Here is a 54,225-nt window from a genome sequence, read left to right on the forward strand (position 1 = left end):
GGGAGCGGTGACCAACAATCACCACTCTCTGCAGAAGGATGATCGGGGACTGAGCGATCAGAGGTATGTGGTCGCTCTGTTCCTGATCGATAGAGCGGACGTGTGACAGCATCGGCTCTAATTATGGCGGTGAGTGTATTTTCCTCTCCCCATAATTCCTCTTTCATTTTCTGTAAGCAACGACAAGGGTTTAGGTTTGCTTTAAAGCCACAGGCTTTCATTTTATCCTTAGATTATACAGTACATAATTATTTTGGCAGGGAACAGGTGCAGCCTGGTTTGATTTTGTAACATATTTTTTATTGTTTGTTTTTATTTTAAATATTTATAAAAAAAACAATATATTTCCCATTGTCCCCAATGTAACATTTATGTACAATAATAGCACAGCCCAGATATTTACTCCAGGATTGTGTCAGAATATAACTGACAAAGTCTTTTGACTATAAACACAATAAGAGTGTTTTTATATAACACAATGGAAAGGTAAGGTACAAAGTCAAAGCTGGTCTTTCAGTTTTGAAGAGCTCTTTCTCTTTCATGATCCGGTGCAGGGGAAGAGTCTGTTTGCATAAATTGTTGCTGTAGCCCTATGAAGAAACTGACTGGGCTTTGAACATACGGGAGTTGATATGCCATCACTGTTTGCATAGGATCGTTATTGTAAAACATTCTAAATGTTCTAAATGATATTGTGCTGGTTTGAATGAGCGATTTGGTTAAATCCAGAATTGATGTTTTCATCAGTCATTTCCTTTCTACTGGCTTTTCAAAATAGCAAACCCGATAAGAGATAGGTTTTAGTGCAAAAAAAACATGTTTGGAAGTTAAATATTACACTTTGATAGATATTTGTACATCAGACCAAAAAGAGTTACAATTGAGGAGGAAAAGGGGACAGAGGGATTTGGTTCCAAATGAGGGACAGTTTGGTGGTATATGACTAGCATCACAGGGGAAAGAGCTATTGAGTAATGCAGCCTGCCACCATTCACTGAATACAGGTGGCAGCCCATTAAAAGCCAACAGATGTTTCATCACACCATAATTTGACTCTAGAAGTGTATTTAAAGTGTATGTATAGTAGGGGTGGGCAAACTCTGGCCCTCCAGCTGTGGTGAAACTGCAAATTTCATCATGCATCTGTCTCTGGGAGTCATCCCCGGAGCTGTGAGAATCTTGCAATGCCTCACGGGATTTGTAAATCCACCACAGCTGGAGTGTCGGAGTTTGCCCACCCCTGCAAAAAAAAAACTTTTATTTTTTTAGTTTTAGATAGTGTATAGAAGAATAAGAACCCCTGTTGTTTTATTGTTTGCTGTGTCACTTTGGAGAGATATAGGAAATTATGGGCACTCCAAGGTAGAAAAACGTCTCTTTATCGACGTCTCTTTGGAGAGATGTCCCTTCACATCCTGTCCTGGAGAAGCAACAGGAAGTAAAAGAAAATCCCCGGAACTGGAAATGTCACCGGAACAAGTGTCCACATATTGGAAGATGTGCTCTCATCCCTGTTGTAAATTTTTGGATTTTCTATAAATTCTGTTTCTGGGACAATGGTGAATAGGACAAACTGAGAGGGTGGATCTACAGTACGTAATAGGTACACAGACCTACAAACAAAAAGTTTTGGCTTCAGCTGTACGTTAATATTGATTCAGGCGTGTAATTGCACCAGGACTTATGGAGTAAATAGGAAGAGCGGCAGCTAAAATACTAATGACAAACCATTGCTCACCTTCAGAGGCGTAGGGGCCCCGGTGCAAGAAACTATTAAGGCCCCCCCCCGCCGAAAAAAACATGATTTTGATACCTTTTTTTCTTATGTATTAAAAATAAACAGTATGAGGGGAATTGATCAAAACTGTAAGAAGTATCTGGAGCTGTTGCCTATGGCAAGCAATCAGCTTCTCTCATCACTTTGTTCAGTTAAGGTTTGAAAATCAAAGGTGGATGCTGATTGGTTGCCATGGGCAACTGCTCCAGATTCTGTCTGCTCCTGTTTTGATAAATTCCCCTCTATGTATGTTATGACTTTCAGGGCTAGTTCACACCAGTTCCAGTGCGTTCCGGCCCGATACGGTGCTAGAACGCACTGGATCACATCCCGGCCGGCTCACTGCATTCTGGGGCGGGAGGGGGTGTGTAGTTGCATGAAAGTCAATGGCACCGCAGGCACGCCCCCATCCGCAGTGCGATCTCCCGCACCAGAAAACATGGCAAATAAACGGCAGCATCCTGGTCCTCTCTGCCCCCCCCCCCCAAAAAAAAAACTGGTGGAATACCAGGGCCTGGTCGCAAATGTGACCGATGCAACCCTGGTAGTTTCGCCAGTGCCGATATCTGCACGAGTATACGTGAAAATGCCCAGTATTGGCACCAGTGCATCCCTACTTACTAATATAATGTATTGCTGGGACTTGTAGCCCTGCATAGTTGGTGGTATTCTGCATTGCTGCATAATCATCATACAGCAATGCAGAATACCACCAGCTATGCAGGACTACAAGTCTCAACAATACATTCTTGTAAATTATAATACCACCAGCTTCAAACAAACACGCACCCCCCCTTCCCCACCTAGGCTTCACCCACACCAGCCTTACCTGACACCTGTAGCAGCTACTTCATCTCGGCGGCCAGAGGGTCCTCTCCCAACAGCTGATTGTGCTGCCTGGCGGTGCCTGCGATGTCGGTGGCGGCTCCGCCAGGCAAACAGGTGACAAACACAGCCTCCACTCCATCCCTGCACAGCCGCCTGTACATTCTACTGCTGCGGTTGGCAGAGCGGTGGGGGGGCACTATCTAGGTGGGGGGTGCATTAGGGAGCTTCCTCTCTGGGCCCCCCCTGAACAGGTGGAACTCCAGGGCCCAGTCGCAATTGCGACCACTGCGACCCTGGTAGTTCTGCCAGTGCTCACCTTCACTTGGTAAGTCTTCCTTATGTTTCTTATTTATAGTATATATAGTGTAACATTTCTGACTCATTTCTCACTACAGTAAACTCTCAGTTATCCGGTATTCAACTAACCAAAACTCTCATCTAACCAGAAAAAAAATCCCCTGTGTAGTCACTGTTCTGCTGATCTGTGGCATGTATTATCCTGGAAATGATCGTGTGTCTATTTGTCTTAATTTGCTTTTGATGACTGCACTTCAATATTAATATGAAGTAAATCCAGAGTATGGTATAGTATGGGGTATGACATTAGTTAGACCTATTTTTAATAGTAACTTTCAATCAACCAGGAATTATTTATCCGGAATCTAACAATCCCCGCGGATGCCTGATAACGGGCGGTTTACTGTATTTTATTTTACATGCAAGCAACACAATACACCAACCTTGCTGATTATTTAGGAACAAGTGACAAGTAATGGATTCATGCTCACTAGTAGTATCATGGGGTTTGGCACTCGGCCTAGCAGGTGCTGTGTAAATTCTTTAATTCTGACACAGGCTTTGTATCTTTATCAGTTGCTGATGCAGAGCAATGTTCACACAATCACCTTATTGATTGAAGGGTACAAAGTACTATTAACACATTTCATTATTTGCTCTTCAGTGGCAAATTCTTACCCTGCGGCATATCAACACCAAATAGCATTGGTTTGTTTTACTCAGGGCCAGATTTCCATGCCTACAACCTACAGGCAAACAACCATTGCGACCTCAAAGCAACACCCTCTGGCAGGGTCAACTCTTTTACACAAAAAGTTTTCTTATTTTACTTATCCTAACCTGGCCAGGAATATGGTAACAATGTGTAAATACATTTGAGATGACTGTAGTTTTACTCATGTGTGCCTATACAGGGAAAAACACCTCTGGTGCCTCTAGGTCTGGGTCTGCTCTGCCTAATTTTAAACGTGGGCCTGGTTTGATACATTAAATTGTTGTCCTGAAAATAAAACTAACGTGAAGATGGCCAGAGGTCACATGATATCTGATAGCAGCCCTATATCTGCCTGGCATCATACATTGTTTTCCAGTCCCTGAGAGTGAATGGCAGTATCACATTTTAAAGCCCTGTGGTTAAAGTGGAACTACAACCACTACTACAATCTTATCCTTTACAGCCATGGCATCTTAGCCTCTACTTGGATTGCAGTTGCCATAGTGCTGCACATGTGATCAGCTATGACACCAGCCATTGCGGTGCGATTAAAATGCTGCAAGCACTATTTTGATCGCACCGGACCGCACTGCAGGCACAATATCTGTAAATGTTTGTTCTGTGCAAATAGAGGCAAAAATGAACTTTCTTAGTATATGTTTTTTTTCAGGTTGGATGTAACATTTGGAAAATACCACATTATGACCACTAGATGGAACTGAAGAGCAGGGAAAATAAATACAGTCTCCAGCAGCTGTCCATCTACTAGATTGAGGATGGAAGGAAGGCAAAGGAGACACCCTACAACAGGATATCAGGGCCAGTGCTTTGGATCAGACGATCCTGCAGGAACCTAAAACTTTTAAACATCAGGAAACTGCATCCATTGTAATTGATGTAATCAGCATTTGAAAATCTTACAAAACCTTGTGATTTTAATGTTACTTTAAGTCCTGCGGAAGGGGAAGACCTTTGAGCCCCCGAAATGGGTTGACTGTTCTGTGGCATCTTTTTATGAACAAACATCAGTGTTAAAAGCTGTTGGATTCTCAGACCTTCTAATTATACTTTGTGCAGGTTCGATGCTGTTGTGCATTTACTTGTTATTGGCTCCTCTGATCAGAAGCCCTTCCCAGAAAACCAGTGATGTTAAGTGCTTGGTTCCCAAAGCTTGTGTGTGTGAATAGAAAATGATTAGATATGTTGGTAAATGTGAATGGAACACAAGGTGTTATCCATTTGTACAGTGTTTGGGCATATACTTGTTCTATGTGGCCTCAGTGATCCTGCAATGAGCAGAGTGACATGATTTCAATGAATTATGGGCAGAGGGGTTACTTTCCATGCAGCTCAGCAGGGGTGAGGTCCTCAGACATGCATTGATGTGTAAAACCGTCTGATCTCACCCTGTGGGTATAATCCTAGCCCAACATATGTGTTCAGAGCATTGTTGTGTTACCTGGGCACAGTTCATTTTCCTTTAGAAGCTTTTATATCACAAGTACCATCGTTGTGAATACACATTTATCAGGAAAATTGTTCTGGAAAAGGAATAAAATATTCAATAACTTGTGAATAATATTCTTTTATGTGGGTGGATACTTTGGAAACCTCTGATTGGTTACAGAATCAGCGGCCAAGTTTCACCTGCCTCAGAGCACACGAATCCCTCAAAAGCTAAGTCACTGTTTTAACCTTTTCCTTATCGTGGATCTTAAGACCTGGTGCCCAATCTGCAGCCCATCTGGCACTGAGTGTGTGGCCCTTGGAGCCCATGCAGACTGTAGTCTCTGTTTATATTACCTAGGTGCTTACATAGGCCAAGGAAAACTATTCTTTAGACTGGATTCTAGTAGTTAAATAGTTTGGTTTATTTTTTTCACATTATCGCTTTTATGTGCTGTCCTCTTTTTCGCCTTTCTATGGTTTTTTTGTCCTCTTATTTTTGTAATAGATCCTGCTGTGCAACAAGTCATTTTAAGGTAAGGAGCACAAATGAGGAAACATTGATTTGTAAAGGGGTGTCAAAGTGGTGATTTCTAGCAGTCTCTGGGCTAGTTCACATCAGATGCAGTTGTGATGCAGTCCGTTCAGGGCCAGTTCACACCACAAAGTCTGCATTCCAGAGCACTCGGCCTCCGGAGCGCACTGGAGATGGAAGCCGGCCAGCTCCCTGCATTCAAGGGCGGGAGGGGGCGTGGTGGTGCATAGAAGTCAATGACGGTCATGACCCCTGCCCGCAGTGCGATCGCCCACACCCGAACGCATGGCACTATTTTTGCAGATCGCACTGGACCGGAACTAATGTGCCACCCGTTCGGGTGCAGGCGATCGCAGTGCGGGCAGGGGGCGTGACTGCGGTGCCATTGACTTCAATGCACCGCCAAGCCTCCTCCCACTCCTGAATGCAGGTAGCCGTCCGGCTTGTGCTCCAGTGCGTTCCAGAGCCCGAACGCTCTGGAACGCAGACTTTGTGGTGTGAACCGGCCCTCAGTTTGGCTGCTGCAGCCAAAATACATCACAATGCTTTCCAATGGGATGTCTGGTGCTCTATTCACACCAGCGCAGTCCATTCCGATGCAGTCATAAAAAATACTACTTGCTCTATTTTAGCTGCATTGGATCGCACCAGAACACATAAAAAATGCATGCAAACGCACTGGAATGCACCTGAAATGCCATTTTAAGCAGAAAAAACCCCCCAAAACTCATCAATCACGGTAAAATCGCGGCAACACGCATTGCATTGCAGCTGCGCAGACACATGCAGTTCTGGTGTGAACTAGCCCCTATGGCACGTGTGTCCAGTCTCCAAAAACTCCTGCAGCACCTTCACAGTCTATGACCATCTCCTACAGCATCATCAAACGAACGAACCCTAAGGGGGGCATTTCAGGTTCTACAAAGATACAACTACCAAATACTAAAAAGTATACCATGTTATGAAGTCATTGATAACATATAATAAAAGCCTCGTATTTGGGGATTGTTCCAATGTAAAATGAAAGAAATAAACAAGTTGCACTCTGATGGTGATACTCAGGTCAACCTGACTGCGGCCCGAACAATATTGATATATATTATCACAGACAATATTTGCTGATCCTGGAGTTCAATCCGCGCACCAGCTGGACAAACGTGAACAAAGATTATGTATGGAATGGTACTGCACACGTTGCTGACTTATCTCTGCTCTCCTACCACAGGCATTGTCTATGGTTGGCATAGCACAGCTACCACAGACTCATCACTAACTGCCTTCGGGGGCACTGAAACGCGTGAGCAGCAGCGTTATGGTGAACATGACATCCTGGCTGGCTGATCAACTCAGGGCACAGGATCATGTCTAATGAACTCCACAAACAGCAGGTGGCTAACCACCACACAGCTTCTGGTACAAAGGAAATACGTGATGGTGTTAAGAGCAATGGGAAGAACAGGATAAAACTTTAGTTATAAAACTTTAAAAAAGTGCAATAATTATAAAAGACTTCAGATAGCTGTATATCAGCTAAAATAATAATAGCATAATCGATGTTAAATCAGTCCCAGATGGTAAACCATCTACCATAAATCATCTAACATAAATCCAAGTGCGAAAAGGTGATGAATTCAAGGTGGATTTGAAAATCAAAAACAAAAGAATCTTTGCAAAAAAGGTTCTTCCCACACCACTGTGTAAGTTTTCCAAAGAAATTTCCCCTCTGGGGTGCGCACTCACCCCACTGTTGTGAAAGTAAAGCAGTGTGATTAGATCAAAGGGTCCACATCCATTGGTTTCTCTCTCAGCAATGTCCCGTCCGTCAGGGGTTTATAAAAGCATAAAAGAGAACTTCCTCATGGTGTAGTCAATATAAACGTTTATTTTTAAAAAACATAGAAACTTACAATTAAAATCGTAAACATCGGCCGGTCTAATGCAGCGTGCTGCTCGCTTCTACTTCCTGGTTGAGCGTCACATGGAATAGGCCCGTCCCGACGCGTTTCGTCACAAATTACATCCTCAGGGGGTCGCAGACCCAGATGAATTCCTCACCTTTTCGCACTTGGATTTATGTTAGATGATTTATGGTAGATGGTTTACCATCTGGGACTGATTTAACATCGATTATGCTATTATTATTTTAGCTGATATACAGCTATCTGAAGTCTTTTATAATTATTGCACTTTTTTAAAGTTTTTTATAACTAAAGTTTTATAACTGTTGCACTTTTTTTGAAGTTTGCACTTTTTTGAAGTTATCACCATTCAAGTCACATAGGAGTGATTTAATTGTCTACACTGAGGCCATATAGAGCCTACCACATATTGGGTTTATATGTTCATTTGATGATTTGCACTTTATCATTCTCAATATTCTTATTATTTTAGATATTGATTACACTGTATCACTTAGTAATATTTTTAGAGCTGCACATTTAGCACTTTATTAGTTTGACCCCTGGGTCCATAGCGCAGCAGCTTCTAAACTGTACTCACCCACAAGCGCGGATTTTACAATTTTTACTTTTGCCATTGCTAGTCATTTAAATTTTTTTATGGTAGCCACAAGGGCGCTTTCATGCAATCTATGAAAAGAGAGGGTTGCAGCTTGTTACAAAAGAGCGCCACCCAGTGGAGAATTGTATGAATTACACCAATATTTTTTTCTGACACTTTACATTACATAGTTCAAGCTGAACTCCGGGATAAGCAAATAATGTCTAAATTCAAGAGTCCTGTGTATCCCTATTTGAGAGTGTGCTTTGTATATTTCATCCAGTTCTGTAGAATAATTAATTGTGAAACTTTAAATAACTGGGTTTGCAAAGGCATTTGGTGCACACAAAGTGGATTTATATCCTTTGTGGCTAATGAGGAATGTAGTACAGCTCTCAGAATTCAGATATTTGTCAGTAGTCCTAAGAGTGTGTCATTACTAGCATGATGGTGCATTATGCTGGGTACATTTCTCATTAGGTGTGCCATCTGCATGGGATTAATATGTTTGTGTGGGTTTGCTGCCAGAATTCAAAAACACACCTAGATTACCTCTTGCCCCATCTGCCCTTAGTGTATTCATGCCTAAAGTGGACATTGCAATGTAAGATGGTCCTCGGGCACTGATGTCAATGCTTCTGAATACTCTCAGAATTTGTGGAAGTCATATGAAGGGGATGGTCAGAAAAATCTTGGGCCAATCAGCTACAGTCACTGTTTGGGTATTCTGACACTACAACACCCGCTGCTCTCAGAATACGATAGCCTGGCAGAGGGGAATCAAGAGTTTTCTTTCTTTTCAGGCCCAAGTGCATGGCCAGCCTTACTATGTAATAGTCGTTAGCAGATAGAACAAAGAAGGCTGACTGCTGACTACCTGCTGTAGATAAAAGTAGTTTTCTATGCTGGGTTTAAACAACTGAACCCTGAAAAGAGAGGTAGGCAAAAAGATAAAGAAAATAACAATCCTAAAGCTCATTTAAAGAGGTCCTTCACCCCCCCCACCCCCCATTTTATTTGATTTTTTAAACCCCTCTTCCCTCAATTCATATAATAACTCACCAACCCATGCAGCATTGTCCTGCTGTGATCCTGCTGCCTCATGTGGGGTGCCATGCCACCACCTTCTTCCCTGACATCAATAGGACCTGGCTGTCTCTTCCAGGTTCAAGCAGCCCAGCCAGACCCATATGATGTTCAACCAGGTCCGTCCTCCTCCGTTTGCCGCATGGAAACCTCTAAATATGTGATATTCATATTACAGTAGGAACTTGGAGCGGAGCCTATCATCCTTGCCTTGACAAGAATGAAGGACGGGGCTGGAACGTGAAGGGGGCGTGGTGGTTTAAGGGGAGTTATTTTGGGGTGTTGCCACACTAGCAAAGGAAATGCCTGTAGATACACCTTGCTGGTAAGATCACCAGGTACAGTATGATTTCATTGAAAACAAAAATGTTTAAAGTATATGTCAAGGTATAATATTAAAAAAACCATATGCAGCACAGTACATCTCTGCAATACATACACATGTCCTCATGTTTTATCCCTTTAAATACTCTACAAGTACAGAAACATACCTGTAAATCCTCCAGAAATGCATTCAGCTTCTAAGCCCTGTTATGGACTGACAACACAGATCATTTGTGAAGACTAACTAGTATCAGCTCTGCCCATTGTCTTTTGTTAAACTACTCAACCACTCTCTACGACATAAAGGCTAACCATTCTGTATTCTAAGGTAAGAACTAAACAGATTATTTGAGATAATACAGCAAGTGTGGAGAGGACACAGAGCAGCTCTGGATTTCTGATGTGATCAAGAGGTTTTTTTTCACTTATCAAACTGATGACTTCAAATGGTATATTTATCAGAAGCAAATAAGAAGAGTTCATATGTAGAGTTTACATATACTGTGGCATTACATAAACATGTGCAATTACATATTTGCTTTAAGTGTTTGGGTTTATATATACTTTTACAATAAAGACATGAAAATTGCAAATGGAGTTTAAAAAAGAACTTCCAGCATCCCGGAAAATAAGTGATGACCTATGCAGAAAGTTTAAATAAAACATATGAACTGAACTTAATGTCAAAGAAAGTGAATAGAGGAAGACCTCTTCAGTGTGCTGCTGCTGCTGCTACATTACTTTTCAGACATAAGGCTGGCGTAGAGGTTTTGTTTGGCTTTAAGTGAACATTTCCCATTGTGGGCTCACTGTGCAGCTTTGGTTACAGATTTCACTGCAGTGCCACCTGCTTGTAAAATCTGGTATTGCATGCAAACCAAGCTTACATACACAGCTGTGCTTCCTGACCATCGATGCATCTTATTTGTTGGACTACAATCCACTTATTGTTACTAACAACATCAAGACAATGGTACTGTTTCTTTTCACAGGGGGTATCAACAAAGAGGGACTCCTCCTAAGTGAATCCCTTTAAAGAGCAACACACCGCAAAGTGAATTCTTTTATGGTGGAATGAGGCACAGTTTAATACTTTTCCATTTATTGCATAGATCCTACAGGGGATAATCTCCCCAGAGTGCAGCTGTGATAGATTGATAGCTCATCAGAGAACGAAGTTATCCACATATTTAAAACAAGAGTCCGCTAGAGGTCAGAGTGGATTCTCCTGTATTAGAAATCTCAGCGAGGATTTGGGAGAGCAAGCCAATGGCACCCTCTCCTACTCCAGCCAAACAGGAGAAAAATGCTCAAAGAGCTCCGAGGACTCAACGCTCTATTCCAACCTCAGCTGCAGTAAATTCACACTCTGGGTGCAGGCTCTAGTGTGCCACTTCCCAAATCAATCTCCAAAAGATCAGCTGGACAAAGACCAGGGTGAGTGTTGTCCAAGATTTATTAGAACGACTCCAAGCAAATTCCCAAAAGACAGATATAAAAGAGTAATGATCAGCATGCACATCACCATAAATGTCTCCCACACCAACATCCTGATCATTACTCTTTTGGATCTGTCTTTTTGGAATTTGCTTGGAGTCGTTTTAATAAATCTTGGACACTTACCCTGGTCTTTGTGCGGTTGATCTTTTGGAGATTGAACAGAAAAATGATGTTAATGGAGTGGCTCTGTGGGCTTATTTCTAAAAAGGTATTTCCAGGCTCATAATGTCTGTCATCTTGTTGTGACATGAGTTTGGAGGTAACATGGCGTTGGATGCAGCAGACCTCCCATGTCCCCTCTCAGAACGCCAGCCACTCTTTTCCGTAGGTGTTTGGACAGCATGGGGTTGCTGGGGTGGACCTCTATGACGTGAAGTGTGTAGGTGTCAGCGCTGGTGGATGTAAAGCCACAGTCCTCACATACGTAGATCTTGGAGCGGCGTTGGCGGTAGGCATAACTCTGTAGCACCCCATGGATCTTGCGCAGATGAGATTCCAGTGAGCAGCGTTGAGTAAAGGATTTATCACAGGCTGGACACTTGTATGGTCTGATTCCTGTATGGGTATACAAGGTGTCAGTTTTGAATTCAACAATTGTAGAAGGAGCACAACCAGTGAAACAGATCCCAACATCGCCAGCTTACCTGTGTGAGTCCTCATGTGACGTTTCAGATCGAACGTGTCATTAAATCCTTTAGCACAGCACGGACAGCGGTGCCTCTTCTGGATGCTGTGACACTTCAGGTGACGGGTTAACATACGTTGCAGTGGGAAAGTCTTCCTGCATGCCCGGCAAGAGAATGGGCCCTGGATGAAAGAAGGATGATGGCACAAAAAAAAGACAACAAAGGAGTTTTATATATACATGTCTGACATTTTTTATCTCCAGTAGCCAACTGTAGTAGGGCCAGTGTACATTGCATTTGCAATGGGTCTACATTGGCTTGTTTGGCAGAAAAACAAAAAAAATTTTCAAACTTCCTTCAACTTTCAACAACTTTCTGCAGCTTCTTTAAATGCACATTAGGGTGCAGGACACACACACTTTGTGCATGTGTTTTGAAGTTGTGTTCATTTGTCTCTGATGGGCCACCAGCATGTGCACCAAACAACACACATCACGTACCGCAACACATACACCAGTAAGCAATTGTGGAAATGGGTGGGCATATGCAGCAGTGGATGTACTACAATGGGTGTCAAAGTATCAAGTAAGGTGGTACAACATACTTTGCAAATCACATGCAAAGGTGTGAAATGACAAACTGCACCCCTAAAAAAAGCTGTTGTTTCCCCATTTCCCTTGCTGAATGGCTGTACAAAATCACCTGTAGGGGAAAAAAAAAGTTTTGATCGTGTGCTCACCTTTTCCCAGGCTTCTGCCCATAGTACCTAGGTGAAGGTAACACCATTCTCCTCCCAAAATGATCTGGGGAATATAGTGTAGTCCAAATCTCACTGAGAAGATGCTCCCACCACTGTGCCACAGCATCTTCTCACGAGATTTGGTGCACTCAGCATTCCCTGCGATTTCGTTGGAGAATGGTAACATCGCCCTCTGCACTACAGAAGCCACGAAAAAGGTGAATACATCTTTTTTTTTTCCCCTACGGGTGTTTCATTTTTATACTTTTTCCAACAGTTCTGCAAGTGGGAGGGGGCAAACATATACAGTGGACCTTGCATGGAGTCAGCTTTAAGGAACCCTGGGAGCTGCCATTGATTACTTGAATTTAGAGGGTACATTGTTATTTTGGGGTCAGATTCCCTTTAAATGAAAAGTCTGTTCACTGGGGTCCAGATTGCAATCAGTATTTTCACTTCTCACCTCTGTAGCTGTTGGAGTCTGTGTTTGCCGTTCTGGTGAGTAAGACCAAAGTATGGAATCTGTTAAATTAAGAAGACCATAAAAATGAAATACCAGTGACTGACATTCACATAAAAAAATACAGTGAAAATAATTGGAGCTGTATTTTGATACAGAAATGGTCTAGGTACAATGTTCCACATACAATGGTCTAGGTACAATGTTCCACATGCAATGGTCTAGGTACAATGTTCCACATGCAATGGTCTAGGTACAATGTCCCTGTAATAGGGTATCCCGTGTCCGGCGCTTGGGGCCGCGGGCCGGCATCTTCAACCAGCGGCGTGACGTCACGAGGAGACCGAGGCGGCGCACGGCGCGCTCGGCTCCTCCCCCTCTGGGATCCTCCTCCTCATAATGACGCGAGTTGCAATGGCTCGGCGTTCTAGTGTTGCGAACGTCGAGCCAGTGCAACTTGCCTGATAGCGAAGAACACAGAACGATCAGCAGTGACGAGAGCCTGCTACTCACCTCACTCGAAAACGCTCCTCTTACCCTAGGGTGCTCCACAGGGATCCTTCCCTGCTCTCCTCGGACTCCTCATTTGGGCTTGCCTCTTGGATCTCTCCCTGGAACTGCCAGGACTTCAAATAGCAGCCCCGGACCAGCTACTGGACTGTTAACCCATCCTTAACTGCAAGTACTCTGCCCTAAAGGCTGATCTATAGAGAGTGTCAACAATTACTCCTGTGCACCTGATTACAGTGATAACTGTGAACTTCTACTCCTGTACAAATTGTATACTAATACTATTATAGCACTTTCTTATACAACCACATAGCAGAGGTCTCAGTGGAGAGTGTGGGGTTAAGGTGAATGCATTGTATACATACGAATCATACCATCTAGAGGCTGCTGGTTACCACATAGATACATAGGAGTACTGCTCTGCATACCTATAGGGGACCTCCAAACCCCCATCCTATACTGTGATTGGCGTATGATGTGATAGAGGGTTACGACATCACTCCATACCATACAGAGTGTAAACAGGAACCCTCGATCTGAGCCAATTCACATACACAGGTGCCTAGCCAATTTCCGCAGCTGCGATCCAACCCAACCTCCTTGGCTCACGCGTTACAGTTCCACATACAATGGTCTAGGTACAATGTTCCACATGCAATGGTCTAGGTACAATGCTCCACATGCAATGGTCTAGGTACAATGTTCCACATACAATGCTATAGGTACAATGCTCCATGTACAATGTATGCTCTATGTACATTGATCCACGTACAATGTACGAGTTACAATGCTCTTCGTAGAATGCTCTAGGTACAATGCTCTACTTACAATGATCTAGGTGCAATGCTCCACGTACCATGGTCTACCACTTACAATTATCTAGGTACAATGCTCCATGTACAATGCTCTAGGTACCATGGTCTACCTACAATGGTCTAGGTACAATGCTCCAGGTACTTCACATTCATTGAGTACTTTATTAAGCGTAGGGTCACATGATTTTCAAGCTGCTTCTGACTTTTTAGTTACAGTAAGTGCTTCTGAGTACTTTCAACAGTGCTTAGTATTTTTTCTGGCCTGGTGAGGGAAATGTATCAAGCAAATTAAAAAATCTTAGAGACATTTCAGACACTTTTACAAATCAGTCTATAGCGCATTTAGCAAACTATGTGACTGTTTTGTGTACTTGCGTCCCCTGCGCCTGTAATCCTGGACAGCCAACTAAGACAGTTTTGCAAAGGTCAGTGGCAGGTTTTGAAGTTGGCCATACATTGTCCACATTTTGGCCAAGTTCTGCTGACTTAGCCGAAATTCGAACAGTGTGTTGCCCTAGTGGCTCCCCTCCATTCAACAAAAGTCGACTTTTGTCAAAGAAGCCAGTCTGAAAACTCTCAGCCAAACTGTTCGGGTATTCTGACAGAGGCACACATGAACAAATTGGCTGAGAATACGATAGCTTGGCAGGGGAGATTCCCCCGTCCATGTTGTTTAGCATGGATGGGGAAAACAAGCATTTTTTCTTGTTCAGCCCAGTATGGCCAGCTTTACCCAAAACACATACATCATTCCAAAATGGTTTTTAGAACAGGGAAGGAACAGGGGGAGGAATAATGAATAAAGCTGCCATCCTATAATAAATCTGTCTCATACTAATCATGGGCATATTTCCATAACAACTACATGTGTCCATTTTGTACATACATAATAAATGACTTTAAATATAATTTCCATATTTTCCATATTGTCACTGGCAAACCTTTCCGTTTCATTTAAATGATTATTCCCTGTCCATTTATTAGAATAAATACAGCAGGCTCCCAATTGTATTTATCTTACATTTGCATGGCTCAGCTAACGCAGGGAATTGATTCACACAGACAGAGAGATGGGAACAAGAAATAGGTGGGAGGTAGACCGAGATTAGTGGTCAATCTATGTAAACATATATAATTGTGCGGATACGTTGAATAGGTGCCTCTTTTGTTAATGGGTCCCCCAGCTGCAGAGAACAAACACAGCAGTGCATCTATTGTGCATGTGAATAGCCGGGATTTCAGCACATTTGGCTATAACTGAACTTTGATCCATGGCACTTCTGCAAGGAATTCATCAAAGGTTTACTTGTAGGCACATGGAGGGGAATTTATCAAAACTAGAGCAGACATAATCCGGAGCAGGTGTGCATGGCAACCAATCAGCTTCTCGCTTTCATTTTCAAAGCAAACAAACTGTAGAGAGAAGCTCATTGGTTACTACTATGTTTGTTCTAGATTCTGGCTGCTCTAGTTTTGATCAATTCCCCCCAAAAACAGCAGTAGTTCACATTTATTCATTGCAGTCAGATCAATAAAAGACAATGGCAGACTGGTGTTACGGGTTATATTATTTATGTTATTGTACTTTCATTGGTCCAATGACCAATAGGAAGCATTTCTTGCTAAGAAAACTGCAGGAGGGGGTGTATATAAGACCAATCATCCTGCACAAGGAGAGAGAGCAACAGTGACTGGTCTTTTGTGCAGAAAGCTCCTACAAAAGGTTCACATTGGACTGCACTGATCTTGAAACACATAGCACACCATAATTCAGGTAAGAATACATAGGACTCTTGTATTTAGACAATATATGCCTATCATGGAACTCAGCTTCAATTATGTATAACTCATCTTACCTGGAATGTACAGGTCTCCTCGTTCTGCATCCACAAGATGCCCCCATCCAGTTAATCCCACGGCAGAGCGATTTCTCCTTACCAAGAATGAGCGAGGCATAGCCCTGGTGTTAGTAATTATCGAATGGTGAAGTTGTGCAGAAACTCAATTTAACAAAAACAAAAAAAATAAAATCCAAATTTTCAGTCTGGCCTGTGATTAATCTATTCTTCAGATCCATCCATTTATGGTGATGGAAAAATCATGAAGATATAGGAATCTGATGTAGAAGCCAAACAATATAACAGTATACACTATACTGGGAAAGTCATGTACACCTATCAAAATAACACATATTATATACAGTATGTCATGTTAAGTATGAGCAGTATCAGCCTCAAAAAATCTATGGGCACCTTTATGGCTTATACAGACATTTGGCACTCAGTTCCTAAGCCTGCTAAGTGTCCTCCAAATGCTTGGTCTGAAACAGTTCTCGGCACACATGCCCATGTTCACAGGCCCTGTCTTTGTATTGCACTAGCCTTAATGTTAACCAGAGACACCTGGCTATTGGCATGCATTGCTTCTCCCAGAAGAAGAAGGAGTTGGAAGCTCAAGAATTCAAGAAAGCCTTTCAACTGCACAAGACCTTTGTCTTGCTACAGAAGATGGTGTGAATCTTTAAAGGAGGAATTCAGTATGAATGGTGCTTGGGTAATAAGATAGAAGGATTCAAAAGCATTAGGCCACATTCACACTGCGCGATTCGCAAATCGCGCGTTTGTCGCGCGATTTGCATTTTGCGCGATATCGCGCAAATGCTTGCATTGAGCAAGCTTGAATCGCGGCTAAATCCGCTCCAAAAAGGGTCCTGCTGTAGCGACGCACGACCCGCGACAGCAGGACCCTTTGACCCATTGAGAAGCATTGGAGAGCGATATCGCACGGTAAATTGCCGCGATATCGCGGGAATTACCGTGCCATAAATCGCTAAGTGTGAACGGGGCCTTAATCAGGATCAACACTTCTTACTGCACCAAATGAAGGATTTTGGCTATTCAGAGGCTGGTCATAACTTTTCTATGTTATCTGGCATACATAGCCCATATATGCTCCTGCTGTTGCAATGTTCTGGCAGAACTGTACAACAATATCAGCACCTATGGGCTACATATGCTAGATAACATAGAAAACTTTAAGAGCCCAGCCATGAACACTTTGAAGTATGGAAATAGTTTTAAATTAGGGATGTTCGGATACCAAGTACCATACTCGGTACAACTACAAGTACAGATACTTTTCCAGCTCTAGACTAGACCAGAGAAAAATTCAGGAAGCAGCTGTCAATTTTAAGGTGCACACGGAGCTCCTGGGATTTGTGCATCCCTGGTTTAATGTATGATTTTTTAAAAATAAATATATATGTGATGCACCGATACCATTTTTTTAAGTACAAATACTGATAAATTTTTGTTTATTGTCATGTGACCGTTTTTCTAAAACAATACAGACTAATGATTTCAGGACAGTGGTGGAGAGCCAGAGCCAGGTCCCAGCTGCAACCGCTGCAACCCTGGTAGTTCTCATGAAAATTCCAAGTATCGGCACTGGTATCTGAACTGATATCTGGACATCCCCTCCCCTGTAGAAAAGCATTATGGGGCCTGCTGGTTCTCTTCGTCAAAGCCAATCCTGGTATTAAGACCTGTGCTATTCTAAAGTAGATAAAACTACAGAATACACAATGTTTTTTTGGAAATCAGTTTGAGGAGCCTGAACTAAATGCACACTATATTTCTATATTTCCTATTGTGTAAAATATTTTTGTAGATGGGATATATCATAATGGAGCCACACTGTGCTGAGCCCTCTGTATTCTTGGGCCCCATAACATCCAAAAGACACTGCTGCTTAGGATATCTGGAGTTGTGCAAAATTGTAACTTGTATGCTGCGTTCATAAGGTGTATCTCTAGTTAAAGTCCAACTTAAGCCAATACTTTTTTTTAGTTTTGGATAGGGTGGAGAGGGATTAGTACACTTGTCAGGTTTTTTATTGCAGTCTGTGTCCAGTTATGGAGATTCACCCTCTCTGTTTGCCCTGTTTGCACTCTGACCGAAAGTGAAAGAAAATCCCACATTTTGGGTTGTCTTTAGAACAGGAATAGGTGGAAAGTCTTCCAATGGGGACACCCTCCCTAACTCTATCCAAAACTCAGAAAAACATTTTGGCTTTAGTTCTACTTTATTGGGTCCTAACATGTACATGGGCATGTTGGATGAAGAAAAAATAAATAAAATGAAAGCAATAATCATTTTCTAAACATTTCACCTTGAATGCATGCAGTTTTTTAGAGGATCACAATTTTTCCAAACAATTTTCTGCTTGCATAAGAGAAGCTTTCCAGCATGTTGGTATATATCCGCTGTTGATACAATAGACTTTATCAGAACACTAACCATCAACATCCTGTCCTGCACTGTTGCCGACAGTCAGTATAGAAGGAAGTGGCGTCTACTTTAAGGAGGGATCAGCCAGCCAGGCACACCTTCCTGCTGTGTATGTCCCTGGATGGGAGCTCTGTTACTTCGGAGTTAGGGGCAACAAATTACAGAGGGGGCCTTGACCAGACAGTGTGACCTCCACATAGATATGATGGCTGAAATAAATTATAAGCAATATATTTAGGTTTGTGGTATCTGAGAGTAATCTAAGAACAGCATAACTCACCTTGCTGGGTGGAATCAGTGCAGAGATGCTCTTAAGACGACAGCCTATATACAGAGAGATGACAATGTCTGCAGGGTCCTTTATTTGTTCCGAATAATTTGAATGTCCCAACATTTTGCATATGAAGCTGAGCTCCTCTTCTCACATACATAGAGAAAACGGCTCTTCCTCCCCATGCAAAACTAGCAGACGGACAAACAAGAGGGAGATAAGGGGCATTGTGATGGGACAGTTCATTTTAAAAAGGCAAGCGCCTATACCATATTGATAAGTCCCACCTGACATGACTGTATCCTGTTACTGGCTTTTCAGATTGAGAATGAGGGACATTTGCTGCCTGTGTGCATACAATTTTTGCATGTATTGTGTTCAACTCAATGCTGGAATTAACGGGATGTCATTAGTTGCTGCTCTGAATTCATTTGACTGTCCCGTTGCCCCTGTGACTTATTTGATTAACAAATGTTGTTAGCTGAGATTTGCAGTGTGTTAACCTCTTATGGCTGGAAGCCTGTTATGCTGGCTATATACAGTACGTTATACCTTATTACAAATGCAACAGATTTGGCCATCATTGTCCTTATGGGTTAGAAATAAACAGCAACGTCAAAGAAGCAACAAAAGCCAGTTACGCTGGTTAAAGAAAGACCAAGCTGAAAGCGATCTTTTAATCCAGCAGAAAATCTTAGTGGAAAATGACATTCAAGAATAGGAAACGGATGAGTTGGAAGTAGATTTTGCAGTTGCAGTGATTTTTAGAACTGGGTTTTTTCTTTCTTTGCAATGAGTGAAATATAACTATGTGGATATATTGTGGACTGAATCTGTGGTTAGAGTTCCACTTCCTTGGATTACAGATACACATAGTGTAAGTATCCATTTGGGTTATAAATGATGATGGTGGCAGCAATATAAATATCCAGATATTGGATTGGTATGCACTTTCAATCAGAGAGACTTTGGGAGAAGCGGATTATCCTAAGCATTCTATTTTTGGACTTTCAGTGCACCACTTAAATTGGTAGCTATTGGAAGTACAATCTTTGGATACCTTTCATGTTGGTACACTAGTGGTACAGACAGATACCCCGGATTCCTGTTGTTAAATTCTTTTAATTAAGTGCTTTTTTTAAATAGTTGCCGTTTTGGAATTCATAAACTTTTTTGATGTTGCAAGTATACTGTTCAGTCTAATGAATTTGGCTATATGGCTCTGATACAGGTGTTATGTGGTCGGAACCATATTTTGTGATACAAAAGAGTGAAATTTCTGTTTGATCCTGACCATTTAAAAAGGCACAGCTTTTATAAGATCAATAGATGCAAGGGCCATTTAATTCTTAGTCCCTCTCCAAACAAAAAACATTAAATGAATTTAACATTAAAGAAAATATACTTACCTCACACCCAGACTTCCAGTAGGTTTACCTAGGTGGCAATGACATCAGTCAAAGGCTTTCCAATGGGATTCTCAGAATGCTCTTTATCCAAGGTCCCATGAGCATGTGCTCTTGCACAGTGCTGGAATATCTTCTTGCAAAATGCGGGGCCCTAAGCATCTCCATCTGGATCCTGGAAAGGCTGAGTGACATCACCACAGTCCGTGTAAACACGTCATAAGTGTCAATGTAAGGCAAGTACTTTTTTTTTTCTCCTAATGCGTAATTATATTTCAGGTTTTCATTTGCAAGATTGTTTGAAGTAGGAGGAGGATTGGGTGGGGGAAGCTAAGGGCATAAGGCAGAGGCCAAATTTAAACCTTTCCCCAGTGATGTTCCGCTTTTCACCATGCTTTACAGTAACACATAAACCGCAGTGCACTGTGACCCCAATTGTTTGAAAAAGCTCCCCAGTGCACATAACAAGACATGGGAAAAAATAAAATCAAACAGGTGTGTCATAAAGTTTGTTGCAGTGCATTGGCGATCCATCTAGAAGGCAGGCCTTGCCATAATGTTCTGCAAAGCTCTGAATCTGGACTAAAAAAAGTCAGTAGATCTTGTGCAATCAATGCTCATGCTATTTTTTTTAGGCTATATTGGACCTTACATAAGTAAACCTTCAACACACTCACTTATATCTCTGTACCAATATATCTGAATGTAATAAAATATACAATCAAATTGTAATACGTGTTCTTTTCTTTTATCTTCCCCACCATTACTAAGCTTTGAACTTGAAATTTCAGCAACCTGGTTAAATGAAAACTCATTTGCTTATGTAAGCAAACAAAAAAACACATTTGGTTTAAATCACCCTGGAATGGGATCCCGATTTTCCAGCTGAAAGAACTCTCCTAAAACAAACTATTAAGCAACATTTTATGTTTTTGGAATGCAAGTCCACTATGGCAGCCACAGGCAGCAATCATGGAGGTGTTGAATGGGGCCAATGTTAATTAAGTGTCACAAGAACATTCAAGTGTCTGAAATAGAACCATTAAGGGTTGGCCTTCAGACCTGGACTTTTCCATCTACTTTCATACATAAGTTTGCATCCATGTGGGCTCCTCAGTGTGAATAGCAGAGCAGCAGCTGACCAAGTATCACAGCAGGGGACAGGAAGCAGAAGAAAATTGTAGTGGAGAGAACAGCAACCAAACATGAATTGAGTAGTGTAGTATCATTAATGGAGAAAGCCATACAAAATACACAATAAAAAGGTGCAAGAAAAAAAAAACAGGAAGCTCAGCAGAGAAGTGGGGAAAGCACTGAAAATGGTTAGCACAGAATGCCAGAAACTGGAGCAGAAAGTTGAAACAGGGTTGCTGCTAGAAGGCTTGAAGTAAAAGTATAGCGTAAACTGTTGGCGCTGTATAAATCCTGTATAATAAGAATAATAATAATAATAGACTGCATGCAGAAGAAATTATTAGAAATGGGGCTGGAAAGTAGAGCTGCAGCTAACGATTATTTTCAAAATCGATTAGTTAGCCGATTAATCGGATAAACAATAAAATACATTTTAAAAAATTGCTCCATTGATGGGACTACTAGTTTGTATTGAGATTGCAGTCCATCACAGGAGCAAGCTTGGAGCGGTGGAAGTAAAAAAGAAAAAAAATAGTGTGGTGTGCAATATAGTGAAATGGAAAGTGTAAAATTATACAGCAATGAATGCAAAATGGCACCGGCTATAGAGGACTACAAATCCCAGCTATAGTACATTATACAGCGCAATGCAGAATATAACCAACTATAGAGGAGTGCTCCTCTATAGCTGGTGGAATTCCGCATGGTGCTGTATAATGTATTATTGCTGGGATTTGTAGTCCTCTATACAGCGCAGTGCAGAATACCACCAGCTATAGAGGAGTACAACAAATCCCAGCAATAGTACATTATACATACAGTGTATAATGTATTGCTAGGATTTGTATTCCTATGTATAATATACAGCACAATGTACCATCAGCTATAGAGGACTACAAATCCCAGCAATACATTATAGAGCACCATGTGGGGGAAAGTGCAGGCTTACCTGAGCAGTCTTCCAGCAACTTGCTTCTGAGATCGGGTCTGTCTGTCGACGGCTGTCATCCCCCCACACCTGCTCCTCCTTACTACATCTCCCCGCGTCCCTGTGGATGTGGGCGGGCGGTGAGCGTGAGGCGGGAAGGAGGTGCGTCGTGTAAAGCGTGGATGCGGGTGGGCGGGTCTGGCAGCGATGAGCGTGATTTGGGGAGGAGGTGCGGCACGCAGCGTGTGTGTGGAGCGTGTGTGGAGCCATGAACAGGGCCAACTGATCGGAAGCCGATTAAATCGATTGAAAAAGTTGACAACTTTTTCAATAATCGATTATGTTGCAGCCCTACTGGAAAGTAGTGCAAATATGATCAGACTATAGAGTGGACAGTGAAGGCAGAGTTGTCAGAATATAGTACTGACAAAGGAGGTTACCATGTGAAAAATTTAAATGTGGAGAAAGCTGCAACATGAACGTAGAAAGCATTTAGCAATGTGGCCAACATGTGTAGTGAGGATGTGGACATGTCTACACTCGGGGCATGAACATTGGACAATATCTACTTTTGACCAATTAAAGGTGCAATGCAAATCTCCAGAAACGATCGGAGAGAAAGCATATATCCTTTCCTGCTACAGTCAGTCATGGCGGCAGAACCTTCCAGCAGAGAAGCAGGAAGCTGCATTCTCTTTATACTACACAGGAGGAGGGATTGAGACTCATGATGTAAGCAGCTGATCCAGAATGTCTTCTATGCAGTGTGAACTCACAGGAGATATGATGTAGCCTGATAGGAAAGTAGAATCCTCCAACAAAAACAGAAAAGTTCCAATGCCTCATTATACTACAGACAATAAAGCTGTCTGCCACAGAAATTAAGCCACCAAAGTATATAAAACTTTGCAACCAGTGATCCTGGAAAGTCACTATTTGCACATGTAGAAGGAGACACTGATCAATGAAGATAAAAATAAATGTACATTTATTTAACAATAAAAACACATGAAGTAAAACAAAATCCTTCAGCAAGGGAGATCACTCAGTCCAGCGATGACCACAGTGTGGGGCGGTGCAGACATAGTACAGTCTCATGGCATCCTAAAAGAGAATTAAAGTACAACATGAATTTAGGGGGGGGAAGAAGACAACACAACTTTACTTTGATATAAAGCAGATTAGTTTACTATTGCGACAGTTTTTACAAAGATGTTTTTCGCTATATCTTCCATTACACTTTACAGGTTTATGTAAAATACGGTTTTACTGACATTCATTGATATATGATGGACAGAAATAGGATATATTAATAAAGCAGGTATACTGCCCCTGGTTGCCGGCAGTGGATAGACCCCGCTCTCAGCCCTCTTATGAACCATACCCTGAAAGTGTGGGACTCATTGAAATATTCTTCATGCCTGATATCGCCGTCTCTACCCCTTCTGCCCATATCTTCCCAACCATTATTTATCCCAGCATTTACCAACCCGACACTGTTTAAGTGGTGGACCGATAATGGCTTCACGATACTGTACGATTTTTATCGCTCCTCTAACCTACCCACCTGGGCATACCTTAAAACACACATGCAGATCCCTGATGCAGAACTGTTTAGGTTTATTCAGCGCCAACACTGGGTATCCACTATGCAAACGAGCAGACACTTATCAACCCACTTACCACCTTCGAGCATATCTGCCTCTATTCACCTGGAGGACCCAAACAGGTGTCAATCCTATATACTAATCTGAATTCTTTGCCTCGTACCAGCTTTCACTCCTATTCTAGCCAATGGTCCACAGACCTAGGCCTAAACTGGTCTGATGAGGAGTGGAAGGCGGTGTGGGAAAACATTTCTAAATGCTCCAATAATGTGACGAATTCTGAGGTTGCCTATAAAGTGATGTTTCGTTGGTACCTAGTCCCCACTCGGTTAGGTAGAATGTTTCCGTCAACATCTATCAATTGCTTCTGAGGATGTTCGACCCCAGGGAACATGCTACATACTTGGTGGTCGTGCCCTTTTGCAACCCTGTTCTGGACCAGAATATTCCGTCTACTCTCGACCCTATTTGATAGGAACATCACTAAAAACCCAACACAGGCGCTGCTTCATGCTTCATGCTTCAGTGCCCGGATTGACTAAATCCCAGCGTGCACTGACACACCAAATTTTTATCGCTGCCAAATTAACCCTAGCAGGACACTGGAAAAAGCCATTTATACCATATCAGGAGTTTATGCATAGACTAGATAATATTCTCAAATGAACGGATGTCGAGTATCCTCAATGATTCACATACTAAATTTCTCAATACCTGGGAACCTTGGCTAAAGCATAACCACCCCGAACTAGATATCAATACCCTTAACCGCCTGTGATGTGGTCAAATGAGTTGAGGGGGAACTACCTGTGGGAACACCTGGACGAGACCTGTAGACATGTGGACCAAACCTAAACCTGATCACCGAGGAAGACCGACCGATGGACTCCTTCCGATTCCCTCTCCCCCACCCCTTTTTCCTCCCTTTTACTTTATATCGCATTGATATTTATACATCGTATTTGCGTTGACATTTTATGGATTTCATTATATTGCCTATGTGGCCTATTGTGGCCGGCGAATACTATGTGAAATGCTGATTGTTTAATTTTTGAAAAACCCAATAAATACTTGGTTACAAAAAAGCAGGTATACTGGGGGCAATATTTTGAACACACTGGTGTTGATTTACTAAAGGAGTAGACTATGTTCCCTTTGCAAAGTGAGTGTTCAGCTCTGTGAATAAGGTGAAGCTGTGCACTTCAATCTTCCAATCATGAGCAAGAAACAATCCATTTTTTTCCCCCTTGTATACGATTGGGTTTTCGAAATGAACACAGCCTCAGCTAATTAACTTTAAAAAAAAAAAAAGGAGAGAAATATGTTTGCTCTGAGCAAAAATTTGCTTTTGAGTGAGTGGCATGTGGTGCGAGCATCAACCTTGTATAGCTAGAAATATTGGTGTTAATAAAAGGACACAGGACAGTACCTCAGCTCTTGCACTGTGAGACTGGAAGAAAACAGCTTCTTTATGTCCACACCTAGAAAAGAGACATTCATTACACACTATACTGGATGAAAGACAAGCAGGAAATCTACTGGGTAAGATCACTTACTTTGAACAGGGATGATCCTCTGTACGGGGCAGTGTGGGGTCCTGAGATACATCAGCAATGATCTGAGTCAGTTCACTGGGAAAGAAATTCAAAACATCTGCTGGATTAGCATTATCTTTTATTAAAAGGAAGAGAATACAATAATTGATCAGAACACGATCCAACTAGTCAGCAAAAAAAAAGGATAATGAATTATTTACCTGGAACATTTACATAGCAATGAATACCACAGTAAGCATACCTTGGAAGATGTACCCTGTTTCCCCGAAAATAAGACCTACCCCGAAAATAAGACCTAGTTGTGACCATCCCCAGGGCCGGTGGTGGCATAAGGGGGAACTTGAAGAGCCGTGGAAGAGAATCAGTGGTGCCAATGAAGCCAGCGCTAGAGGAAGCGAGGCGGCAGCGGAGGGAGCAGAGCCGCATAAGCCGATGCTTCTTCTATTGCGCCGGCTCCTGTCAGAGGCGGAGTGATGCCAAATGCATTCCGCCTGTGAGGAATCGATAGTGAAGGTGTGCTTCGCTCATTCTGGCCAGCGATTGGTTAGCAAATTGCTCTTGGAATGGTACGGCACCCCTGATCACCATATTTTTGTACATGAATACATGTAGACTGTTGTACAGGAATAGTGTGGATTGTTGTACATTAAAATAAAAAACAAAATAAGACCTACCCCGAAAATAAACCTAGAGTGGTTTTTTGAGCCAAAAAAAATATAAGACAGTGTCTTATTTTCGGGGAAACACGGTACTCAGTAATGTATTAGCAGAATCTCTACTTGCCACTGTCCCTGTCCCTGCCCTCTCCCATACACAGCTTGAAGTGGCCTTTTTTTAACAAGACACTGCACTCTCCCAGTGACAGCAGTAAGTGAAGAGATTCTGGTCTTCACCACAGGACAAGCAGATGAATGCCGGAATGTGAACTGGAGAAAGTCAGTGGGTGGTCTATGTCCTCTATGTTTAAACACAACATTTTCATGTTTGATTAAAGTCGAACTCTGGATAAAAAAAAAAAAAAAAACCTCACAGCTTGTTTATGTCTGGGGGTACTGTGTAAAGGACTTTTACTGATCCTCACCTCTGTTCCCTACGCTATGGCTCATGGACTGTTCCTTTGTGCCTTCATGTAGGGCTATGGGCCCTGCATTAGAAGTGATGTCAGCGAGCCTCTGACCATTGGAGCAGAGAGGCTGTGGGCAGCGGTCTTGAAGCCTGCATCAGTTAGATAAAAGTGCTTTACACCATACCCCTAGACATAAACGAGCAGTTAAATCCTTGCAGTCTGAGGTAGCCCCAAGAGGGTAGTTTTTGTTTTTTTTTCTTATTCCTTTTTTTTTTTAAATTTATAACTGTAGATAGGCAAAGTGTGCTTATAATAATAACGTCCTTTCCAGTTGCACCACATTAATATAGTGCATTTCTTGCTAAGTAACCAAAAGAAAGATTATACATGGAGATCAGAATCCTATGAACCAATGAAGAGGATACTCACTCAACTTCATGTGTGATTTTATTTACATAAATGCAGCAGTTATCGGCCTCCTGTTGGTAGTCACAGTTTCGACACTACAAAAAGGAGAGAAAATGAGAAGCAGTTGGGATTTGAAGAAAAAGAAAAGAATTGTTGTACGTAATACAGATATAAATATCAAGGCTGCAACAAATAATCAATGATAATCAATAATGAGAACGGTTCTCATTATTGATTCATTGATTCTGCTTGTTTCATGGGCTCTGTCTCCCCTCCAATACCCATTGCTCCCAGCGGGGATGGAGGGGACAGTCCCATGCAGCCAGTGTTCAGCAGTGAGAAAAGCTCCGTACCTCAATCTCCCGCCAGCCTCACTCCCCTCCACACCCGCCGCTCTGCTACCTGTTCTCCTCCGCCTCGCTGGGAGCCTCTGCACGCTGCAGTCTGTGTCCCCTCCGATCCCTCTCGCGGCCTGTATTGGCAGAAGCAGTGGGGATCGAAGGGGACACAGAATGCTTCAGCCAGTGCCCAGTGGGGAGGACATACCGGCGCCAAACTCCCCCCTGCTGTGTCCACCACCGCCCTTGTGCCCACGTCGGGGAGGACTTGATTGAGAACGTTCTCCTTCAGGTCCCTCCTCTGCTTATTGACAGCAGACAGCGGGTGGGTGCAACAGCCTATAGCAGGCTGCCTATTACTCCCAGCCACTGCCTGCTGAATTTACATTCCCCAGCTAAAGCTATTGTAGTGGAAAGGTGACTAATCACATGTACACATGATATATCACATGAACACAGGGAGGGGAAAAAATATGTTTTTTTTCCCCTCAACCATTCAGAATTATTAAGGGGGATAATCTGGCTAAACATCCCTGGAATTTTTCTTACCGCATAAAGCAGGATACGATTTTCTTTGTCTTCTTTGGGGTACAACATGTTGTTGCTAAAGAAAAAAAAACAAAAAACAAATGTTATAGAACACCACTAAATGTATTGCAGGAATTTTTCTATGTGGCTGGCAGAACGAAAGCCTTCTCAGAGAGCATAGAGAGACAGACTGCTGTATGCTACCAATACAAAAGGACTGTACAGCGCAACAGTCACAGATCACAAACCATCACAGCTACCAACCTCAGGAGGCGGGTGTCAGGATGGCTTGTTGGAAAATATCAGCCAGTATGAGCTATGACGGAGCTTTTCTGCCTAAGTAAGGCCCTGCCCACATTGACTAAACAGAACTGGAGCCTGTCAAGAGGATGGAGGTCTCCTAGAGATCTATTTAGGATCCCTCATCTCGCTTCATCTAAGGGTGAGCTCTAAACCCAGAAAGAGGATACCGGCTGATTGTGACATAGAACATAAGATGGCATCGGCATATTAGGGAAGGGGCAAAGGAGAGGCACAATGATGTACTAATGATTACAGAGCTGCATTCATTTGGGTCTTTATCTGCCTACAGTTCAACTTTATAGCCCAACTCAAGGGAAATGAAAAGTTCTCATGCAGTGGGAAAACTGCCCCTGAACTGCAAGGGTTAACTGCTCCTTTATGCCTAGGGGACAGGATAAAAAACTGTTTTACTTACCTGATCCCCGCTCCTACTGGCTCCCTCCAGCCTGGACTCCCCTTTGCTCTGACAGCCTGAGGCTCCATTGCCCTGCATGTAAGGATCCCAAGGGGCAGTCCACAGCCAGAGCAGAGGGAGGGAAGAGGAGATCGCAGACTTCTGGGGGAGCGGGGATCAGGTAAATAAAACCTTTTTTTCCTGTCGCCCTAGGCATAAAGGACCAGTTAACCCTTGCAGTGCAGTGAGCAATGACTGACAGTCACTGCTCTCTACGGGGAGATGACCGGGAACTGAGCGATCAGCGGTTTGTGATGGCTCAGTTCTCAATTTTTAGAACTGACTTGCGAGAGCTGCAGTGTCCCACGCCGGCTCTAACTATGGGGATGAGTGCATTTCCCTCTCCCCATACCTCGCCTTCAATAATCTGGAAGTTGGCCGTGTACAGGAAATGTATATTCCTGTAATTAAAATGGAAGGAAACTTGATGGGGGGGGGGGAGAAAAATTTGGGCCCCCCAGGAGATATTTGCCATAATGTGTACTCAGTATATTTGCACTTTAGGGCAAACTCCGAGCCCGTTCACATCAGTCACAAAGTGCTATTTCTAGCAACGTTTCAACGCACAGACAAGGCCTTGTTTTAAATGGGCTCAGTCCACATCCCTGCGTTGGGGTGTTGTGTGCTTAAAAGAGTACGGCATGCATTACTTTTTGCAGCACAACATGGTGCTGACCCAGTACAACAGCAGCACACTGCCCTGTGCCGAGAGGACTTTTCAGTAGGGATGCACCGATACTTGGCATTTTCATGAGAACTACCAGGGTTGCAGCGGTTGCAGCGGGGACCTGGCTCTGGCGCCCCACCACTGTCCTGAAATCATTAGTCCGTATTGTTTTAGAAAAACTGTCACATGACAATAAACAAAAATGTATCGGTACTTGTGTCTGAGGACTTGGGCAAGTACTTGGGCATGGTATCGGTGCATCCCTTTATTTATAAAAACAAAATCATACATTAAAAAGGAGAACTATGGAGGTGAGTGCTTTTCACTCACCTCATAGTTCTAGCCGACCTGTGACAATGAGACTGTCACAGGTCGGCTCAGTAGAACGGGAGGTGAGCGAACACATACCGGGTTCGCTCACCTCTCGATCCTGTCACGGCTCTCTGTCGTGACAGGGGAGGGGCTGGATTCCCCCCTCCGATCCGCCAGCGCTGACTGGCGGAACGGACGGGTCGGGTACAGCTGGCTCTGCCTCTAGATAGGCAGAGCCAGCTGTCACTCACACAGGTGGGCGGATCCAGACATCGATGTCGGGATCCGCTCTGGCTGCTGCGTCTCAGTATACGGTGAGCTGTAGCTCGAGGTATACTGAGGAGGGTGACTAGTTTGTGTCCTCCCATTACCCTGAGAACTATGGGGAAAAGCCCTAACCCCATAGTTCTCCTTTAAAACAGAGATGTACAAATCCCAGGAGCTCCGTGTGCTCCCTAAAAATGACAGCTGCCTCCTAACTTTTGGATTTTTCTCTAGTCTAGTCTTGGAGCTGGAAAGGTATCTGTACTTGGTATCGGTGCATCCCTACTTTTCACTAAAGGTCTAACAAAAATGTAAACAGTGCGGCGCGCTGGGATCGGCCCTGTGTCTGTCAGCGCAAATCAGCAGCCATGCCTTTAGCACTGCTTGCTGGTGTGAATGGACCTTACCACCCAAAACGATCCCCTCCAGCACTGTGATGTCTGTGCTCCCCTCCACAACCGGTGTTTCCATCTTCATCAAGGCTTCTCCAGGTTTAGGAGTCGTTGGCCATCTCAATTGTCTGGGCCGGATGACAAAGAGGAACTCTGAGCTAAACTTTTATTAACCCTTGCAGTGGAGCTACCCACACACTGCAAGGGTTAAGTGCTCGTTATTGTCGAAGTGCTAAAAAAAAAAAATTAAAAACCTCACCCAAACTGCTGAGCCAGCTCCCTGCTTCTCCAGTCTCTAAAGCCTGGCTCCTCCTATGCTGCAGTATTGGAATCTTCCTCAGCATCCTCACATCTATACACTTGTATAGAACATGATTTTTGGGACCTTAGACTGCTGCATAAGAGGGGGAGCGGGGCTGGAAAGACCGATCTAAGAACAAGCCGACCCAAATGTTCTGGGGGTATCTACCAACGGGGACACCTACGTAGGGAACTCCCACCACATTAAATTTCCTCTAACATCCTGTTGCATCTCTGGCACAGGAAGTGAAGGGGAATCTCCCCAATGGGACACCAGCAGCAGAACATTAGCTGACATGGGTCTTTAACCCTTTCCTTCCCTAAAACTACAGAATAAAGTTTTGGCTTATGTACACTTCAAATGTCCTGATTACCACGACTGGTGCGCCAACGTGTAATATTATTATACAGCTTGTACATACAGCCAGCATTGCCCCATATATAGGGAGATGTCATGCAGAAACCGAAACAGGGGGAATGCTGAGATATGTAGTCCAGAGGCTACCCCCACCATCCCAATCCATCCATCAGAGAAGGCGCCGCTCACCATTCCTGACAGAAGCGGATCCCCACGAACCCCGGCTCGTACGAACCATCCGCCTCCATCCCTTGCTCCGGAAATGATTCTGAGTACATGATGCACCGGAAGTCACGTGTCCCCCACACACACAGAGAGTAGCGTGAGCCTGGGAGGCCGAAGCCTTGGAGGTAATGTATGAGGATGGGCGGGGAAGTGGGCGGTGCTTACCTGCCAGCTGTGTGTGCCACTGTGTGTGTAGCCTAGTGCTGGGGGCGGAGACAGAACTGACAGCTGGAACGTTCAGCTCTGCCGCATCCAGTGTGTCAGCATAGTGATCGGTACAGAGGGCTGGAAGCTGTTCGATACCTGTGACTCACACATAGCTCTGGTTGCGAGAATCTACAGTTTGGCCATACACTGAGCAATCTGATTGTGCAATTTCTATACAGTCTCCTTTAGCCCCCACATGTTACAATCTGACTGCTCAATTTCTGTAAAATCAACTTTGGCTCTTCCAAAATTATATCATTAAATGTATGTAAATCATGCCTGCCTAATCTGTCCCATTACCGTATATCTAATTAGACAGGCTCTTGCACTGCATACTTACTGCTAGATCTAAAGAAGATTGTAAAATGAGATTGCAACATGTGTGGTGAGATTTGGACTTACTGAAACTATGTAATATAGAGACAAAGCTACACAGTTCTCTGCTTTGTATAAAATGAGACTAAAAAGTACTGCATACTTGTTTTGGGTCAACTATTGAAGCCAGAGGGTCAGCATGGCAGCAAGGTAGCTTACTTTTCCACATGCAGGTCAGCCATTAAAGTTTCCATATTTGTCTCAATCCCCTTGAACAAGTGAAGGCACACTCTAGTCAATACTGAACATTAGGCCTTGAAATAAAGATGGCGTGCACAGCCTCAAGGTTTCTGATTTTCTTCCAGGTATGGGGCATTAGTCCACTAAAAGTGAAGTCCAGCTAAAGTTGTTTTCTAAGCTTGGACAGAGCGGGAAGGGTCAGAACTTTCTTCAAGTCCAGCTAAAGCTGTTTTCTAAGCTTGGACAGAGCGGGAAGGGTCAGAACTTTCTTCAAGTCCAGCTAAAGCTGTTTTCTAAGCTTGGACAGAGAGGGAAGGGTCAGAACTTTCTTCAAGTCCAGCTAAAGCTGTTTTCTAAGTTTGGACAGAGCGGGAAGGGTCAGAACTTCCTTCAGGTTCCTATCGCAGTTTCTGGTCCCCCGTTGGGGAAATTTCTCTTCACTTCATATAATGGAGACACAATAGGAAGTGACTGGAAAACCCCCCACAGTGAAGTGAAATTCCAACTTTGAGGATTGTCTCTAGAAATTTCCTCTATAAGTAGATTTCTTCTCTATTCTTGTTCTGGTGACAACTCATAAAAGGTACAATTTCCCCTCACTGTATGTCCTATGTACTTGTTTGCAAGAGCAGAAGAATTTCCCAAACATAAACACTGTTGCTTCCTTGCTGTCTTCCGAACCTATTGTATGTTAGACTTCTGCGCCGTCAAAAAATTTGTTCCGTTTCGTAATATCCATTATTTCGTATTTCGTAATTCGTATCCGAAACTCAATTCGGATTCGTACGAAATATGAATTTTCGTTCATTTCGGCACGTTTTCGTAACTTTACGAACATTCGTTATGATGAAGTTAAAAAGCAAAAATACCTTTGTTAATATTGGAGTCTATGTGGTAGTTGTTTTTGTATCCGAAATACGAATTCCGTATCCGAATTTCGTATTTCAGACTTTAAAAAAAAACTACCATCAACTCCAATATATAAATGTACTTTGCTTTTTACCTTCAATATAACGAATGTTCGTAACGGAACGAAAATACATCAACGGAATTTCGTATGCTTACGAATCTACGAATTTCAGGAAAATTCGTACGAATTTCGATTCGTAACGAAACTAATCGCACATGTTTATTGTATGTAACTGTGATGTCATCATTGACGTGGCTCTGCTAACATGTTTTTTTAATTTATGTCAATTTAAAAAAAAATGAACAGTTTTTTTTTCCAAGCTATAAAGCACACTGGTACATAGATTACACATTACAAACAGTGATTGTGAAAGATTTCCATACGAGCCATTACAAACTGTGGGGAGATGGGGGACATTCCAAAGTGGTAAGTAATGTACATAGCAGGCAGCTTAAGGTGCCTGTCTACCATCCCCAAAACTTGGATCATCTTGCAGCCTGAAATGTCTACCGACCATCCCCAAAAGCCTGGGTCATCCTTCAGCCTGAGGGGCTTGCCTACTACCCCCAAAGCCTGGGTCATCCTGCAGCCTGAGGCGCTTGCCTACCACTCCCAAGGCCTGGGTCATCCTGCAGCCTGAGGTGCTTGCCTACCGCTCCCAAAGCCTGGGTCATCCTGCAGCCTGAGGGGCCTGCCTACAACTCCCAAAACCTGGGTCAATCTGCAGCCTGAGGTTCCTGCCTACCGCTCCCAAAACATAGGTCATGCTGTAGCCTGAGGGGCCTGCCTACCACTCCCAAAGCCTGGGTCATCCTTCAGCCTGAGGGGCCTGCCTACCACTCCCAAAGCCTGGGTCATCCTGCAGCCTGAGGGGCCTGCCTACAACTCCCAAAACCTGGGTCATCCTGCAGCCTGAGGTTTCTGCCTACCGCTCCCAAAACCTGGGTCATCCTGCAGCCTGAGGTTTCTGCCTACCGCTCCCAAAACATGGGTCATCCTGCAGCCTGAGGTTCCTGCCTACCGCTCCCAAAACATAGGTCATGCTGTAGCCTGAGGGGCCTGCCTACCACTCCCAAAGCCTGGGTCATCCTTCAGCCTGAGGGGCCTGCCTACCACTCCCAAAGCCTGGGTCATCCTGCAGCCTGAGGGGCCTGCCTACAACTCCCAAAACCTGGGTCATCCTGCAGCCTGAGGTTTCTGCCTACCGCTCCCAAAACCTGGGTCATCCTGCAGCCTGAGGTTCCTGCCTACCGCTCCCAAAACATGGGTCATCCTGCAGCCTGAGGTTCCTGCCTACCGCTCCCAAAACATGGGTCATCCTGCAGCCTGAGGGGCCTGCCTTCTACTCCCAAAACGTGGAGTATCCTATGATGCAAATACCAGCCGCATTCCCTTTCCTTGGCACGGACTCTATTCTTTCCCACTACATGTGCTCTACAATTGTCCCATCACCCTGAAGGATAACTCTACTCATAAACAGGAAGGAATTTACATGGAAGGGTACAGTGCTTTATTCAGCAACAAGGAAGCTTGGTTGGTAATTTTGAGGTTCTGGGGACACAACAAATGCTTCCACGGATCCCCAACATACAGTTTCACGTTATTTCCAGATAGGGAAAAACAGATGTCAAATGCAAAAGTTGCTAAAATAAAATATATTTTATCTTGCATATTTTCCAATTTTTTTTTTTTTTTTTTAAACAAGATGTTCATACCAATGAAAAAACTCTAAGCTGTAAAACCATTCCAAGTGAAAGCTAAAATGAAGATGCTGCATTTCTATGAAGATCATCCGTCATCCTGTACTCTCTGTAATGCTTCTTTCAATCTGTCCATGATGGCAATTGGACCGGAGTAATTATTGGTTTCCAACTCTCTTAACTTCTTCTGATATTGAAGTGGTAAATCATTCTGCTTTGCTCCCATGCACAAGACCTGCCAGAAGAAAATAAACACATATGCCATGTTAATTCCTCTGCTACACACATATCATCTGCCTAAAGTCAACTGTTCACTTTGCCAATGCAGGGAGGGGAAGGTAATCGGTAGTGGAAAAGGGGGTGGCTTATTACATCTATAGCTGTATTTTACCTTTATTAAATCAGTTTTACACTATGGAGGCTCTCCTTTTGCTTTGTTCCCAATACATAACCGGTTTGCCCTGACTGTGAGGAGCTGCCCCTGAGTGTTTGGAGCTGTGTTTGAGAGCTGTCACGTTTTTTGGCGCCAGTGATATTTTCATCTATACTTTTTCTCCTCGCCTGTTTGATGGTCACCCTCTCATGGACGTCATCATGTACAATGCAGGTCCAGTGATTCTGCATCATAGAGGAGGACATCAGGGGGCTCCCTGCATTCCAGGGCTGGAGTGGGAGCAAGTAGTAAATAGGAGAAGTAGGTATTCCTCTCTATTATGACCCCTGGACAAAGCAAGCATTAGAGCTTTACCATGCCATACCAAAACCCAAAAAGCTCAGCTTTAGTTCACTCTATCCCATGTTTTTTTTATAGTAGAATCCCACTAAATGCAAACTTACTTTGACTTATACAACAAGTTGCTATTATTATTATTATTATACAGGATTTATATAGCGCCAACAGTTTGCGCAGCGCTTTACAATATAAGGAAGACATTACAATCACAATACAATTCAAGACAAGATGGTAAGGAGGGCCCTGCCCATGAGAGCTTCCAATCTAAAAGGGAGGGGCAGTTGCTATTTACGCACCTTAATGGTCTAAAACATTTTGAGTCCCAATATATTACCTGCTTGTACTGAGGAGACGTCGGCCCATAAACACACTGATTCATCTGATAACATCGGCAAACAAGCTCTCCATCTGGTGTTTGGACACCGATCTCTATTGGTTGATACACACCCCCATTAACCCCTTCCTGGCTAAAGGAAACAAGAAACACAGTTTATTTAAGTATGCCTAGGAAAGAGAATCCATGCATACATCAGAAAGTATCTATTTATTACACCACAATCAATGCATAGGTAGGTGGTTAATTATATGGCCATATAAAAGTTGTTATAAAAGGCATTAAGGGGTATCAAAAGCCCAAACCTTTTACTGTAGTTTTAGATCAGGGAAGGGTTTAAACCCTAATCAAGTTTTTTTATTTTTTGCTGTCTGTGTCTCGTTGGGGAGATTTCCCTTTCACTTCCTGCCCTAGAGACGCAACAGAAAGTGAGATCTCTACGAAGTTAGGGGGATATACCTTTTTTGGCTGTTGCCACCAAAACAGTTGTTCCTGTTGGAAGATTTTCACCTCTTGTTCTGATGACAACTGTAAAATGGTGGATTTGCCATAACATTCTGTCTAAGTGACAGTGGTTATCATTGTGGGTGAAACTCCCTGGGAAAAGGGGTAGGGTGGGGGGTTGGGCACAGTCATCAATAAAACATTGACAGTGATTCTAATGCTTTCTTAAGCATTTTGCGTTTTGGGATTCCTGCTGCAGGAACCTACAAATTCTTGCGGCAGGAATCCCAAATATTCCATTTAGAAGTGGCCTCTGTCACCCGTTCATGTTAATGACCGGGTGAGAGCGGACGCATCTGTAAGCGGTACTCAGCATGTAATTGTAAGTGATACAATTACATGCAGTTTGGAATAGAACTACTGTGCAAGACAGACTCTCATCAGCAATAAAAACCTGACTGCCAGCAATGTTTTGTGAACTTGAGTTTAGCTCCACTTTAATGAAAAATTAAAATTAGGAAGACTAACTACTTCTAAAATTACATCAACATAAGAAAGGTTAACATCTTATCTCTTAGTTGCTGGATCCCAAACTTTGGAAATTTGTCCAGGCCTGACATAACTCTGCCTTAACCCTACCAAACTACCCATGGACATGAGACAGACAGTCTTTCTTCGAAATCTTGAAAGTCGTCAGAAGAAGTTTCTTCAGTACACTACTTTTGCCTATACTTATAAAGGGTTAAAAAATAAAATAAAAACCTGCATGCATTTTATGTGAGTTTTCAGCCATATGTTGGTGACTTCATATTTCAGCACAATATGACACAATTTGCATAAAATGACCTTACGCACTTACATGTCTAAGGAGTCCAAGCTGGAGATGTCCATCCTCCATACCACTCCCCAGACCTCATCTCCCTGGCTCTCCACCACTGTAGCCACTCCGCCATGCCACCTAGAGTTCCAAGCACCTTTGTGGCTTCCAAATGCAAGCCTGAAGTCCTAACATTAAAAGTATATGGAGATCAGTTACGAATACTCCTCGATGGACACATCCACGTGGACAAAAAATAAAACAGACGCTGACACATTCTAAAGCCTTTTCTAGTATTTTCAGGGAAAGGTCCTCAATGGTAACCACAGATATGACAGTCACCTGATGTCCCTATTTTTGGCTGGATCCTGTGATGACTTCAAACCCATCACCCATTCACTTGTCCTGATTGCTATGCATTTTCTTTATTAAACTGATTTTGGTCTCCTGATCATTGCTCTCCACTCTTCTCCATTCACATAAATTATGTCAACCTTCAGCAGATAACTTGCAATAAGAACAGTTAGTAGTAGCTGGTCACATTTAACTTTTTTTATTCAACTTGGACTTGTTTAGAATGTTGAATGTTCTTGTTTAATATGTTTCACTTCGGTTTATTGGTTCAACTTGTTCTTCAATTCAGAACTGAAGAAGCTGCTTGGATAAGCTGTGAAACATCTTCAACATTACAGAATAAGTCCACTTGAATGTGATCATCTACTAGGTATACCATGACCTGGATAAATGATACATTTCACAGATTTATGGCATTAAGGATGGTTGGGTCATGAAAGCATGAATGACCACTATAGCAAGTCCATAAGCAGCATAAGTGTCTGCTGTCACATAGATTACACCTGCACTTGCACATCCCCTTTAACATTAAATTACTCTGTATAATGTAACTATTCTTGATGACAAAAAGATATGTTCACAATAGATTTCAAAGGTTTGGCTTTTATCATTAGCCCCCCATTTCTCAGATGTCTTGGCTACTCCAACACCGATATCTCCTTGACATACTTCCCAACTCTGTGTCTATCCTCTTGGGAGTTTTAGGGGTTCATGCACATCTACAATATGCGTGTTACAGCTCTAGCTATTCAATTTTATACATCTTAAAACAAACTAAAAATCCAACAGGGCCAGTGAAAACCCCTCATAATAGACACAGCAGGTGTACAAACTCAGGAACTCAAGCACAGAGATCCCACCAATAGAGTTCTCACAAGTTGTAAAAAACAGTCTAGTGATTTAACCCTATAGCTCAGGGGTGGGCAACTCTGGCCCTCCAGCTGTTGTGGAACTACAAGTCCCATGGGGCATTGAAATACTGACAATTATAGGCATGACTCCCAGAGGCAGAGGCATGTTGGTATCTGTAGTTAAAGCACAGCTAGGGGGCCAGAGTTGCCCACCCCTGCTCTAGCTACTACCAATAACTGAAACATCCATTTTTGGTAGACTGGCCCAGGAAGTTCCTGTTGTTGACTGTTGTTGTAACTGCTTAAAAAGTGTTAGCTGGAGTTTGTATCTAATTTGTAAATCATATCCATCTAAAATTACTATATTTATAAATTACTATAAATGACTATTTTTATAAATAAAGTATAAATAAATTTATAAATAAGTGCATTGCTCCTCCATAGAGTGGAGCCACCCTGAGACAGGAAGTGTGTTACTGGCTGGATTACCAGGTAATAATAAAGGGGGGGAAAAGCCTAAAACAAGAAAACTAATGTAGCCACCACATTTAATTTTTGTTTTTAGGTTTAGATACACTTTAAGTGAACCTGCTCTTGATCTGAGCATTGCTTGAGGTTCTTAGGCCATTCTTGCTGCGCTAGCTAGAGGTATGGAGCTCCTTTATGCAGTTGGCATTGCTATTTATTGCACAGGAATCTGATGGAAAATCTCCCTACAAGAGGGTCCCTATGCTCCATGGTGCCCAATACTGGGCAAGGATCATGGCAGATCCTGGCATTCACTATGGTGCTGTGAAACTAGGAAGACATTTTTTATGCCTGTTGTCCTCACCGAGATATCCACCCATTTAATGCCAGCCTTAGAAATAACATAGGGTTGCATGGAAGAAGGGTAAAACTGTGAAAACTATGCCACATGAAGTTTTCTCTGCACCTAAGGGAATATTTTTCCTAGAATAAATATAAACAGCTCTCTGTCATTTCTACAAACATTACACAATACAATGCAATGGCAACCTGGACACATACTGTAGTGTAGATGTAAAACCAGCTATATAGGAACATGGCCACTCGTTAACCTGTCTGTTAATTATCACTAGACTGAACTATGCTCACTTGTTATAGATCATTCTTAACTAGCATGACATTTACTGTGCCAATATGAAAACAGTTTTACAAAGGATATGCAAACCTAAGAACCCAAATTTGATGTATTACAGCTCTTGTTGTTTTCATTTTTCAGGCTAAGTACAGAAAATTCCTGTTGATCCTGCCAGAAATGCAGTGTCCTTGTCGCTTTCAATGACTTGAATATATATATATTAAACAATGTTATCTTCCTTTCCAATATATCTTCTGTAACTACTAATTCCCTTTCCACCCATGTAATGGAGATAAAGAGAGGAAGACGTTTTTAATACTACTGTCCAAGGGTGACAACCATGGTTCCTTACCTAGATACAGTCGAGTGAGCAAGCATAGCCACCCTGAGATAGGAATTGTGTTACTTGCAGGATGACCAGGTTTAAATAAAGGGGAAAAGTTTGAAAAGGGAAACCAATGCAGCCACTTCATGTAAGGCTGGCTTTCTCAACCAGAGTGCCTTCTGGCTTTCTCAGGGGTATCTCAAAATGTTCACGGCGTCAGGCCTTTCCATGGTGTAGACAGGCTCACCTCCAGCACCATGGAAATGAATTGCGCTAATCCAGGAAACGTGGGATCCATTCAGAGAAAGACAGAGGTTCACCTCCATCCAGACCTGCTTTCCACCCTCTGCCATGCCGCCACAGCTGTGGCTCTTCATGTGAGTGTAGGACTCTGATGTGAAAGGGGAACTGTGGATTCGAATGTGAAGGGTCTTCTGATGTGAAGGGGGCTCCTGATATGAAGAGGAGATATCTGATGTAAAGAGGGCTCTCCTGGGGTAAGAGAGGGTTACTCTGATGTGAAAGGAGGGTACTCCTGATGTGAAGGGGGAGCTCTGATGTTAAAAGGGGGACTCTGATGTGAAAGGGGGTTTGCAATGTGAAGGAGGGACTCTGATGAGAATGGGGGACCCCCACTTTTTTAGCTGTTCTAGGAGTCATGTTCTAAGGGTTATTTAATTGATTAAAAATATTTATTTGATGTTTTCCTCTATCCTCCAGCTTTGTAGGTTTATGGAACATGTTGCTGACAATGATTTTCAGCATTCTCTACAATGCAACAAACAGAATACCAGCACAGAGCAGACCAGAATTCTCCACTGTTTGATACACAACATCTAGATGACACTATTCTATCAGTGTGGGTAAGGGAAAAGTCCAATCCACTGGCATGCATTTTGCCAATGTAATGCGCACTTCTAAATGATGAAAACGTATTACAATTCCTTCTCTACTTAGATAATAAAGCTGAACTCCAGGTAAACCAAAAAATTCACAGCTTAAAATACATATATAGGAGCTTTTTCACCTGCCAACTGATTTCCATCAACAAGACAGTATTGAAGCCAATGGTCCAACATGACAGCAACTATGTATGCCATAAATGCAGGTTAAGGCCCCTGATACACTGCATGCAAAGCCGTGCCGAGCAAAGCGCGGACATTCGCATGCAGTGTGTGAAAGCAGTGCGGCCAGATGAAAGACTGCATTTTCAGCCAATCGAGTCGTGCGTCAATGGATTTTGCATTCTGACGCGCGGGTTTATAAGAGTGAGCCGATTGGGTGAAAATGAAAATTTTCATCTCAGCACGCTCAGCTATGCAAGCTCTGACAAGCCGATGCGCTGGAGTGAAAATGACAAGACACACTGCACGCAAAGGTCTGCGTGCCACAGCTCCACGCTGCTTGGCGTGCAGTGTGTCATGGGCTTAAAGTGACGTTAAAGGCAGTCCCCCCCGCCCCCCATACTGCTGTGGGCACTTACCTTATTTGATGCCTCTTGAGCCGATCATCTTCTTCCTTCCACTCATTTTCCACAGTCCCTCCAGCGCTGGTGCCGGTCTTTGATCCACTGCAGACTCCTTGGGTCCCACGCTGTCTGTCCGACGTGCACGCTCCTGGCTGCGTCCATCCAGCTTCTTCTCTTCTCTCCTCCAACGATCTGGCCTTGGCATGCGCCCACCCACATTTCCTTCTTCACAGCGTTTGGGAGATGGGACTTCTGCTGCAGGGAGGGAGCGGCGCTCACACAGGTAAGTGCTGGGGCATATATCTACTGCTTACTGGCAGTAGATATATGCCCAAAAAAAAACAGACTTTAATTATACTTTAAAGTGGACCTTTACCGCCTTTTACTACATATCACATTAGCATGCAGCTCTGTATGCTGATTTAAAATGATCTTACATTCATTAGTTTAAAAAAAAAGTGTTTTTCATTTACTTACAAATTGAGTAAATCTACTTCCTGGTCCAGATTTGGTACAAATGATGTAATGTGCCCAAGCATTGCATCCTGGGAAGGTTACATCAGCAGAGCATTTGCTAAGAAATCTCATCTGTAATCTCATGAGATCTCAGGGAAAGGCATTTTCCTCCCCAGAGATCATGTGCATGGTCACATGTCCTACTCACATGTGCAAGAGTTCCACGAAGTAAATGGAGAGCTAGTAATCTGCCCTTAGTTAACATGGCCACTGTCCTACTCACATGTGCAAGAGTTCAAGGAAGTAAATGGAGAGCTAGTAATCTGCCCTTAGTTAACATGGCCACTGTCCTACTCACATGTGCAAGAGTTCAAGGAAGTAAATGGAGAGCTAGTAATCTGCCCTTAGTTAACATGGCCACTGCCAGAAGATTGTGAAAGAAAAGAGAAATAAGGTATGCAAAGAATATAAAGCCGGCAATTATCTAGAAGTATGTGTTTATAGATTGTCATTACTAAACATTTCTAAATGTTTTAATTTGTTATTTTAAAGTTATGGGTAAAGGTCCTCTTTAAGATATCCAAGGGCTGCACAATAAGTACCAAAGAGTCACAAGTTGGGTACCAGGGGGATAGATAGATAGATAGATAGATAGATAGATAGATAGATAGATAGATAGATAGATAGATAGATAGATAGATAGAATAAATCCACAGTCTGTACAAATGGAAGGTCCATTCGTGTCTGTGTGTCTAACAGCCTCTACCCATACATTTATATTGTTAAAGGATGACCACTCTGCCCAAAAAGAATCACTTATTTCTTATGGGATGTATGTCTCACACTCGTAGAATACCCTGTGATCACTGTGCTGTGTATGTCTCACACTCGTAGGATACCCTGTGATCACTGTACCGTGTATGTCTCACACTAGTAGAATACCCTGTGATCACTGTGCTGTGTATGTCTCACACTCGTAGGATACCCTGTTATCACTGTGCCGTGTATATCTCACACTTATAGGATACCCTGTTATCACTGTGCTGTGTATGTCTCACACTTGTAGGATACCCTGTTATCACTGTGCTGTGTATGTCCCACACTCATAGTATTCATTAATCATCTGCTGACTCATTGTGTATCAGTCCTTTTCTAGAAAGCACTAGCACATAACAACCCATAGAATGCAAGCCTGCACTGTCATACATGTGCTAATACCATACCCTGACCCACATATCCTGCACTGCAAGCACCCCATACTGGCTGTTCCGGGAATGTATGGGTCTCCATGCTGTGTAGGTGGTTGCATTTTAAATCAGATTGTTCAGAAAATCTGAAAGCACCTTGAGCAAAGCAATGCTGTGGAATGAAGCAGAAGGGTTGTCCAGCAGGATCCTCTCTTTCAGCAAGTTGCTTCCATAGGCAAAGTAATAGAAGGAGTCTTCTCCGGGCAGGAGACCAGCAGAGTCCTTTCTCTCCATGTCCATCCTCTCTGTGTGCATATGCAGCGTCCTCTTACTGCCAGTTGTCACCACAGCACTGTACTGATCTATTATATTACAGGGTAAAGGACCCGCCCAGGGGTGTGACCCTCTGTGCCTGCCCACATTCCATAGTGCGCATGCTTCTTACCCACAGCCAGCCTAAGGTCCAGCCAGTCACTAGCTGCAGCATCCTTGTCCTTCACTGTGTTAACCTTCTGATCCCTGGAAGCGGCATCCTTGTCCTTCAGTGTATTAACCTTCTGATCCCTGGAAGCGGCATCCTTGTCCTTCAGTGTATTAACCTTCTGATCCCTGGAAGCGGCATCCTTGTCCTTCAGTGTATTAACCTTCTGATCCCTGGAAGCGGCATCCTTGTGCTTCAGTGTATTAACCTTCTGATCCCTGGAAGCGGCATCCTTGTCCTTCACTGTATTAACCTTCTGATCCCTGGAAGCGACATCCTTGTCCTTCAGTGTATTAACCTTCTGATCCCTGGAAGCGGCATCCTTGTCCTTCACTGTATTAGCCCTCTGATCACTGGAAATGACATCCTTGTCCTTCAGTGTATTAACCTTCTGATCCCTGGAAGTGACATCCTTGTCCTTCACTGTATTAACCCTCTGATCACTGGAAATTACATCCTTGTCCTTCACTGTATTAACCCGCTGATCAATGGAAGTGGCATCCTTGTCCTTCACTCTATTAACCCACTGATCACTGGACGTGACATCCTTATCCTTCATTGTATTAACCCTCTAATCACTGGTAGCAGCATCCTTGTCCTTCACTGTATTAACCCTCTGATCACTAGCTGCAGCATCCTTGTCCTTCACTGTATTAACCCTCTGATCACTAGCTGCAGCATCCTTGTCCTTCACTGTATTAACCCTCTGATCACTAGCTGCAGCATCCTTGTCCTTCACTGTATTAACCCTCTGATCACTAGAAGTGACATCCTTTTCTTTCATTGTGTTAACCCTCTGATCACTAGCTGCAGCATCCTTGTCCTTCAGTGTATTAACCCTCTGAGCACTGGACGTGACATCCTTGTCCTTCACTGTATAAACCCCGGATCATTGGAAGTGACATCCTTGTCCTTCAGTGTATCAACCCTCTGATCACTGGAAGTGACATCCTTGTCCTTCACTCTATTAACCTTCTGATCACTGGAAGTGACATCCTACCCCTAGGTTGCCTACCCCTGCCCTATAGTATTTACCTACACTTCTCCCCCGGCAGCTACATAAAAGATTGTGTAGGGGCATGCGAGCTGTGCCAGACAGATGAGAGGGCTATGTAGGGTTGCCACCTTTTTTTTTCAAGCCAAACCCGAACACTGTAGCTCCTTGCGGCAATTTTTTTGTAATGTATATATTATGCATATATTTTGTGATTAAATAACATTGGAGTTAATCACAATGTATCACAAATCATATAGAGTTAATCACAACTTGCCAGTGTGCCACAGGTCCCCACATATGCATTCTGTACATAAAAGATGCCCCCATAAAACTCCAGTGTGCCACAGGTCCCCAGATATGTACTATACAAAGCAGTATCCATATACCTTGCCGCACTCTTAACTGGATATCCCAAAAGTAATGGGTGCTCCTAATGACTGCAGATGGCGCTGCTCACAACAGAACTACAATACAGATGTCACCAGCACATCAGCACCAAGATTCCATGTTGGTGCCAATTAGGGATGCACCAATGCCGTTTTTCGGTATAGAGTACGAATACCGATATTTTTTTTTTGCGGTACTCGGTATTCGGTGTCTTATGCTTCCCGGCTTCCTGATTGGCTAGGAAGCCGGCTTCACTCTTTTCTAGCCAGTGTGGCTTTCTGACCAATCAGGGAGCCGGGACGCGAGTCATGACGTACCGCCCAGCCAACAAATAAAGCTGACTTCCTAGCCAATCAGGAAGCTGGCCGGCACGTCATGACCTGCCTCCCGGCTTCCTGATTGGCTAGGAAGCCGGATTCACTTTTTCCTAGGCAGCCTGGCTTCCTGGCAATCAGGAGGTTGGGAGGCAGGTCATTACGTGCTGCCCGGCTTCCTGATTGGTTAGGAAGCTAGGCTGCTTAGCAACACATGAAGCCAGCTTCCTTGCCAACCAGGAAGCCAGGAGGCGGGTAATAGTTCCGGTATCGGAGGTAAGTATCGGAGCATTTGGGGCGAATACGAGTACTCGCCCAAATACTCTGTATCAGCACCGATAACTATACTAGCATCGATGCATCCCTAGTGCAAATCCATTTTATTGATAGTTCTCATTCAAACGACAAACGCTTTTGGGGCTGCGCAGGGTCCCCTTCATCAGGCTCAGAAATTACATTCTAGTATATCTATATAAAGGTTGCGGTACTTCTATGCAGTTTAATTTCTGAACCTGATGAAGGGGACCCTGCGCAGCCCCAAAAGCGTTTGTCGTTTGAATGACTACTATCAATAAAATGGATTTTACACTAACGTGGAATCTGGACATCTGTATTGGACGATATGTAGTATAGCACATAAAATATGCCACCACAAAAGATGTCACAGGCTTACCTGTGGCATTTTATTTATGGGGGCATGTTTTATGTGCAATACTAACCCCCCAATTGATATTTATTTTGATAAACTGTTATAAATACCTGTTTATAAATAGAGAGGTCCAGTGGAGAAGAAGGACGGTCACAGTCACAGAGGTCCCAGAAGAGATGAAACCGCTCCACGCAGGCTGCCGGAGGATGATTTCTCCCTCGCTTCGCCTCTCTCTGATGTCACTTCCTCCCGCTAAAAGAGGGAAAAAACAGAGAGAGAGGAAGTGAAGACAGCACCACCCGAAGCTCGCCGCCCGCCTCTCGCTTCCCAGAAAAGAAAAGGAGAGAGGGAGTGAATAAAGCGCCGCCCGCCACTTGCTTCCCAGAGAAGAAAAACAGAGGGAGGGAGTAAAGACAGCGCCACTGCCCCCAGGTGAGTAAGTCTGCGACTTTGTCTGGTTCATGTGCCCAGGCGCAGGATTTCAAACCCGGACTGTCCGGGTGAATCCCGGACTAGGGCCAACCCTAGGGCTATGACATGCAAAGAGAGAGGGAGGGAGCTGTGCTAGGGAATTGACCTTTTTAGTCACATTTTCTAGTACATTCAGAGACATTGCAAGTGAATGAAAACTTGTTTAAAAAGAAAAATCACTGCAAGTAAGCATTTAAAATACCTAGTTTCTGCTTTTACCTGCAATGTTTTAAGTTGGTGACAGGGTCTCTTTCATTTGCATGTATATGAAATCCTTACAGAGAAAACATGAAGGCGGTATTGCTAACATTGCTTCTAGAAATGCTAGTTTCCTGGTTGATACTTCTTGATTCACCTTTAGGATGTCTGCACAGAGAGTACATAACATGCATAGAATCGGGTGAAATACACATATCACTTTTACATAGAGATGGGTAGCTCATGAGCGATCCGGATCTATTGAGCGGCTCCCTCAGAAGAATGAAAGAGCGGTGGCTCAGTAAAAATGAGCGGTGGTTCTTCTGGTCTGTTGTGCTCTGTGGATGGAATGTAGAAGCAGAGAGTGAGACGAGTGTAATCGGCTCTTGTAATATGATCTTAGAGTACAGCAATGCAGAATAGCTTCAACTATGTAGTACTACAAGTCCCAGCAATGCATTATAGTGGGTGGGGGTGCTACTATAGTAAGAAGAGCGGTTTAGTGAACCATGAGCCATTTAAAAGATTCGGATCTTTTCAGTGAGCGATCCGTGGAGGAGCGCTCATGCAGAAGAACCGTTTTGCCCATCTCTACTTTTACATGAACATTGTTTAAATGAATTGCCTGGCGACAGGGTCTCTTTAAACACAGAGACAGCAAATCGTCTCCGCCCACTTTCTGATTCAAGGCCAATAGAAGCTGTAAATCAAGCTGACCAATGACAACGCGTCCGGGGATTGTGAGCAGAGATTACTGGCCGATTCAGTTGTGAATGGATAATCTGCATTGGTCCGAGGATGTAATTCGTCAACCAATCACATTGCAGGAAAAAAATACGTTTCCTCTGACACTCATCTCCTTATTCTGCCCTTCTGTTACCAGCAGCCGTGACGTACCCTAGACTCTTTTTTGTCATTGGTCGAGGACTAAGGGTTATCCGGAAAGCGCTCCCTGTACTCCCTCCTTTCTGCTAGCCGCCGCCATCATGGTGAGTAGCCTGTACTTGTGCTCTGAGAGTCCGAGGCCGCCGTGTGCGCCCTGGTGGGAGTAAAGATGGTTGAAGAAGTCCCGGAGAGCGGCGTCAGCCTGGGCTGCTTGTACTGTGGTGTTAAACTCGCATAGCTATGTGTAGAATGAGGATAGTGAAGAGAGGTCGGGGCAGCATGGAGAGCGGAGCTCAGGCCTACAGGAGCCCGGCGTGTGTGTGCTCATTTGCTGGGGTAGATGGGTGCTGGATCCTCTTAAGTAATGGAGGCCTCGGATCCCACGTGGAAGTGAATGTATAATGTGGTGTGCTCGTACACGTGGAAGGGCCTACCCAGCTTCTAGCCCTGCACAGTGCCATCTATAGTGGAGCCTACCCAGCTTCTAGCCCTGCACAGTGCCATCTATAGTGGAGCCTACCCAGCTTCTAGCCCTGCACAGTGCCATCTATAGTGGAGCCTACCCAGCTTCTAGCCCTGCACAGTGCCATCTATAGTGGAGCACACCTCAGGATTCCTGTAATAAACGCTGTGGACCTAATCGGAGCAGTGTGAATGGGCCTAAACGATACGTCTGCATTAAGATTTATATAAATTATGCATCTGACCCCAGAAATGTGCATGTTTGTGTTCCTGACCCCTAACATTCTACCTTTTCTGGGCCAGGAGGGGAAAAATCCCTTTCGAGTAAGTGGTGGAGTCACCATGGTGATTCTGCTACTCGCACTTTGAGCTGATGTGAGGCAACATGCATCTAAGCCCAAGAGCAAAAATTTTATATATTGCTGCTTACCGGCCCTTAGATGTGGTGGCTGCATTCTTTTTACCTTGGTAAACCAGCCAGAAACACACTGGATGGCCTGAGGTGGCAACAATCAGTTGGCTGTTGGAAGCTGCACTTTCTGAAAATGCTAGCTATCTGGCTGTCATGCTAATGTAAAGGTTTCATTAACTTCACTTTCTGGAACAAATATGTAGATCAGCCCCGCCAGCTCAACAAGTCGATTATATGAGGAATGGTGCCCGTCAGTCAGATGGTGCCTGGTCACTGTTCCGGTGTACTGATATTTTTCTGGCTGTCGGGATGTAATAGTGCGGAGGCAAAGTAATTGGGGGGGGGGTTCTTTATCAACCTGGTTTAGCTTGAATAGAGGAATCTGCATGAATCTGTAATCTACCTGCTAGTTCTGGTGCAGTGACCCCAAGGTACGGAGGCTGTATTCAGCCAGACAGTTGACATTCTCTGGTGTACTATGTCCCTTTTACTGTACAACTTGGCGTATCTTTTCTTAATATTAGGGATGTTCAGATACAAGTGCCGATACTTGGCATTTTCAAGAGAACTACCAGGGTTGCAGCTTGGGACCTGGCTCTGGCACTCCACCACTGTCCTGAAATCATTAGTCCGTATTGTTTTAGAAAAACGGTCACATGACAATAAACAAATGTATCAGTACTTGTATCTGTAAGTACTTGGGCAAGTATCAGTACTCGTGCATCACTTGTATATGTTTATAAAACCAAAATCGTGCAATAAAATACATGTGCAAATCCCAAGAGCTCCGTATGCTCATTACACATGACAGTTGCCTTCTTACTTTTGGATTTTTCTCTAGTCTAGTCTTGGAGCTGGAAAAGTATCTGTACTTGTACCGAGTACTGTACTTGGTATCTGAACATCCCTACCTAACACTATATCTTAACTGGTTCCAGTTAATGGTTTGAGATACTGTAAATGTTAGCGACCTTTCAGAATGTATTTTATACTGGGTGGGTGCAGCACAATGTGCACTTAGAGCTTCACTCCGTGAAGTCCTACAAAATAAGGCAGATACTGGGGAAAATTCTGGTTTCAGAACTGGTGGCTTCCATCCCTGTCGGACTGTTTAATCATAAGTGCTGTTGTAGTTCATAAAGCATTGGAAGTGTCCCTGTGATTTCAGTACTAGTCGGAGGCTTACGAAAACTTGACTCCAGCCTCCCAATAAGGACATGGCAGTAAGAACAGTCCCCAACAGTGACACTGCAGCAAAAACTGAGGTTCTAAATCTTACCCACATGATCTGTAGATCTGATATATTGTTGCTGTTGGCCAATACTGCAATATATTAAAGGTTTTGTCTGGCAAGCTGACTTTTTTTTTTTCTTTGCAGGTGTTCAAACGCTATGTGCAGATAGGCCGTGTTGCCTACGTCTCTTTTGGTCCCCATGCTGGCAAACTTGTGGCAATTGTTGATGTAATCGACCAAAATAGAGTAAGTATTAGCTTGTGCATGACATCAGAGAAATGCTTAGAACATGAATGTTTATAGTGCTGTGATTCTGGTGCATTAAAACAACCCTTTAAAGGGTAAAAATATGCAAACAAAGCTGCTCTGGCAAAGACATTTAGAGGAATTTATTAAAACCAGAGCAGTTGTCCATGGAAACCGATCCGCATCCACCTTTCATTTTCAAACCTAAACTGAATAGAGAAGCTTAATGGTTGCCATAGGCAACTGCTCCAGATTCTTCTCCAGTTTTGATAAACCCCCCCGCCCCCCGTTGAGAGGAATTTATCAAAACTGGATCAGACAGAATCTGGAGAAGTTGCCCATAGTAACCAATCAGCTTCTCTCTTCAGTTAAGCTCTGAAAATGAATGCACAAAGCTGATTGGTTGCCATGGCCAACTGCTCCAGATTCTTCCTTGTACAGTTTTGATAAATTCCCCTCATTGTGTTCTGTCCTTTCTCCCCTCTTCAGACACCGCAGCCTTTGTATGTGTTAGTATTTGATACTTCCAGAAATGTTGGTTGCCCCCTTCTGTGCATCCTGGCTCATCTTCTGATCTCTACATAACAACATGTTTCCCATTGTATATTTAACAGACCAAAAGGGAACGAATAAGAGAAGTTTATGGTTGGTGTTTACTTAGACGTTAACTTGCTAGACGTGATGTGACCTGGTTCTAATCTAGGACCGTCATATTAAATCTAGCTAACGTTGCAGATTTTTGCCATGTAACAATTCTTCAGATATGCAAATATTGCTCCTCGCTAACCCTATGATTGTCATTTTAACTGCTGTATCATTTTTAATCCTGTGAGTCCCGAGGTTACTAGCCACAGGTGTGTCAGTTATTTTGTATGGGGATTCTCATTTTTTAAATGGTTGCTGTTATAATTTGCAGAAAAGACAACAATTGCACCAATGTTTGTCAGATATTGTGTCATAGTGACATTCAGCATTCTGCAGGTTCTTTGCTTTTTCATATTCTTGATCATGCCTGATCTCCATTTCAGTGACGTCAAAAGAAATTGCTGTATATTTACTGTTTGCTGAAATATATACATTTTTTTTTTTGTTCAGGCTCTAATTGATGGTCCTTGCAGTGGCGTAAGAAGGCAGGCCATGCCATTCAAGTGCATGCAGCTTACGGACTTTGTTCTGAAGTTCCCCCACAGGTAATTATATGCTCAGGTGACCCTTTCAGTAACTGCACATCAGGAAACGATAACCAGCTTGTAAAAGGAACTCCTTACCTTTTGTGGCAGGCAGTGTCCTAAAACTTTGCTGTATTGTAGATCTCCAGCTCCTGCTGGTATCTGATACTTTGGATGTGATGAATCCCCTGCCGCAGACTGTGGTTCCTGTTGTCGGTTTCCCAGTCATAACAGGCCACAGTAAAGAAGTGGTTGCAAACCTCTTAATTCCCAATTCCATTTACATGTCACAGCCATTACAATTGATGAGACATCAGCACTGGGGCCTGCAGTCAATAAAATCTGGTGGGTGACCAGAACTAGTAGACAGTGGCACCTCTCTATCCTGACGTGTCTTAAGGTGGCCATACACTCTGATTATTGTTAGTTTTATTTCGGCCATCATCGTGGTCCCCCCTCGAATACCCCATCATGCACATACCATTGTCGATTTGCATAAATCCTTCGTTAGCAATACTAACTCACCGAATTGCGTCGATCGACAAATGATTTTCGTTTGCTTATGTGCGTTCTTGTTGCGTGTCTTTTTTTTTTCCGTGCGAAAACAATTCGAAAACGTTTTCCAGCCTCACCCTTAAGGCTGTGACACACTGCACGCGGAGCGGTGGCGCGATGCCTTTACATGCAGTGTGCCATGTAGTTTTCTCCGGCGCATCAGCTCGCATATCTGAGCGTGCCGAGATGAAAAATGTCGTCTTCTGCAAATTGGTTCACGTGTATAAACCAGCGCGTCGGGAAGCGACGTCCAGCCGGTTGTTATGCACAAGCCGATTGGCTGAAGGTGTTGTCATTCATCTGCCTGCACTCAGATCACACACTGCATGTGAAGCTCCGTGCCTGACAGCTTTGCTTCGCTCTGCGCGGCTTCGTGTGCAGTGTGTCACTGGCTTTAGAGGAAATTTGGCTAGGAGTACAGTAAAAAAATAAATTGTTGGGTTCCCATTAACTGATCGATTTATCGTTTGAAAAACCATTCGTGGCTGATTTCCGAACGATAATTGATAGGTGTATGGGCACCTTAAGAAGCATCAGGTTCTTTAAGCATTTGCGAAGGTTTAACAAGACTATAAACAGCACACAGCTCACCCCTGTCATGCATCCTTGGAATCCACTTTCGGTGCAGGGATGACCCTCTTCTGGAGTGATTGTTTCACAAACTGTAGAACCAGGCCCCAATTTTTGTTTTTTATATAAATGCATGTGGATTAAATAAAGTTTGATTTTCTTTGGAAGAGCATCGCGTGCTGGTTCTCCAATTTTTAAAGGTTTAACGTGCTTCAAGCTGTTTTCTTGAAGCACCCTTGAGCCCCAGTATGGGAGCACCGATGGCAGTGGGGGAAATATGAAGGTTGTTTCTGCTAACCTTGTTCTGAAAATGTTAGTTGCCCGGTTGTGTGGCCTCAATACCTTGTAAGTCAATGATCTGGAGCAAGCATGCAGCAAGTCTAGTTAGAGCTCCTGATCTGCATTCTTGTTTGTGGTTCAGCAAAGAATAAACAATGCCTCTATGTATGGAGTCTGATGAGGAACTTTGTGTTATAGAAATAAGGGAGCTGCCATTGCTGACTTGTTTGAAGACTCGGGGTGGGATTCATCTATTTTTCATTAAGGCAGAAAGTAATGGGAAATTCAGCTGAGGAATTCCCTCACTTTGCCTCCTTTCTTTGCTGCTTGGAAAGGAAGCAAAGAAAACTCCCCAATGAGAGCAGAAATAAAATTGGGTGTTTTTCACATTAGGAACGCTATGAATCTTACATAAAAACTGTTTTCTACTGGGCAGTAATGAAAGTTTCTCATAATTATTTTCTTTTTTAGTGCTCGGCAGAAGTATGTCCGTAAAGCCTGGGAGAAGGAGAAGGTCGAGGAGAAATGGGCTGCTACTAACTGGGCAAAGAAGATTGATGCTAAAGACAGGGTAACTTTTTTTTTTTTTTTTTTTATAGTTCTCATCCATTGAAAGCATAGGGGTTTGGCTTCCTAGTGGTCTTGCTGAACACAGCAGATCATTTTTCTCACCTTTTTATCCGTTAGTGTTTATATAATCGCCTGTTAAACTTTTGGACCTACGTCCTCCTATTTTTAACTTCTAAGTTGAAGTTAGAATGCAAACTACTTGCTGAGCTTGAGATTGCTGCAGCATATCTTTGCAGGTATTTAGTGTTGGGTGCTGTGATCCTCTCAAACTCCTGTTTGAAATTTCCTTCTATGCTGAAACAATGCACCATCAGTTCAGTACAAAGTGCATACAAGTTTGCAAAAGGATGTCACCAGCACACCATTTAATTGAAATCAACAGAAGTCCATTAATGGAGTACTGTCATTCCAGTACAAGGGCATTCAGGGCCCCACAGGGTCCCCTTCATCAGGCCCGAAAGCGCTTGGACTGGAATGACAGTACTCCATTAATTGACTTTTGTTGATTTCACTTTAATGGTGTGCTGGTGACATCCTTTTGCAAACTTGTATATTTTCACGGCGTCATCCATGGTCACTACGAGCACCCACCAAGATTTCAAGGAACATCCTATACAGGTAAGGAGTGCAGCAAGACACCTATATATAACTACAAAGTGCCTAGACACTAGCTAGCTGGCTGTTTGTTCCTTCATGGTATGGATTGATGTTTAGATGACCCTGTGTTATTAGATGGTCACATATGTTGACAGCTATTTCATTATTGTCACAGCTGCTGGCAGCATTAGCAATATAAACCCATTCACTGAATAGGAAAAGTGACTGTCTCTTCAAAAAGTACATTATCAAAATAATGTGCTGGTGTAGAGGACACTTCTCAAGCAAAAATATTTCCCGGGAAAGGTTAAATATCTTTTCAAACCTCTCTTGGTTCTTCCATTGGAAACAAAATGTGCTGTAGTTCTTGACTATTTGCTATGGAGTCTTGGTGCGTCTTTCTTTGATTACCAGCTCAGTTTTGACAAGTTCAGAGTATCATAAAAAAAACTAAATCTTACCTCTGTCCTTGGTTGCACAAAAGAAATTGCTGACATGGTTTAGCTCCATGGCTAAAATATTTTGGGATTGGCTGATTCTTTAAAGCAACTCTGCTGCTAAAAGGAATAAGTCAAGCCTTAAAAGTACAATACTTCCCAATCCTGCCACTAGTGACTTCATTCTTTCCAAAATCTAGAATCACTATCCGAATGCTGAAGCATCTGCCATTTCCTGGGTGTGTCCGATAACTGCATTTCCTTCTTGTATGCTGTGATTTCATCCGCTATGCCATTTGTGTGTCCCGGGAGCTGCAGGAACACATTTGTGATGTAGTTGCCAGTGGGTGGAACCATAACCTGCAACTAGGGGATGTGAACAGTTGCTTTAATGTGTTCAGGGTTGTGCTGACAGACGGGTCATGTCTGCGCGTCCAATTGTTGTACCTGTTCACACGCTGGAATTGAATGTCACATCTGGAGAAGTCCATACTCATTCCTTTGTAGCCGCTGTCAATTCTAACATTGATGTTTGTTTTTGTATGATGAATCCAATTTTTGCTCTGTTGCAGAAATCAAAGATGACAGACTTTGATCGTTACAAGGTCATGAAGGCAAAGAAAATGGTAAGCTTATCTTTTATTCTCACAATAGAGCATGTATGGGTTGGAAACAGATGCTGAATCCATACACTGGCTTTCATGTAGATATTAAAACCTCAGTAAAATGGCCGTATCATAATTTAATATTGGAATGACCCTAAGAACTCGAGTGAAATAAGGGTTGTATTTATAAAGCAGAAGTATGGCCTTACTGTGTGCTTTACAAATGTACATTACACTCTTGTTTCAGGATTTAGAAGCAAGCTAAACATTAAAATGAATGGGGGGGGGGGGGGGGGGGGGG

The 54,225-nt window shown here is 43.2% G+C and overlaps 4 protein-coding genes across 4 annotated transcripts in view; 1 reads left to right on the forward strand and 3 right to left on the reverse strand.

Moving 5' to 3' along the window:
- Window positions 1-11,221: 11,221 nt before the first annotated feature.
- OVOL3 (ovo like zinc finger 3) lies at window positions 11,222-19,123 on the reverse strand. The gene is made up of 5 exons (XM_018561523.1): window positions 18,727-19,123; window positions 16,014-16,117; window positions 12,836-12,894; window positions 11,652-11,814; window positions 11,222-11,562 (listed from the first exon to the last, which is right to left on the reverse strand). Exons 2-5 carry the CDS (start codon window positions 16,111-16,113, stop codon window positions 11,240-11,242), a joined length of 645 nt encoding a protein of 214 aa, XP_018417025.1. The 5' UTR covers window positions 16,114-16,117; window positions 18,727-19,123; the 3' UTR covers window positions 11,222-11,239.
- Window positions 19,124-23,157: 4,034 nt separating this feature from the next.
- Window positions 23,158-31,050, reverse strand: POLR2I (RNA polymerase II subunit I). The gene is made up of 6 exons (XM_018561522.1): window positions 30,928-31,050; window positions 27,710-27,764; window positions 26,844-26,917; window positions 25,349-25,423; window positions 25,222-25,273; window positions 23,158-23,289 (listed from the first exon to the last, which is right to left on the reverse strand). The coding sequence occupies exons 1-6, from the start codon at window positions 31,014-31,016 to the stop codon at window positions 23,227-23,229; spliced, it is 408 nt and encodes a 135-aa protein (XP_018417024.1). The 5' UTR covers window positions 31,017-31,050; the 3' UTR covers window positions 23,158-23,226.
- Window positions 31,051-34,339: 3,289 nt separating this feature from the next.
- GGCT (gamma-glutamylcyclotransferase) lies at window positions 34,340-42,757 on the reverse strand. Its single transcript, XM_018561519.1, has 4 exons — window positions 42,563-42,757; window positions 36,706-36,851; window positions 35,403-35,535; window positions 34,340-34,570 (listed from the first exon to the last, which is right to left on the reverse strand). The coding sequence occupies exons 1-4, from the start codon at window positions 42,719-42,721 to the stop codon at window positions 34,424-34,426; spliced, it is 585 nt and encodes a 194-aa protein (XP_018417021.1). The 5' UTR covers window positions 42,722-42,757; the 3' UTR covers window positions 34,340-34,423.
- Window positions 42,758-46,800: 4,043 nt separating this feature from the next.
- Window positions 46,801-54,225, forward strand: part of RPL14 (ribosomal protein L14) — a 7,941-nt gene continuing 516 nt past the window's right edge. Inside the window, exons 1-5 of the mRNA XM_018561514.1 lie at window positions 46,801-46,892; window positions 49,041-49,142; window positions 50,238-50,332; window positions 52,187-52,286; window positions 53,892-53,945. Of these exons, the coding sequence (XP_018417016.1) occupies window positions 46,890-46,892; window positions 49,041-49,142; window positions 50,238-50,332; window positions 52,187-52,286; window positions 53,892-53,945 (354 nt within the window). The 5' untranslated portion in view covers window positions 46,801-46,889. The remainder of the gene's footprint in view (window positions 46,893-49,040; window positions 49,143-50,237; window positions 50,333-52,186; window positions 52,287-53,891; window positions 53,946-54,225) is intronic.

This window comes from Nanorana parkeri, unplaced genomic scaffold (assembly GCF_000935625.1).
Source record: "Nanorana parkeri isolate BGI_ZX_2015 unplaced genomic scaffold, ASM93562v1 scaffold528, whole genome shotgun sequence".
Taxonomy (NCBI): Eukaryota; Metazoa; Chordata; class Amphibia; order Anura; family Dicroglossidae; genus Nanorana; species Nanorana parkeri.

Excerpts from the sequence above, each read along its gene's own strand:
- OVOL3 (XM_018561523.1), bottom strand. The coding sequence starts at position 16,113 with ATGCCTCGCTCATTCTTGGTAAGGAGAAATCGCTCTGCCGTGGGATTA. Across the intron at positions 11,815-12,835 it reads AGACTCCAACAGCTACAGAG|GGCCCATTCTCTTGCCGGGC; the intron begins GTGAGAAGTGAA and ends TCTTTCATCCAG. Across the intron at positions 11,563-11,651 it reads TCACATGAGGACTCACACAG|GAATCAGACCATACAAGTGT; the intron begins GTAAGCTGGCGA and ends ATACCCATACAG.
- POLR2I (XM_018561522.1), bottom strand. The coding sequence starts at position 31,016 with ATGTACTCAGAATCATTTCCGGAGCAAGGGATGGAGGCGGATGGTTCG. Across the intron at positions 25,424-26,843 it reads AAAATCACACATGAAGTTGA|TGAACTGACTCAGATCATTG; the intron begins GTGAGTATCCTC and ends TTTCTTTCCCAG. Across the intron at positions 25,274-25,348 it reads GAGGATCATCCCTGTTCAAA|GTGTGGACATAAAGAAGCTG; the intron begins GTAAGTGATCTT and ends TCTCTTTTCTAG.
- GGCT (XM_018561519.1), bottom strand. The coding sequence starts at position 42,721 with ATGCACACAGAGAGGATGGACATGGAGAGAAAGGACTCTGCTGGTCTC. Across the intron at positions 35,536-36,705 it reads AGCTTGGACTCCTTAGACAT|CCAGGAAGGGGTTAATGGGG; the intron begins GTAAGTGCGTAA and ends TGTTTCCTTTAG. Across the intron at positions 34,571-35,402 it reads CGTCTCCTCAGTACAAGCAG|GTCTTGTGCATGGGAGCAAA; the intron begins GTAATATATTGG and ends TTCTTCTGGCAG.